This window comes from Callithrix jacchus, chromosome 3 (genome assembly GCF_049354715.1).
Source record: "Callithrix jacchus isolate 240 chromosome 3, calJac240_pri, whole genome shotgun sequence".
Classification (NCBI taxonomy): Eukaryota; Metazoa; Chordata; class Mammalia; order Primates; family Cebidae; genus Callithrix; species Callithrix jacchus.
Window position 1 is genome coordinate 3,833,956 of NC_133504.1, and position 72,089 is coordinate 3,906,044.

The 72,089-nt window shown below is 41.0% G+C and overlaps 2 long non-coding RNA genes and 2 pseudogenes across 2 annotated transcripts; 2 read left to right on the forward strand and 2 right to left on the reverse strand.

Moving 5' to 3' along the window:
• The first annotated feature begins 15,408 nt into the window (after positions 1-15,408).
• On the forward strand, positions 15,409-16,663 carry LOC100390751 (dnaJ homolog subfamily A member 1 pseudogene; annotated as a pseudogene).
• Positions 16,664-24,427: 7,764 nt separating this feature from the next.
• LOC128931469 (uncharacterized) lies at positions 24,428-28,487 on the reverse strand. Its single transcript, XR_008479874.2, has 3 exons — positions 28,139-28,487; positions 26,794-26,843; positions 24,428-26,645 (listed from the first exon to the last, which is right to left on the reverse strand). It is a non-coding gene; the product is annotated as an uncharacterized LOC128931469 (long non-coding RNA).
• Positions 28,488-30,424: 1,937 nt separating this feature from the next.
• Positions 30,425-41,419, forward strand: LOC144581899 (uncharacterized). The gene is made up of 3 exons (XR_013533310.1): positions 30,425-30,733; positions 32,742-32,959; positions 40,653-41,419. It is a non-coding gene; the product is annotated as an uncharacterized LOC144581899 (long non-coding RNA).
• On the reverse strand, positions 36,384-37,890 carry LOC100406674 (molybdenum cofactor biosynthesis protein 1 pseudogene; annotated as a pseudogene).
• Positions 41,420-72,089: the final 30,670 nt, after the last annotated feature.

Sequence of the window (72,089 nt, forward strand, 5' to 3'; positions counted from 1 at the left end):
AATTGAGCCAAAATACAAGTTTTAATTCCATCATGAAGACTTGAATTTTGTGTTGTTCCAATTTGCATTCTGGCTCAAAGTTTCCAAGGAGGGCAAGTGTAAGATTGATTGCCGAGGCAAAATAAGGAAACTGAGGCAGGTATTAAAAAAAGTGAGAAGCCAATTTATTCAGCTCCCGGGCAACCTCAGTGGTCCAAGAGGGGCCAGAGAAGTCGCACCTGGCCGTTCAGGGCGTGGGGTTTTATGGGGTGTGCAGGCAATCGATTGGTTACTGGGAAACAAAGAGAAGGCATTTCTATTGGCTGTTGAGGAGCAGGAAGTACATGGAGTTAAAGTAGAAAGTAGCTGCCATTGGTAGGTGGGCGGGGCCTTGGGTACACGGGCCTGCCGGGGATTATGGGGCTACGGGGCAGGGAACAGTGCGGCTTCTTTTAAAAAAAATTTCTCTGCAGGGTTTTTTTTTTTTTTTTGAGACGGAGTTTCGCTCTTGTTACCCAGGCTGGAGTGCAATGGCGCGATCTCGGCTCACCGCAGGCTCCACCTCCTGGGTTCAGGCAATTCTCCTGCCTCAGCCTCCTGAGTAGCTGGGATTACAGGCACACACCACCATGCCCAGCTAATTTTTTGTATTTTTAGTAGAGACGGAGTTTCACCATGTTGACCAGGATGGTCTCGATCTCCTGACCTCGTGATCCACCCGCCTCGCCTCCCAGCGCTGCAGGGGTTTTTAACAGCGGATGGAGGTTGGATGGATGATTTAGTGCTGAGCGTGGGCCTGGGCATGGTGTGCAGAGGCGGGTGCGGGGAAGCCACCTAATGAGCCGGGGTGAAGACGCGGTTACCAGGCACGGAGAGTGATGAATGTGTCCGTTTGACTCCAGGTAAGGCAACCGGCCTTACAGCAAGAAAAGTGTCATATGGAAAAGACGGTTATTGCAAAGCAGGACTAACAATGCTTCTAGACTTTTAAGTTAAGCTGATTTCTTACTCAATTGTAGAAATCATTTGTGTGAAATATTTCTGTGTCCTAACAGTCAAGGGAAGGAGGAGGAAGAGAAGGAAAACCATGAAAAAAATAACTGAGAACATTTGGTAGGAGGGAGGCTGGCTCCTCTGAGAAGAGTGTGTGTCCAGTGCAGGACAGCGCAGGAAGGAGAAGTCAGAGCTGTCCGGGGAAGACTGGAAACTTGGAGGCTGAGGGGTCGTTGGCAGCAAATCGGTCCGGGTCTGCCGCAGCCTGAGTTCCTGCCGCCTCGGGAGAAAGAATACCACTGAGGGGCGTAAGGCAGACAGAGAAACTGAGGCAACTTTTAGAGCAGGACTGAAGGTTTATTAAAAAGCTTCAGAGCAGGAACGAAAGGAAGTAAAGCTCACTTGGAAGAGGCCAGGTGGGTGACTTGAGGGCTGAAGGGCACGTTGGACACTGGCATCCTTCTGGGGTCCTCTGGCTCTTCTTCTCTGACCCTTCCCTTGGTGTGGCCCGCCAGCACTTGGAGGGGCCACATGTGCAGTGTGTTTACTGGAGTTGTACATGTGCTCATTCGGGGCGCTCCTCCCTTACCAGTCAAATGGCCCTGAAAGGTCATTACCGGTTAAACTCTGTCATTTTGCCTCTTAAAGCGCATGCGCGAGCCCAGTTACCCAACTCCTGAGACCTTACTGGGAAGCTGATCACCGGTTTCAGGTGTGTCTGTCTACTGGGAGACTGCCTTTCCATGACATTACCTGTAACCAATTACTTTTTTTTAGAGCATCATCTGATGGTAACCTGACATTTCTGTTGGGACAGAGGGAATCTCTTGCCCTGCTCATGTATGCCTGACTACCTACTGGAACAAAGTTAATTTAAAAGCTATTTTGAGGAATGCATAAAGAAAAAAACAAGAAGTACTTTCTATAAAGCAAGTTTCCTGTTTGTTTGGCCGATGGTGGAGGAGGACAGGCGCTATGCGGCAGACATTGGAGGCATCCCGGCCCAAGGGCTATGACACTGCCATCACCTCTCAAAACTCCCTCTATTACCAGGCAGTTCCTCCCTGCCTCCCGAGTCATCACCATGGTAATTGTTGAATTTCTCATTACAGAAAGCCAGGCTTGCATAAATATTATATGTGGCTATTATTGGCAGACACACTGTCAGTTTTGTAAGAAATATGGAGATTCTGTAATTTGGGGTGATTCATTATTTATCTTTTTTCTAATTTTAATGAATATAAGTATCTCTTATTCATTAAAAATAAAACAACAAAAATATCCATTTGGCATTGATCTGTCCCATTAGGCTGACGATCCAAGCAGGACACCTGAGAGCACCTTAATTCTTCTTCAGAGAACATCTTCACAAAAATTATTTGCTTCTGGAAATCATTAATTTCATTTTATGAATATGAGGATTTTTTTCTAGACTGAAGTAGATTAACTTCCTTTTCATTCATCTCATTCAAGGAATTCTTAAGAATAAAGCAGAACTAAAGGGCACATACTAAACATCAATGATCGAGTCTCAGAAGGAGATCGTTGCAAAGCAAGTTTGCAGAGTAAGCTGAGAGCGGCTCTTTGATCTCATTGTAGGAGAGACAGTTGGGTGTTTTATTTGCCAGTAACTGTGTAGCTATATATTCCGTGCGGATACTCATGACTCAGATGACCTCATGACATAGATGATGGAAACTCTGGGGACTGACACCTGTGCCAGGTCTCACCGTTTAGGGAGCGACCTGGTGCTCTGTGATGCCATGGAAACTCTGGGGACTGACACCCGTGCCAGGTCTCACTGTTTTGGGAGCCACCTGGTGCTCTGTGATGCCACTACTCGGTGGACTTTACAGCAACCAACCGCTCCCACCTAAATCCATATTTCCTGTACTGATATTGTGATGATTAAGGAAGGAAAATTCTAAAGACGGCTTGGTGATGGGAAAACATTTCAGGTGGTTGAAGTAAAGCACACAATTTTTAAATAAGTGGTCTTCAGTTCTTACTTCTTCAACTGTTCTTACTTGGCATATGGACCATATATAAGGCAATCATTTTTTTTCCTCAAAATTTTCCTTCATGAAAGAGGGCTATCCTTGTCCTTAAGAGGCCTCTTGGGTAATACATCAGATAAAATGACCATTTCTACACAGATGCTTTGGTTCCTGAGAACTTAGAAGAACAAAGTGTTAAGCCCCAACATCCAAGTAGAATCTTCTTCAAAGAGAATAGTGCCTGGATTTCTTGATTTGTGCCTCCTACTCTCAAACTTATTTTACACAGGGATTAACCTGGCCTCATAAGTATCAGGGCACACTTTTCTTATTCTATATTCCTTTTCACATGATATTTTTCTAAATCTTTTTTTTTTTTTTTTTTTTTTTTTTTTTTTTTTTTTTGTATTTTCAGTCAACGTAGAAGTAAAAATTCTGGCTGTGGAAAAGATTAAAGAACATATCTAACATTATCATGATGATGATGAAAATAGTGCTTCCAATGAGGCAGACTTTGGGTGAGAGTAGAAAACAGCAGCATTTCCAAAAGAATCTTTAATTTTCTATCCTTTTTTTTTGAGACGGAGTTTCGCTTTCGTTACCCAGGCTGGAGTGCAATGGCGCGATCTCGGCTCACCGCAACCTCCGCCTCCTGGTTTCAGGAAATTCTCCTGCCTCAGCCTCCCGAGTAGCTGGGATTACAGGCATGCACCACCATGCCCAGCTAATTTTTTTGTATTTTAGTAGAGATGGGGTTTTCACCATGTTGACCAGGATGATCTTGATCTCTTGACCTCGTGATCCACCTGCCTCGGCCTCCCAAAGTGCTGGGATTACAGGCGTGAGCCACCGCGCCCGGCCAGAATCTTTAATTTTCTAAGAGCTGTGTTACTTGGTTCAGTAGCCACTGACCACACCAACCAATTTAAACTTAAATTAGTTCAGATGAAATTAATGTACAAATTCAGTTCCTTGTTGCAGTGGCCATGTGTGACCAGTGGCTCCCGTATTAGAGTAGATGTAAACATTTCCATCCCTGCAGAAAGTGCTACCGAACAACGCTGTATCACAATATGTAGTTTTAAATGTCTGGGTAACTGAAATAATTAACATTAAGCTGACATTTGACACTTTCATGTAAAGGCTTCTATTTCAACTTGATCAGCAACATTTTGTGATAAAATGGGGAATTACCTTATGTTTGAAGATCATTTTATATTTGGGTATAGGTGGTAACATATTTAAAATATTTTGACTGTATTTATTTTATTAAAAGTCAATGCCTAAAATGCTCAGTGCAGTTTGTTAGTGTGGAAACATGGCTAATATTGGCAATAAATTTTGAAAATAAAGCATGAGAGCCACTGATTCTAAGGTAGCAAACATAAGATTTTATATTTAATGAAGCTTCACAACTTTCATAATCTCAGATTTCATTCATCACGATATTTACTAGCGTGGGCTTCTATTTTACAAAGATTCCAGGGGCACCAAATGACATGTTATATGACAAGGTAATATAGAATAGTAAAATTTCTATTTAAGAAAAAGCAAGAACTGTGTTCCCTTTAAAATATTTTCCCCCCCAACCTGATAAGCAATCTTTGTAGGATTAGAGGCTTACCAGATGATACAGAGCACAGCTCTTAATGAAATATAAAGAAAAAAATCTGTGACTTGTTTCTAAACTTACAGACCTGCCTAGTGTTCTACTTAGAAGCCCAGGAGGTTTTTTTTGCAAGTAAATATCTTCGGTTATATGGATTTTTTTTAAAGGAATGCTGTCAACAGCCTTTCACTGCCATTACATTTTGATTTACTGTTTGTGTGAAAAGTCCCATGGTTAATTTGTTACGGTTCTCACTGTCTCCCTCTGCATCTGAACCATGTAGCTGCTTTTCTCTCTCACACTTTTTAAATTTAGAAAGGACAAAATCTGCCCAGTGAAATCTTCAGAGAACACTTCGCTGCGGAAGTCATGAGGACCTCCTCCTCAGGGTACTGCTCAGAAGTGTGGGAGATAAGGCTGAGGAAGAAGTAACATTTCACGTTCTCAGGCAGGCATAACGAGGGCCCACTAAAGATGCATATTCATTGATCTGATATTAACTGAGCCCCAACCATCAAACCATGCACTGTGCAGGCTCACCCTGGAATAGTCAACCAGCAGAAAGTTCCATGAGCCCTTGGAATTACTGTCAAGTGAAGGCGGGAGACAATGGAATTGTCCCATGAATGCAATTCAACAAATTTCATTAAATGACTTCTTTTTTAAAAAAATATTAAAAAACATTTTAAGGGACATGCAATTTTTGCCTTCTTAAATAGAAATTTTACTATTGTATGCCCAATTCTTCTAGATTCTGAGATACGGCAATAAACAGGACAGAAAGGATTCTGCCCTCACTAAGCATTATGTTCCAGCAATGCTGGAAAAGCAAGCATATGCAACCATCAAACAAACAGATCAACCACAGGGCAAGTTTGGAGAAGTGCTATGAAAGGAATGATCTCTAGGCCGTTGCAAGGATGTTGCAGAGGCATTTGACTCAATTGGAGGGTTTACGGAAGTCTTTTGTAAGGAAGTAATCCTGGAGCTGCACTTTTTTTTTGAGCGAAGTCTCACTCTTGTCACCCAGGCTAGAGTGCAATGGCATAATCTTGGCGTATTGCAACCTCTACCTCCTGGGTTCAAGCAATTTTCCTGCATCAGCCTCTTGAGTAGCTGAGATTACAGGCATCTACCACCATGCCCAGCTTTTTTTTTTTTTTTTTTTTGTAGAGATGTGGTTTTGCCATGTTGGCCAGGCTGGTCTTGAACTCCTGACCTCAGGTGATCCACCAACCTGAGCCTCCCAAAATGCTGGGATTACAGACCTGAGCCACCATGCCTGGCCACTGAGCTGCACTTTGAATGCCACCGACGGTCAGGTAGGCTGAGGCAGTAGGAAGGTTGAGAGAAAACACATCCTGGTGGAGTTTACATTGTATGAATTATTCTAAAAAGGGCAAAAGGTACATTGGCAGGAGACAATAGAAACTGTGGTAAGAGAAGATGAAGACACAGGAACAGTGACAGAAGGGACACTGGAGAGGTAAGCAGACGACATATATGTGAAATGAGGAAGGTGAAAGGAGGGCGTTGGGATTTGGAGCATTTCATGCACAGGCGGTCTCCGGCAGTGCAGTGTGTCGGAGCGGGTGTGGACTGGTGCAGCTGTGTGATGCAGGCAGGTGAGTCAGGAAGCTGTGGGACACCAGAGGAGAAATGGCGGCAGCTTGAATTAGGGTGGGATTTTAAAGTTACTTTCAAGTTTGAGTAGTTTGCTGACTTTTACCTCTAGACTGGGAAGTGTTAAGCCTCAGAGAAAGCCCGCTTATTTTGGAGTAGGACTTGAGCACTGGCGCGTGGGAGGACGGTCACCTTTAGGAGAGTGCAAAGAAGATGACCAAAAGCAGCCAATAATTAAAACATCAAGTAAGATGGCGCTGGTTTTGAAGCCCAGGGCCTGTGGGTATTAACAATAAAAGCCAACAATAGCCATTTTCCTTAGAATCCGGAGTCGCACTAAGCACCTTTCCCACATTATCTTATCTAACCCTCACTGCTACTTTTCGAGGAAGGTATTATTCATCTTCACGTGAGGAACCTACCAAGGCACAGGGGAGTTACTTATGAAGTTAACGTCACATCACCTGGGAGGAAGTTCTATAAAACAAAGAGAAAACACTGAATTTAAGAACGGTTCTTTGGAAACTTGGATGGGGGTGCACAGTTTCAAAGCTAAGGAGGTTTTTAGAGGAGGCAGGTGATTGCATGAGCGAAGTCAGAAGATCCAGGAGAAGATCTCAGCTTGTGGAACTCAGATATCTTGTCATGAGGAATAGCTGCCGATAGCAAATAGAGTTTGTTTGTTTTGTGCACACGACGGAAGCTGAGTGTTTCTGACACACCCGGAAGGAACTCAGAGAGGGATAAAATCTTGGAGGCTGGAGAGAAGGTAAAGATGCACGTAAGAAGAAAAAGGCATATCAGAATTGAGAGGGAAGGAGAATGGATGGCAACAGACCAAGGCCTGGCTCCTGACCGGCAGGACCTTTCCAGGGAAGATGCAAGCTGGCAGCCCCCAGGCCCGAGGAGGAATCCACTGATGGAGACACAGGTGTCCTTCAGGGAGTCGCTTCTTTCCGGGATTCACACAGGCCAGCACTCCACACAGAATCTAGCCTGACAAAAGGCAGGATCGCTGCACCATGTCATTGGAATTGAAGAAGAAAATGGAGCGTGTCTGTGCATGCGGCTTAGTGTGGCGTCCTGTGAAATGCGATGTTGATGAAAGCCCCGTGGATTTTTAGGCCTGTACCTGAACCACAGAGCGACACACTTGATTCAAATACATTATTTTTTCTACCCTAATCTGCACAAGTTACTTGAAAAGTGCTTAAAACCGCCAGAGGTCATGGCGCTTGCGAAGGCGAGGTCATGAGTTCAAGGCTAACCTGAGCAACCTTATAAGCTCAAACTAATTGGCAAAAAAAAAAAAGTGCTTAAAAAATAATAAATCACTAAATGACCACGACGTTATTCTTGTCGACTGGAAACATGGTAATGGATAGTTTCTTAGTTAAATGTGATAAACAGATTATTTCATATTTTCAAAGACTTTTCAGTGAGTTTAACCCAGACTTTCAACCAAACAAAAGGAGCGCTAGATCCATGACAAAGTATGTTTTTTTAATTCTTTGATAATGTGGGTAAGTGGAATTTGGTGGACGTTTAAGGCTGAACATATAAAAATATAAAGAAAACTAGCAAAGGTGATAACTAAATTCAAAATAATGCAAAGTCTCATGTCTCTGCCAAATTAGTTTCAAGCATGCTTTCTTCTGGCAAATTATTTCCTGCTTTCCCTCATCTTTTCTTTTCCTTCCTTCTTTCCTTTCTTCCTTCTTTTCTCTCTCTTTTTAATTATTTCTCTCTTTTTCTTATTCTTAAGATTTAGGCTACCAGTTTCTAATAAATGTCACACATATAAGAAGCAGTGTTACCTAGTACATGGTAATTACATAACTAAGTTTATGGGAAATTAGAAGTTGAGATGGATCTCCTTAAAGCAAAAACAACACATGATATCACATAATAAAATACTTAATATTTTTATCTGTTTATCTTCACAGCGTTTCCACTAAAAGGTAAGCAGAATAGAAAAATCATCTCAACACTTCTGCTAAAATGAAGGGCATGCATTACAAGAATATATTCACAAAGTTTTAGAAATTTTAAATCAATGATAATTTTAATTTTTTCTGATATTAATCTTTTCAGGGCTTCTGTGTTGATGACTATGCTATCTTTAGGTAATCTAAGGAGAAGAGACAAGAAGAAATCTGAACATAATGAAGGTGTGACCATCCCATAGACAACTGCTTTGTCACTTTGATGGGCCAGGGTATCCCACTTCCCAGGCCATCAGATCTGGGTGGCCCAGGGGTACTTAACCCTCAGAGACTATCTGTTCTGAATCCCTTTGGTGACTGCAACTTAGAGGTAGTCAGATTTACTTGGAACCTAAGTAAAGACTGTAAATCTTACTTGACTGGAATGAGATTCTCAGTTCTTGCCAGAGCAAACTCGTTGCTCAAGTCATCTTAAAACCAGCTCAAATATAGCAGAGTCCTGAAAACGAAGGCTAACCTGTCCCCACTATTTGTACATAGGCCCTCAAGGTGTACTACAGATGCCATACAGGCCTGAAAGGGAAGCTCCATTAGCCTTTAGAGGCCTCATAGAGAATCTGAAGTAAAGCAGAGAGAGATTTTCCTTGTCTTCTCCCTGTATCTTTATTTATACAAGTTTACTGTAGACAGTGAAATATCATAGATGTCTCACAAAGCTGCATGAGACCTGAAGATTACTAACAGACAGCATGTTGAGAATTATGTTGAGTGTTTTGCAAGCATTATCTAATTTAATCCCACCACATTACACAAAGAGATACCATCATCATCCATCGTCATCCATACTTAAGGAGGAAATTGAGGCTTGGGTTAAATAACTTGCTGATGAGGTTATATGATCAAACACCCTTTACGTATAGACGGAGATTCTGATATATAGAGATGAGAGTTAACCTACTTGTGGTAGACTGTATTATTGTTAATTCTATGCTCCTTCCCTCTGCCATGTGACTTTGTAGAACCATAGAGTGGGTGAGATACATTTATCCTTTACATTAATATTGTCTTCAGTCCTATAACTTGATTCAGCCAATAGAAATTTAGCAAAGGTATATGAGAAGGGCACGCCTCAGTAGCTACCTCCATTGAGCCTTGGCCCCCAAATGAGACGAATGGGGCACACCTACAGCCTAGACCCCAGAGTCACGCCCTGGCAACCTGCACCCTCAGTCAGAGTCTCCCTAGTTTGTCTGCAGAACTTGGAGCCCCAACATCAAAACTTAATGTTCTTCATTGTAGACCACTGAGAGCAGAGTGATTTGATCAGCAGCATCATTGCAGCAATAACTGAATAATGCATTGTCCTCGGTAACATAGCACATTTGAGATAAACGAATCCTGGAGAAAATCTAAATACAAGTTGGAAAACCTGAGAGTTATCAAGTGAAAAAGCAAAGGGGAAAGAAAACCAGTGACCCCAGGTCCATTCACCTGGAATCAGGAGCATTTTTATTAAAAAAAAAAAAAAGTTCAAAAACCACATATAATCTATAACAAACTTTGAATAATTGCAAAGATGCTCAGCTATAATCAATCTTTCAAAATACTACTATTTTTGTGCATTTTATATATCATATTTCAAATGAACAAACCAATTTTATCTAGTAGCAATGACCTTGTATATATAATTTAATATCTATTTATAACTTTAAGCTAGTTCTACAATCTTAAAATCATAATTTGAATGGATGCTATGTTAAGTGAATTAATCATAATTTGTCATGTATTTACTGAGATTATGTTGTAGCTTGTTCTGCACTACAGTTACTGATTTAAAGAATATAAACACTTTTACCTCATGTTGCCAGATTGCTCTCTAAAATGGTTATAAAAATTCAGGCTGCCACTAACACCATGTAAAAGCAATGCTACTTTACTGCTGTTTTACCATCAGAAATTTTCATATTCATTGAGTTTATACACTGTACCATATTTTAAACTTTTTTTATTTTTAATTTTTATTGTTACATAGCAAGTGTATATATTGATGGGTTACATGAGCTATTTTGATACAACCGTGCAATCCATAATAATCATGGTGTATCTGTCACCTCAGGCATTTACCCTCTGTGTTACCAACAATCCAGTTATACTCCGATATATATTATGTAATATATAAAAATATGTAAAGCATATTTTATATAGCATGTATAATATGCCTTTTAATAGCATAATTGCGTGATACCTTGTTTAGAATATGCTAAATTGTCATGTAGGGAATTCTCTTTTCTTAGGTTATCTCTTCTCTTCCAGTGCTTACGGAACTATTCTTTAGTAAGCTTTTTGAGAACCAAAAACATACCTACCACTTCCTTTTATTTTCCAGTGTTCTGGCCAGGAAGCAGTCAGTAAATGTTTATTGTTGTTAACACTGAAATAAAACATGGAGAAGATAAAAATATCTTCCATTCCATTTGGTAATTTGTGTCTGCTGCCCTTGATTATGTGAGGAATAACACAGCGTATTTTCCCCCATTAAGCAGCAAAACGCTGATTATGTGATAATCTCTGAATTATAAGTGAGTCTTACAAGTGTGTGCAATTGCTGTTCAACATTCAGATTGATTTTAGGGTTTCCCAGTGTAATGGCTGGGAAAGAATGTGGTTAGAGGATTTGGAAAAGACTCAGAGGAAGAGCCTCTGGGATAAAAAATAATTAAAGTTTAAAAAGTACTGATGCAGAGAAGGAAAATACAAGACTCGAGGCAATGAAGGTAGCTAAGAACCACGCATGGCGTTTTCCTTATATTGCAAAGATGAACATGAATAGTAAGGTAAGAACATTTAAGAGTTTAATTCTTAAAACTTTCTTATTGTTTCTATTTTTAAAACTCTTTTCCTTTTTGTGAAGTATTTAGTAGTAAAAACTCTTTAAACTCAAAATAAAGTCTAACTCTTAGGGACAAGAGGGTGAAAGAGAAACCAACTAAAATCTACTAAGATGAGAATATGAGTGGAGGGATGGCTGCTGATCCCAAAGAGTGGGCCAGACAGGCCCATTACCGCAGCCCCGAGGCACAGCAGCAAGAGGAGGCTTTGGACCACTTCCAGAGTGGGAGTGATGCTGAGCCCTGTGAGCGAGCATGAGGATGAGGTGCCTGTTTGAGATCCAGTTGCTACTTCTCTTCCATGATGAAGGGCTCACCTTCTGTGTCCGCCTCTTCCTCCCCACAGCCCCACCCAGCAACCACTTTAGCATTTGCAGCGAGGTGGATTTGTTAGCTTCTTGGAAAGCAGTTTGGAGATTTCTCAAAGATTTTAAAACAGACCTACCATCTGACCCAGCAACCCCATTACTGGGTATACATCCAAAAGAAAAATGGTTCTACCAAAAAGACACATGCATTTGCATGTTACTCACAGCACTACTCACAATAGCAAAGACATGAAATCAACTTACGTTCCCATTAGTGATGGACTAGATAAAGAAAATGCAGTATGCATATACCATGGCATACTATGCAGACATAGAAAAGAACACAATCGCGCCCTTTGCAGCAACATGGATGCAGCTGGAGGCCATTATTCTAAGTGAATTCATGCAGAAACAGGAAAGCAAATACCACAGGCTCTTGCTTGGAAGTGGGAGCTAAACTTTGGGTACTGAGGGATACAGAGAGGGCAACAATAGACACTGGGAACTATCTGACAGGAGAGGGAGGAAGGGGGACCAAGGCTGAAAAAGTATCTATTGGGTACTACGCTCAGTACCTGGGTGATGGGGTCAGTTGTTCACCAAACCTGCAACTCATGCAACACCTGCACATACTCCTGCCGTAAAGCTGCACATGCCCTCCCTGAATCCAAAATAAAAGTTGAAATAAAAAATAAAAATCTTGTGGAGTGATACTAACTCTACACAAACAATCTGCAAATGTACAGCTGAGTTCTACACAGTCAATGAACTTCATAGACTTACATATAATCCCACAACAACCTAATGTTGGTTCAAATGTACAAGTCAAGAGTGGAGAATTGTTCTATTTTCTTTTTCTTTAAGATCAAAAAGTTTCATCATGTCAAATTATAGAGGAATAGCTGGCATGAGCTGGCATGAGAAGGGTTTAAAATTTCTTCTTGAGCTGGGCACGATGGCTCACACTTGTAATCCCAGCACTTTGGGAAGTCAAGGAGGGCAGATCACGTGAGGTCAGGAGTTCAAAACTAGCCTGATCAACATGGTGAAAAGTCCCTACTAAAAATGCAAAAATTAGCTGTGTGTGGTGCTGTGCACCTGTAATCCCAGCTACTTGGGAGGCTGAGGCAGGATAATCACTTGAACCCAGGAGGTGGAGGTTGCAGTGAGCCCAGATCATGCCACTGCACTCCAGCCTGGGCAACAGAGCAAGACTCCATCTCAAAAACAAAAATGTGTCTTCTTGGAGGTATACATAAAATGTTATTCCAGATTTTAAAACAGAAAATAAGAAAAAAAATGGAATGCATATTGTGTCCCATTTGCTGTAATTGTTGAATATTTAAAATTTCTTTTAGTTTTAGAATAACAATGTCATTTGAATCACTTTTGTGTAAGAATCGGCCAAGGTGGGTGGATCACAAGGACAAGAGATGGAGATCATCCTGGCTAACATGGTGAAACTCCGTCTCTACTAAAAATACAAAAATTAATTGGGCATGGTGGCGTGCACTTGTAGTCCCAGCTACTTGGGAGGCTGAGGCAGGAGAGTCGCTTGAACCTGGGAGGCGGAGGTTGCAGTGAATCAAGATCATACCACTGCACTCCAGCCTGGCGACAGAGTGAAACTCTGTCTCAAAATAAATAAAAAAGAATTTTGTTTTAGCTCTTCAAATAGTTGAGAAGAAACTAATTCTAGTTAATATATTTGTATAATTTATCCCAAGATATATCAGATCATTTCCGTCATAATTTTACACACCAGTTATTTAGAAATATCAATATGGCGATAGTTTAAAATGCGTAAACAGTAAGATCATATAACTCATGTTACACAGAACAGAGTTAATGAGCCATAAACCTATCTTACATGAAAGTGTTAGCTTTGGATGGGTCTTATACATAATTTGTAACTTCAGTGATATGATCTTTCTTTTGCCTTTTACCGTATGATAGAGTTGTATGAAATATAAATTATTGTTTTCATTTACTGTGCATGTTGAAGAATTACATTTTATAAAATCCCTTGGGATCTTACTATTTTGCCAGACAGTATAGCAGGTTATAAAAGATCATTCTAAGAACAGCTCAAACTTCTTAGGCATCAACACTAATGCCCTGACAGCAAATTAGAAAGAAGCTGGCAAACTGGCATGTTACCCACCAAGCTTGGGTATTTTCACGAGGCATACAACACACAATGCAATTAAAGAATGTTATTTTCTTTCCCAGGATACTCTTCCTTGTTTTAGAAACATAAAGAACATAGTTTCTAGGATTTTTGTCAGGCTAAAACAAAAACAAACAATGGTAAGTCTGATTTCTTGGATATTTTAATTAAAGTAGAAGTTAGGTTCTTGAAAAAAATACTTTAACTTCAAACTTGGAAAAATAGACTCTAAACCCATATATATGTTACCTTGTTATTCTTTATTTTGGTGTACTTTTCATGTTTCTACATTTTTGCGTTAATAAAGTTTGTCTTCATAAGTACTTTTCAGAATTGAAGTTTTTTCTGCGTTAAACTAGAATCATTAATATAACAATTTCTGGTGACTACATAATACAGGATATAAACTGTATTTGTTTTAGTAATTTGTTCTTCCATCTGACTTAAAGAATTTGCATGAAAATATTTATCACCACAAAATATGAAATAAAAATCATGCTCTTTATACTGAGTTAAGCTACAAGAATAAACAAAGTTTGGTCCTACAGGAAAATGTATACTTTTTCTTTACAGAAGGTAGATTTGTCTCCAATAAACCTGATCTCAATACATAGATATACATGAAGTGACTAACTTATATTTTCTTTTCCTGGTATTAAAAAAAAAAAAAAGCAGCACATTTATCTCATTGTTTTTGTTTTCTCTTACTCCTTCCTTTTTTTTTCAATTAAGGTATTACTGACACCTAAGAAACTGCAGGTATTAAAAGCATAAAATTTGGTTAAGTTTTGCCACGTGATTAAACCCGTACCCATTACTACAATCAAGAAAGCGAGCAGACTCAGCTCATGCTTTTACAATAAAATAAGATTTTATAACATTTTTTTATGGTGCATTAGCTCTCACATCTATAGTACATTGTAAACATGCAGGGAGTGTGGAGTCAAACATCATTATACATTTCATCCCAGGTGTCCTGCCTGCCACCTTCTCACCCATAAACTCAAGACTGCATTTATCTCTATTTTAAATCTTGGAGGAACCAACCATCTGCTCATTTTCTGAAGATCCAGGCAGGTCCTCTACTTAATGCCGTCCTTACATAATGTACTTCTTGGGTAACACTAATCAGCAGAAAAAAAGTGAAGTTGGTTAGAGAAAATAAACATCTCATTGACTGGAAATCCAATAATGTATGTCATCTTTTTTTGTCACATTGTTTTCCTTATGTAGAAACACTGACAATAGAAGGAACAAACTATGTGTTGCAGTTTCTTATCTTTAAAAATTTCTCCTGAATTTCATGGGAAAAGAATAAGGCTAACAGAGGCAGGCCAACTGTCTGTATGGAAAATTTTACTTACCAAGGAATTATTTTATCATAACATTAATACTAGTGAACATCAAACACATTACTTTATATTATTTTTTTATTTTTTATTTTTTTTTTATTTTTTGAGACAGAGTTTCGCTCTTGCTACCCAGGCTGGAGTGCAATGGCGCGATCTCGGCTCACCGCAACCTCCGCCTCCTGGGTTCAGGCAATTCTCCTGCCTCAGCCTCCTGAGTAGCTGGGATTACAGGCACGCGCCACCATGCCCAGCTAATTTTTTGTATTTTTAGTAGAGATGGGGTTTCACCATGTTGACCAGGATGGTCTCGAGCTCTTGACCTTGTGATCCACCTGCCTCGGCCTCCCAAAGTGCTGGGATTACAGGCTTGAGCCACCGCACCCAGCCTACTTTATATTATTAAAAAAAAAAAAAAAAAAAAAAAAAAAAAGGAAGTTTCCAGAACGCTCGGTGAGAGGCGGAGGAGCGGGAGCTGCCTGAACTGCGCGCAGCTCCGCGCTCCTTCCCGCCCCTCACACCCCGACCTCAGCCGGCTCACCGAAGATGGTGAAAGAAACCACTTACTGCGATGTTTTGGGAGTCAAACCCAATGCTACTCAGGAAGAACTGAAAAAGGCTTATGGGAAACTGGCCTTGAAGTACCATCCTGATAAGAATCCGAATGAAGGAGAGAAGTTTAAACAGATTTCTCAAGCTTGCGAAGTTCTCTCTGACGCAAAGAAAAGGGAATTATATGACAAAGGAGGAGAGCAGGCAAAGAGGGCGGAGCAGGTGGCGGTTTTGGCTCCCCCATGGACATCTTTGGTGTGTTTTCTGGAGGAGCAGGAAGGATGCAGAGAGATAGGAGAGGTAAGAATGTTGTACAGCCGCTCTCGGTAACCCTAGAAGCCTTATATGATGGTGCCACAAGAAAACGGGCTCTGCAAAAGGATGTGATTTGTGACAAATGCGAAGGTAGAGAAGGTAAGAAAGGAGCAGTACAGCGCTGTCCCAATTGCCGAGGTGCTGAAGGCAAATAAGAATTCATCAGATAGGACCTGGAATGGTTCAGCAAAGTCAGTCTGTGTGCATGGAGTGCCAGGGCCATGCGGAGCGGATCAGTCCTAAAGATAGATGTAAAAGCTGCAATGGGAGGAAGACAGGTCCAGAGAAGAAGATTCTAGAAGTTCATATTGACAAAGGCATGAAAGATGGCCAGAAGGTAACATTCCATGGTGAAGGAGACCAAGAACCAGGACTGGAGCCAGGAGATATAATCATTGTGTTAGATCAGAAGGACCAGGCTGTTTTTACTCGACGAGGAGAAGACCTTTTCAAGTGTATGGACATACAGCTGGTTGAAGCACCGTGTGGCTTCTAAAAGCCAATATCCAATCTTGACAACTGAACCATAGTCATCACCTCTCATCCAGGTCTGATTGTCAAGCATGGAGATATCAAGTGCGTACTAAATGAAGGCATGCCAGTTTATCGTACACCATATGAAAAGGGTCTCCTAATCATCGAAATTAAGGTCAACTTTCCTGAGAATGGCTTTCTCTCTCCTGATAAACTGTCTTTGCTAGAAAAACTCCTACCGGAGAGGAAGGAAGTGGAAGAGACTGATGAGATGGATCAAGTAGAACTGGTGGACTTTGATCCAAATCAGGAAAGACAGCGCCATTGCAATGGAGAAGCATATGAGGATGATCACCCCAGAGGTGGCGTTCAGTGTCAGACCTCTTAATGGGCCAGTGAATAACTCACTGCTGGCATTTTATGTGCAGTAGTGAATGAGTAAGGACTGTAATCATAATGTGCTCACTACTTGCTCTGTTTTAATAAACGAGAGTAGTGTTTTTAAAAGTTAAATGATATTAAAGTAATCCTGTAACATACCTAAAGAACACCCTCCTGTATGACACATGCAAATCACTTCTCCATGTAAAGGTCTTTTCACCTTAATTTCTGCGTTGCCCAGCTCTGAAGTCACTACTTGGGCTTATCATGGTCCACAGACAAGGAGGGGGCAAATATAAACTTTACTCAATGAGGAGAAGGAAATAATATAAACTTTTTTGTTTTAATAAACGAGAGTAGTGTTTTTAAAAGTTAAATGAAGAATAAAGGCAAATATAAAAGCTCTGACTTTGCCCTGTATGTATGATGACTTCAGCATGCAAAATGAAGTTTAATACCTGTAGAAACTAGTTTACACAGAAGTTCCCCTAGCACTTCTAGTTCAAACCTTGTAATTGACTTCAGCTATGTACGTGGACAAGCTTAGACTGAAATGCTAGGTATATGTATTGGCTTCAGTGTACGAACCTTCATTGTTAAGCTGTGAAAGTAAAACTCACTGGCAATAAGAAAAAAAAGTTGTAGAGAAGTGTTGGTCTGTATAGTTCTTGTATTAAGTGGGATTCATTGTAATGCCTCTGAATTTATTCTATTGCCTCAACTGTTACTTGAAGATGGCATAATATATAATTTATCCTGTGGTATCAGTGATAAAAATGATACCTTTCTGTAGGAGGGGTTTATCATCATATGCTGCTGCTTGAAGGCTTGCACTTCCAAAATTGTTTCTTTCTGCCTTGCCGCCCATATATATATATATCCATATATATCTTGACCAGTCCTGGTTATTTGCCCCCTCCTTGTCTGTGGACCATGATAAGCCCAAGTAGTGACTTCACAGCTGGGCAATGCAGAAATTAAGGTGAAAAGACCTTTACATGGAGAAGTGATTTGCATGTGTCATACAGGAGGGTGTTCTTTAGGTATGTTACAGGATTACTTTAAACCATTTGACTTACGCTCCAAGGTAACCGATGTTGGTAGTATAGCAAATTATGATGAATAGCTTAATTGTATGTTTAAAAGTCTCATATGCTCACATGCTTAAATCTGGGTATCAGAATTTAAGCAAGTCTTGAAATGTGTTGTCTCCTTAATATACTAATTACAAAGCATCTCAAAAAAAAAACACATTATTTTATATTATGCATAGCAGGTGATGTAATGAGACTTCTACTGAATCTGGAAGCAAAAGACCTGTGACTCAGTCTAATTTTTACTGTCTATGTAACCGTGGGCAAGTTCTTTATTTCTCAGGGGTTCAACTTCTTCATTTGTAAAATGAGGTGGACGAACTACAGAAGCGATTAACGGGTCTTTTTGTGAAGGGCTACATAGATGATATTTTTACTTCCTAGACCATGTGGTCTCATTTGCAACTGCTCTGCCTTGCCATTGTAGGGCGAAAGCAGCCATAGACAACATTTAAACAAATGCGTGAATACACATGAGAATGGCTGTGTTACAATAAGAGTTTATTTACAAAAACAGGCAATGGGAGGCAGTTTGCTGACTAGATTCCTAAAATTCCTTTCAGCTATAAATTCTGGTTATTTCATAAAGAATATGGCTTATTTTTCTAGTATTGAAAGTTGGCATAAAATTATATCACTAACAAAGGCCCCAAGAGGTGACTTAGTTTCTCTATCTACTTCAGGCAGAATTACACTTAAATTACCAATCATCTGCTACTAGTAAAAGGATGAATGTTGCTTTACTGTTTTCAATGAAGTCACTATATACCAGGTAACATATCTGAAGCTGGTGCAAGGCTATGGGAATACCTTTAATGGCTTTAGATTGAACATCTTGCCATATTAAAAACCGACTTTACACATGACAGAAGATAGAAGAATGATACATCGTTTTTTCATTATTCTTAAAGCTTCAAATCCTAGGAAATCATTCTTCCCCCAATAGATCTAAATATTATAAAATTTTTCTTCCATACAAAGAAGTTGTCATAATTTTTTTCAGATATGAAATAGAGATGAATAGATCAAGAAACACAGCTCTGTCAGCCCTTCAATCTCTTCAATATTTATCTTTCTATAGAGGTTATTTTATGAGCTTTATAAACAAAACATAAAAAGTGCTTTAGATGATGTAGTAGAGATTTCACAGCAAAAACTACTGGAATAATCTAATTTTTCAAAAAATAACATTTATGATCATCGTTGCTTCAGGGTTTCAAAATCATTGATATAACTGTTTTAATTCAAATTAGCTTACAATTGCATTATATGACATAGTAGAGCAACTAAAGTTAGCATGAAAATTTACTTCTCTATTTTCTGCCTCTAAATACAAATAATGATTTTTTAGCTACCTTCTGGAAATGGTTTAATTTTTTAAAATTGTCTCTAGTACTTATTATATATTATCATTCTTATATCAATTGGATAAATACATGCATAAAGACACATTAAAACTCGAGAAAGACAAATGTTTCTTAAGATTAGCACTTACATTGACTTTAGGCCCCCAAATATTTGTATAGGCCATAATAAGACTGAGAAAAAATAGCTGCTGGAAACCGTTCCCATTTTCTTCTTCAAAATCTTTCTTTAAATGTCCATTCTGTGATGAGAACACATGGAAACATGGAGCGTGGGGGAACAACGCACACTGGGGCCCACTGGGAGTGTGAGGGAAAGTATCACGAAGACTAGCTAACGAATGCCGGGCTTCATACTGAGGTGATGGGACGGGCTGTATGGCAAACCACATGGCACACACTTACCTATGTGACAAACCTGCACATCCTACACGTGCGCCCTGAGCTTCATACTGAGGTGATGGGCTGTGTGGGAAACCACATGGCACACATTTACCTATGTGACAAACCTGCACATCCTACACGTGCGCCCTGAGCTTCATACTGAGGTGATGGGCTGTGTGGGAAACCACATGGCACACACTTACCTATGTGACAAACCTGCACATCCTACACGTGCGCCCTGAGCTTCATACTGAGGTGATGGGCTGTGTGGGAAACCACATGGCACACACTTACCTATGTGACAAACCTGCACATCCTACACATGCGCCCTGAGCTTCATACCGAGGTGATGGGACGGGCTGTGTGGCAAACCACATGGCACACACTTACCTATGTGACAAACCTGCACATCCTACACGTGCGCCCTGAGCTTCATACCGAGGTGATGGGACGGGCTGTGTGGCAAACCACATGGCACACACTTACCTATGTGACAAACCTGCACATCCTACACATGAGCCCCTGAGCTTAAGATAACTGAAGAAAAAAAAGTGATCATTCTCCTAATGTGACACTCAAAAATCACCAGCTTGTTTTAACTAATTTATGAAGCTTTGCTTAAGTTAGCAGTAAGTCCTCCTAGGGCTGGAAAAATACCTATTTTCTAGACCCCCACATTGTTAGCACCTGTAAAATATGTAGCCCATCTAGGTGCTGTATAAAGCCGACTGGCTTAGCTGAAACATGACATGGTCTTTTTCACCACCACCAACCAACTTGTATCCTGCTTACTATGTGCCATACAGTGTGCCAGACAGATGATTTACAATCAGACATCAAAACTACAGATGGGCTTTTTCTTTTTCTTCCAACTTTTAATTTTGTTTAGGTTGTTCCAATGTACAGAAAAGTTGTCGGAATATTACAATGAACACCTCTGCATCTTGCATCTAGACTCACTCATTTTTAGCGTGTTTCCGTTGTATACCTCTTTCTATGTTAACTATGCATCTTGCATATGAGCTACTTTCACTCAGGCTTTGAGCATTAACTGTGACCATCGCTGTGCTTTATGCCTGGTAATTCAGTATGTATTTATCAAGGACTATTGTTCTCACATGTTTAATACAACATCAGATTTAGAAAATTGAACATGGACACAAACATTACCTAACAAGAGTCCACAATCAAATATCTAATTGTCTTAATGACGTCCTTGGGAATATTTTGTCTTCCTAATCCAGGATTCAATCCACAATCATACATTGTTATCATGATCCTATAGTCTTATTTTCATTTTTGCTTTTTTTGAGATGGAGTCTCGATCTGTTGCCAGGCTGGAGTGCAGTGGCATGATCTCGGCTCACTGCAACCCCAGCCTCCTGGGTTTAAGTGATTCTCTTGCCTCAGCCTCCCAAGTAGCTGGGACTACAGGCATATGCCATCGTGCCCAGCTAGTTATTGTATTTTTAGTAGAGACAGGCTTTCACCATGTTGGCCAGGATGGTCTCAATCTCTTGACCTTGTGATCCGCCTGCCTTGACCTCCTCAAGTGCTGAGATTACAGGTGTGAGCCACTGCACCTGCCCAGATCCTACAGTATTTTTTTTTTTTTTTTTGAGACAGTCACCAGGCGCCAGGCTGGAGTGCAGTGGTGCAATCTTGGCTCACTGCAACCTCCACCTCCCTGGTTCAAGCAATTCTCCTGCCTCAGCCTCCGAAGTAGCTGGGACTACAGGCGTGTACCACCACACCCAGCTAATTTTTGTATTTTTAGTACAGATGGAGTTTCACCATGTTGGCCAGGATGGTCTCCATCTCTTGACCTCGTGGTCCACCCACCTTGGCCTCCTAAAGTACTAGGATTAGAGGCGTGAGCCCTGCGCCCGGCCCCTATAGTATTCTTTAACCTGGAATAGCTCCTCAGTCACTCTCTTTTATGACATTGATATTTCAAAGAGTATTAAAAGCAGTTTTACAGAATGTGACTTTCTCTCCGTTTAAGTGTGTTTCCTCTTAATAACTAATAATAATTAGATTCGGATATTCCTTTCTTCCCTCTCTCCCTCCTTCCATCATTTCTTTATTGCCCCCAGTTTTTTGGCAGAAATGCAAAAAAAAAGGCTATGTCTTCCTCATTGCATGAACAGGAGGCACATGATATCAGTTTGATCTACTAAGAGTTTTCTTTTGATTAAAACAGTGTCTATCAGTTTTCTTCAGTGTAAAAGGTAATTTTTCCATTTGCAGCTAATGAGAAATCTCTGGCAAAATGCCTTATTCTCTAACAAATGTTCCTTCAGTGGTTTTAGTATACTTTGATGGTTCTTGCCTAAATCAGGCATTAGTATGATGACAAAAAGGCAACTTGCTAAATCTATCAATTTTTCACATTTATTTATTGGCATTTTGTTCTAAAGAACTATTCTTCATTCATTTATGTGTTTATTATATCAATATGGACTCAGGAATTCTCTTTTACAATTCTATATGTTATAATACAGTGCTGTCATCATTAATTTTGATGTTCAAATTGTTCCAACCTTGTTCTTTAGAAATCCTTTCAAATTGACATCTATGTTCTTTTGATGTCTTCATCAGTTTTTTAAAAGCCATTTGTTGTAGCAGGGGCTACATACAGAGAAATGTAAAAATCCTAAATACACACATCAAAATATTACACAAAGTAAATGTACTCCTGATGTCTTGAGATCTTTTGGGTGTTGCTTCACCAACCAGAAACCTCTGTGGCTGGTGACACCCTCTGCCTGAGTATTTCTCAGGCCCTCTGGGTTTATTCTGCCCACTCAGCCAAGCAGGCTGCCCTTGGCTCATGCTACTGGCCCAGATCACACACTTGCCAAGGGTGAGCCAGGTGCAGAGCAGCGAGGGGTATGTGAGTGAGCGAACGTGGGGTCCGGCTGGCACAGGTGCTGGCTCCATGTGAATCTGCAGCTGGACTAGTCATACCCCATGTGATTTCTGCTGTGGACACCGACATCTGGATGAGAGGAACATGGTAGAACCTGGAAGCTTGGAGATGCCAGGAACTGCAGAGCCCCAAAGAGAGCGTCACAGTCTGGCTTGGGAAACCCCTAGTCTGGGCTCCCCGAAGGGCTGCAGCTCTTCTCTCCTTTTCATTGCTGCAACAAGGCAAGTGGGAAGTGGGGGGGAGCATGTTTCAGCCCTGTTTGTATTACAGTTCTTTCAGTCTTGCCATAGTGGTCCTGAGTTGTCGTCCCATGTCCAGGAAGAATGAGGTACACAGACAACTGGAGGGTGAGAAAACAGAGAAGAGCTCCGTTGAGCTCTCAGTAGACTTGAAGTGGGTAGCTCCTTTCCACAGCAGGTCATCTGACAAGTGTCCAGCTCTCACTGGAGAGGAGGTTTACAGTGGGTAGTTCTTTTCAACAGCCAGTAGCCCCAATGTCTGTTTGAATCTGGCTGAGTCCAGGGACTTTATGTGCTCAAAAGGGAGGAAATGTGTGCTGATTGGTCCATGAATGGCCACAGGTGGCCCAGAAAAAACACCATATGTTCTTACTCCTGTCCACAGACTCCACCTGGAAGTGGCAGCTTGGTCCCCAGGCTTCAGTCCATCCCTTGTTTGAAGATTGGGTTTCACTGGGGAGCCACCCCTTTCTGCCCAGGAGCCCATCTGCCTCCTGCCACCGTCAACATGCCATCCACAAAGCTCAGGCTGTTCCTGCTAAGGGGTGCCTGCGGGCCCACACTGAGCCACCCTCAGCATGCCCTCAGCCTCCCTCCCATGCTTGTTGACACCCAAAGTCTGGAGGGGGCTGAGGTGGCAAGAGGCTAGTGTGTCAGTGCTGCCCTGAGTGTACACATACCTGGCCAGGTTGCCAAAGCACCTTGGCTCTACCACAACTTTGCTCCAAAATCAGAGTGGTACTGGGAGCAGGGAGAGTCCAGGGAGCAGGAGCAGGGAGAGTCCAGGGAGCACGAGCAGGCACTTCTGAGTCTGTGGGGGCAGGAGGGCTTCCTGAGCCACTGAGAGGGTCCAGAGCCATGGCTGGGTGGCTGCAGCTTCTTCCAGATCACTGGGCTCCCAATCTACAAACGTGGTAGGGGGCGGGCTTCCACCTGTCACCAACCTGGCTGACCCCATGTATTGCACAGTCCTGGCCATGCTTCCCCAGCTGCAGCTGGTGTCCCACAGAGGCTGCTCCAGAACGGCTGCCACTGCCGTGACTAGCACACAGATAACACCAGCATATCAGAACCATCCTGTGTCTCTATAATTTTTTTTTTTTCTGAGACAGATTTTCACTCTTGTCATGCAAGCTGGAGTGCAATGGTGCGATCTAGGCTCACTGCAACCTCCGCCTTCTGGGTTCAAGCAATTCTCCTGCCTCAGCCCCCCAAGTATCTGGGATTATAGCCATGTGCCACCAGTCCTGGTTAATTTTTTTGTGTTTTTAGTAGAGACAGGTTTCATCGTGTAGGCCAGGATGGTCTCCAACTCCTGACCTCAAGTGATCCACATTGGCCTCCCAAAATGCTGGGATTACAGGTGTGAGCCACCACACCCCACCCATCCTGCATCTCTTTGAATCACTTTTTCCCAGGGGGGGTACCGCTGATTTTGTTTTGGTTGCTTTTGAAATATATACAAATGGAATAATACAAAATGTATTATTTAGATCTGACTTATTTTGCTTACTATGTTTTGAGACTCATCAGCACTGCTTTATATAGATATAGCTTGTTAATTCTCATTGCTGTATTGGATTTCATTGTGTGACTACAGCACAATGTATTTACTGTTGGCCCTCATTCAGTTTTATATAAAAACTGAATGAGGGTTAACAATTTTATATATATTTATATAAATATATATATATATTATATATATATAAAATTGTTGACCCTCATTATATATATATATATAATCTGTCAAATATGTATGTTTGTGGATATGTATGTGAATATATATATATATATATATATCCACAAACATACATACATATTTGACAGACATACATATAACATAAATTTCTGTTGCACATATTTTAGATGTGAAATTGCTAGGAAATAGGACATACATATGGTCATTTCTAGTAGATATGGCCAAATGCTTTTCCTACATTTTGCCGGAGAATTCTAGTTGTACATTCTTACCAACATCTGGTATTACTTGTGTTTTTCATTTTAGACATTTGGCAAATATGTAATAAAATCTTACTATGATTTTAATTTGAATTTCTCTGATGGATAATAAAGTTTTGATATATTTATTGGTCATTTGGATATTCTCTTGTTAAGGGCTGGTTAAATCTTGTGCCCCTTCTTGTCAATTCTAAGCTGACCTATAGTTCCACACAGTCTCAACCCTATGTCATAGCAGGGTGTACATGCATGTGTGTTTATATAAAGTAACAAGCTCACTTTTTAATTCCTATGAAACTGCAAATGGCCAGCCGAGAAAAAGAATTTCGCTGGAAGATTCACATTTTTACATATAAATGGCAATTGTAAAGATAAAGTCATTACATCTCAATTAGGTATGCCAATGACTAAAACCAATGGGAAAGAGTAGAGAATCTAGGTTTATGACAAAAATGGCAGTGGGAGAAAGGATGGTCCTTCAATACATGGTTGTGGGTCAGTTAGAAATCAATACAGAAAATGCATTTTGCTTCTACCTCACAGTACACACAAAAAACAATTCCAGATCTAAAAATGAAAGATTAAAGTGATGTTTTTTTATGAGAAAAAAATAAGAGAACATCCTTCTGACCTTGAAGCAGCCAAATATTTTTAAAGAAGTAGAATAAGTAGAATTTGCTGTTGTCAAGAGGTAAGGTTGAGAGGAAAACGTCTGCAGGACAACTCCAAAGCTTCAGGACTGCGTACTAAGAGGCAAGAGATGTCATCTATTCCGATGAGGAAGAGCGCAGCACGAGCCAAGGTTGAGTGTACAGGTCAGAAGTGTAGTATTGGAAAACTTAAATTTGAGATGCTTATATATTATACTATTATAACAATATACTATTTCTGAAGAGAAGTCAAGTGGACAGTTGAACATGAGTCAAATTTCATGGGAGAGGTCCAGGCTGGAGTGAGAACTTTAGGAACTGTCTGAGTAGAGATTTATTGTACAACCGAGAGTTCAGAGAAGAGGGTCAAGAGCTGAAAATCAGAGTTTTACTGAAAAATGATGGGCAGAAGACCCAAGTGGAAATTCTGAGAAGACTGGGCACAAAGAAGTACACTTTTGAATATGATGTATGGCACGGACATTGTTAATTGGCACATTACAGCCAGACCTCATCTGTGTCAGGGATAGCATTTACCCCATTTTAAGGATGTGCAGACGGAAGTTCAGATGTGTTTAAAATTCACACTGAGACGGCTCTGACCCTGTGTTCTTCATCTTTTTCTTTATAGACACCATGCTCTCTGCCTCACGAAAGAACTACATCCTCATTTCCAAAATCTTTTCAACAAGAAATAGTCAAATGAGACTGACAAACTCTGATAACTTTTTATGCCCCGCTTAATATTAAATAAAATTTGAGATTGTCTTTACTTTTTCATTACGAAAAGATGTTTACTGAGAAAATGTAAAGTGTTCTTTAAGCAGAAGGTGGCTCATAAAGAACTTCATTGTGGTGGAATTCCACGGTGACTTTACACCCACACGTTCTTGTTAGTCAAGTGGCACAAGTTGTATAGTTTGTAGTTGAAGACATATGCCTGTTAGTTCTCTGAACAGTAGAAATACAACTGGGAGTGAAACCCCGACTCTGCTAAAATATAAAAAATTAGCCAGTCGTGCTGGCGTGCACCTGTAATTCCAGCCACATGGGAGGCTGAGACAGGGGAATCGTTTGAAGCCGGAGGCGGAGGTTGCAGTGAGCCAAGATCGCACCACTGCACTCCAGCTTTGTGACAGAGCAAGACTCTGTCTCAAAAAAAAAAAATACAACTGGGAATACATATCTATGTAGAAAGTGTGGTAGGCGGCAAGGCCTATGAAATAAAGAGGGTTGGAGGTAGAAAGAGAAAGAATTTTTTTATTGATCACTATTTGATGTACTAAGAGTGGAAGCTAGGTACAGTGGGATTTTAAGTTAAACGACCAACTTAGAGATACGTTCTGATGGCGCTAATTGAAATATCTCTGAGTTTATGGTGTGATGCCCTTTGTATGTTGAACATGTTAAAGACTGCTTTACTACATCAGGTGGTGCTCCTACAAGAAATGATATTAAATAATAAATAAATAAATGATAAAAAAATAAGATAATAACAATAATAAAAATAAACACATGATAAGTAGTGTAAACACACACATTCAGGCACTGGGCTGCCTAGGTTCAAATCCCAACTCTGACACTTACTAGAACCATGCTCTTTGACAAGATACTTTCTCTCTGTGCTTTCTCTTCATCTGTGGAAATAGGAATCATAATGGTATGTTATTATTATCACCATCATCATTATTATTAGGGTGGATCTCAAAACTAAACAAATTTGCATGTATGTAGCATGTAAATAGGTGTGGCACATAATAAGCTATGTGCTTGTATTTAAGCAAATAGTGTGCGGTAATATTTGTATAATAAGCCAATAAATGTCTATTAAATGCCTGAATGTGAGCCTATGCTGAAAAGAAAATATGTCTCCTTATAAAGTAAAAGGATGCTAGGTGCGAGGCTGCTTGCCAGTGTGTGCATTCAACTTACAGACTTTAACAGATGTGTGCAGTCTCGTACCTAGCATATGCACATCTGTCAAAGTCTATAAGATGAAATTAATAGCAATAAGAAATATTCTTGTGTTGTAAGTCCCTTCTGCGGCTGGAGCATGTGTTGGTTTTGTTTAGAGCTATTTGAGAAAAACTGCCAAAGAAGAAAAATCCATATTTGTACTGCTTGTCTCATCATCAATCAAAGAATATTCATTAATTGTCTCTCCACTGTGCTCGATCTCATCAAGATAAAGTCAGACAACAGCATTTATGATCCATTCCCTGCGTGCAGGTGTAGAAGGAAGTATTTATTAAATGTTTACTTTCACATTGTGTCAGATTCTTTTCAAAGTGAGTAAAAAAGCAGAGACACTATTCTGAAATATAATCATGATTTACAGTTGTGTAGGGATGAAGGTATTGTGGCTCTGAAGGGCACTCTGCACAGCATGAATTCCAACTCATAACTGATGGTGGACATATTCTTTCTATTACTTAGCACGTACAATGCTACTTCCCTGGACAAGTTAGTGGCATTACACTGTCTGGGGTAATGAACTTGAGACTATAATGTTGATAAGCTCAGTTAGTCTTCCACGATGTACACTAAGTCATATCAGAATTACAGGAGTTTCCCATAATTTTGGAACATAAACCAATAACATATTTATACAAATACAGCCCAAGAAAACCAAAACACCAAGCATTCATATTTGACAATGCTTCCTGTCAAATATGTTATACCCAATAAGCCAAATTATGTCAGTTTTAACTTTAGGAAACTAATATCTCACAGGATTGAGTTAGAAAAAGACAAAATTACCTATAAAATTGATCTTGATTATAAAACTTCCATAATCCTTTTATAACCTTTATTAAGGAGTTGGTTAATGTTCCAAGAAAACCTTGTTAATCTGACACAGGAGACCATATACTGGTTTTGCATCAGTGTGCCTTTCACATCAATAATTAACTTATAGAGAAACTGAACTTACTTTATCTTTCTTCTTTTTTTGAGATGGAATTTCGCTCTTGTTACCCAGGCTGGAGTGCAATGGCGCCATCTCGGCTCACCGCAACCTCCGCCTCCTGGGTTCAGGCAATTCTCCTGCCTCAGCCTCCTGAGTAGCTGGGATTACAGGCACGCGCCACCACGCCCAGCTAATTTTTTGTATTTTTAGTAGAGACGGGGTTTCACGATGTTGACCAGGATGGTCTCGATCTCTTGACCTCGTGATCCACCCGCCTCGGCCTCCCAAAGTGCTGGGATTACAGGCGTGAGCCACCGCGCCCGGCCTGGTTTTTTTTTTTTGACGTGACACCGGTGCCACTGGCAACAAAGGCACAGATAAACGGGCGGAACTACGTCAAACCAGAAACGTTCCACACAACGACGGAAGCCACAAGGGAAAAGGCAACCAGCGGAGTGAGAGAATTTTCAACCCCGTTATCTAATATGGAGTTAATATCCTAAATAGTTAAGAAATTCATACAACTCAATAGCAAAAACCAAATTACCCAACATAAAACATTGGCAAGGAATCTCGGGAACATTTTTCCAAAGGAAATATACTAATAGCAGCAGAGATATGAAAACGTTATCAGTATCACTAATCATCAGAGAAACACAAATCAAAACTACAGTGTGACACCACCTCACAGCTAATGAGAGATGGGAAGTACCGGTGAGGGTGTGGAGGTTTCTCAGTTGCTTGGGCCACGAAGACCTTGCACTGTCCCTTCCTACCAGCGCAGACTCGAACCCAAGGCGGAGGGTCTGAGCTGTCTCCAAGCAGGAATCAATGCGTGGGAACTGGTCCAGGTGGCCGGGGTTGCGGCCCCAGCCTTCCGAGCATCCTGCACCGTGGAGACCTCCAGGGTGCCCTCTGGTGGCCAGCGGACGCTAGGCGCCGGCGCTCTGACCTGCACAGGGTTTTTAGCTTTGCTGGGTCATTTTAACGCCGTAATCTCCAGAAAAGCCCTTCCTGAAGTTTTTGACCATACAGTCTAGGACCGTGGGTTTACACGGACTTTTCCCCGTGATGTGTGTCCCCTTTTGAACGGCGACGCAAGACAAAGGAGGGGTGTCCTGTGAAGGACCACGGCGCCTCTTAGCAGTCAGCGGGTCGGTATAATGAGAGCTCAGCTGGCGCTCAGCTCCATACGGCCATGAACCCTAGGAGGTTCACCACGGAAACGCAGGCTCGGGCCCTGTCGAGCTCCGTAGTTTGCACCGAGGAGCTGCAGATTGGAGGTTCAAAGAGGCTCCTGAGCTCCCCACGCACTCACACACTCACTCAGAGGTCATCACATTCCCACCCTAACCCGACAAATCCACCTGCTGTCTCCACGTGGAGACCCCGGGAGGTGACCAGGCTCCCCTTCCGTTGGCAGATGGGCCTGACTAAATCCACCTGCTGTCTCCACGTGGAGACCCCGGGAGGTGACCATTCTCCCCTTCGGTCCGCAGAGCGGCCTGACTAAATCCACCTGCTGTCTCCACGTGGAGACCCCGGGAGGTGACCAGGCTCCCCTTCCGTCCGCAGACGGGCCTGACTAAATCCACCTGCTGTGTCCACGTGGAGACCCCGGAAGGTGACCAGGCTCCCCTTCCGTCCGCAGACGGGCCTGACTAAATCCACCTGCTGTGTCCACGTGGAGACCCTGTGAGGTGACCAGGCTCCCCTTCCGTCCGCAGACGGGCCTGACTAAATCCACCTGCTGTGTCCACGTGGAGACCCTGTGAGGTGACCAGGCTCCCCTTCCGTCCGCAGACGGGCCTCACTAAATCCACCTGCTGTGTCCACGTGGAGACCCTGTGAGGTGACCAGGATCCCCTTGCGTTCGAAGACGGGCCTCACTAAATCCACCTGCTGTCTCCACGTGGAGACCCCGGGAGGTGACCAGGCTCCCCTTCCGTCCGCAGATGGGCCTGACTAAATCCACCTGCTGTCTCCACGTGGAGACCCCGGAGGTGACCAGGCTCCCCTTCCGTCCGCAGACGGGCCTCACTAAATCCACCTGCTGTCTCCACGTGGAGACCCCGGGAGGTGACCAGCCTCCCTTCCGTCCGCAGAGCGGCCTGGTCAGAGTCGGTCCCGGGGCCTTACGTCATCGGGGTTCCCCTCAGTTCAGTCCGTCCCCCCCCCTTCTCCGCGAGCAGCAGTGGTTCCCCCTGCAGGGAAGGAGGCCCCGGAGCAGCTCACGGGAGGGCCCGGCCTCGCTCCGGCGGGGAACACGCAGCCGTCCGTCCCTTCCGACCCCAAACCCGGCGCTCAAGCGTTTCCGGGTCCGGGAAGCAGAAGTTGCGGACAATGTGAGCTGACAGGAAGCCAGCGGCTCTCGGGGAACGGGGACACGCTCTACTCCGCCGGGCCCGAGGGGTGCACGCCCGGACGCCTGGACCCCGCTGAGAAAAGTGCGGTGTCCACAGGTGAAGGGCGGGGAGGGAACCCGGCTTCAGACAACCGCGGGTTTAGACGGCGGCTGTTTCCCGAAGGGTTTAGCTGCTGAGGAACGAGCGGAGGCGCAGGCGCAGAGAGACGCCGTAATTAGCCGAGAAACGGGGCGGCTTAAACAGAGGGAAGCAGGTAGGCGCCGAGGACATCCTGGGCCAGACCTCCGCCCGGGTCCCCGCCCCGGCACTCGCGCGGACCGACAGCGGGCCTGCTGGGGGGAGGGCTGACACGTGGCGGAAAGCAATGTTTTTTATTTGCCACAGTACTTTTTTTTTTTTTTGAGACGGAGTTTCGCTCTTGTTACCCAGGCTGGAGTGCAATGGCGCGATCTCGGCTCACCGCAACCTCCGCCTCCCGGGTTAAGGCGATTCTCCTGCCTCAGCCTCCTGAGTAGCTGGGATTACAGGCACGCGCCACCATGCCCAGCTGATTTTTGTATTTTTAGTGGAGACGGGGTTTCACCATGTTGACCGGGATGGTCTCCATCTCTTGACCTTGTGATCCACCCGCCTCGGCCTCCCAAAGTGCTGGGATTACAGGCGTGAGCCACCGTGCCCGGCCGAGTACTTTTTTTTTTTTTTAATTGCATTTCACGTTTTGGGGTACATGTGCAGAACACACAAGATGGTTGCACAGGTACACACGTGGCAGTGTGATGTGCTGCCTTCCTCCCCTTCACCCACATTTGGCTTTTTTTCTATTATACGTGTGTCGTTATGTTTACAATCTCATCACAAAACGTAACCATTGCTGTTCCACCAGGTGTCCCTTACTGAGTTTCTCAGAATTCTCACCTGGTTTTGAGAAATGAACGTCCTTAGCATAACCCCAACACAAGTCAACCGTTCATGACCCTGACGACTCTTTTCTCCATTATTTTCACTAATATCTGCGAATAGATTGGGAAATACGTGCCAGTGCATATGGAAGTTATGTTTACACTATACCGTAATCTATTCAGTATGCAAAGCATTATGTCTGAAAAATAATATACATGCGTTAATGAAAAATATTTATGTTTAAACTATGCTGACGCAGGGAGCAGGGACACAAAGTAAACACATAACGTGTGAAAAATGGCACCAATGAACTCGCTCAATGCAAGGTTGCCACAAATGTTCACTTTGTAAAATATGGAGCATTTCTGAAATGCAATAAAATGAAGAGCAATAAAACAAGGCTGTGCTTTTAATTATGAGTGTAGTTATGTTTAATTACATTTCTTACTATTTTTCTGTTAGCAACATTTGGTGACTTTAGTTGTTTTTCTTGTCTGTCCTTTCTTTGAATTTGTCAAGTATTTGTCAGTTTTATGTTCTATTTCAACAATTGGATTTTAGCTTTGTCTTTATATTTTTAGTGATTATCCCAAGAATTACACTATATACTTTTAACTTTTTACTTTAAAAATATTATTTTACTTTATTTATATTTTAAGAAGCACACAACCCTATACTTTCTTTTCCCTCTCCCATTCTTCAATAACTAAATTTTTACTTCCATGTATATTCTTGTACTGTTGTGATAGTTAATTCTGTGTATTAACTTGACTAGACCATGGAATGTTCACCTATTTGGTCAAACATTATTCTAGGTTTTTCCGTGAAGATGTTTCTAGATGATCAGTAGAGTGAGTAATGCAGACTGTCTTCCCTAATGTGGGTGGGCCTCATTCAGTCTGTTGAAGGTGTAAAGAGAACTAAACACTCACTCTCTTTTAAGTAGGAAAGAATTATCTGCAACTGCCTTGAACTGAAATACCAGCTCTTCCTGGTTCTTGAGCCCCCTTTGAACTGGGAATTGACTTTGGGAGCTCCAGGTTATAGACTCACCCCTGGGAAAACAAAAGAATAAGCCCCCAGCTCAAGGGTTCAGTAGCTGACCTGAAAGCTTCAATGTGCACCCACCCTCTGGGAGGCACTATCTCCTCTAGCCACAGGCTGAGATTGCTGAAAATCAGACCTCAATCTTGTCTTGTCACCAGCTAAGTTACAAGGGAAGGTAAAATGCCAGACTTGCAGAGTGCCTACTGTTAAAGTGAGGAAACAGGATTCTGAAAACTGAAATGGGGACATGTGGGAGACACTGATGAAACTGGAGCTACTGAGCCCCTAAACTCTGACGGCTCTTTTTTTGCCAGAGGAAGCGGCCTAGCTCCAGAGCAAGCTGTGTCCCCCATCCCAGGAAAAGTGGACTTTCACCTCTGCCTCAGGAGATGAACCCTGCAGTGCTCCAGGAAACTGTGATGGCCTCCCCCAGGCAGTCACCTTGCAACACAATGCCGTTCTTACAGTTCTTATCAGGCCCAGCCCTGTCGCTCCTCTGCTTCTTAACGCCAGTCCCAGCAGGCCCCTCAAGGTGAGGTTTAAAGTGGGACTCATCAGACAGTTTACTGCACTTCAAAAGCCCACTTGAGTCTTTTTAACTTGTACAGAAAGAAATCTGGGGAACATGTGGGAAAATGGATTTTAAGGGTGTGGAATAACAGTGGAAGGAAGATAAAATTGGATCAGGTCAAATTTATTGACATTGGTTGACTAAGCAGAGATTCTGCAGTTAACGTTATGGCTCTGGGCGTTAAAAAATGCTCCACCAGTTGGTTTGGTTTGTCAACTTAAATATGGACCAAAAGGTGGCCCACAATGAGTGAGTTAGAAGTTCTGGACCTGTCTTGGTTGTATGTAGGGGAAGAGACTCTAAGGCAAGATTGAAATGTTAGGGAGATTGGAAGGTTAGAGAGCGTTTATCGGTTAAAACCTATTCACCTATCCTGAGATAGACAGACCTTTCACTAATACTCTGAGAAATAAACTTGTGAGGACAGTCCCAGCATCCTTGAAGAGCCTGTGATAACTTTTCTCTGTGGGCCAGACCTTATGGTGGGAACTGCAGGCACTGACCTGGATAACAGAACGCAGTGGGAGGATTTGGATCCCAGGGTGGCAGGGCCAAGTGGCAGCACTAACCTGCCCAAAGCCAGCTGGGAGTGGTTATCCTAACAAATGTCAGGCCTCCATGTGCAGGCCCGGACCCAGAAAGTCTGAAGTCCTGCCTGCCTTGCCCGATCACACCACTAGCCTTTATCCCTGATAGCCCAGTGGCACTTCCCCGGGTTAAGATGGCTCACCGCACCCTACCATCTTAACTGTTCTTACCCACCCACCATTGTAACTGAACTTATGGTAATGTATACTCCTACCCCTACCACTGTAACTGATCTTATTCTGTAACTTTCACTGCCCACCCCAAACCTATAAACCCAACTCCTATCCCACCGTCCTTCACTAATGCCCTTTTTGGCCTTAGCCTACCTGCACCCAGATGAATAAATAGCCATGTTGCTCACACAAAACCTGTCTGGGGCGTCTCTTCATTCAAAGTGCCTGTTTCAACAATAAACAGCAGAGGCACAGCTGCAATCAGAACAGTCTGGCACACACACCTGTGGCATTGGCTACTTGATGATAATGTTCCCAGAGTGAAATAAATAGGAAGCCCTACTAAGTTCATACTTGATCTACGTAAGCAGAGACCTTCTAGGCCAAGTGAATTGAAGTCTAACTTGAATCGTAAAAACAGAGTCGCAGCCCCTCAATCAGTTCTCAGATTTGAGCTAGCTTACAGACCCAGAATCCCCTGAATAAAGGGGATGCAGGGTCCCTTAAGGAAGATCCCTGGTACACTGCCAAAATTTATACTGTTAATTTGTATAAATCTGTTTCCTAACCTTCCCCAAAAGGACCTGTAGCTGTTACCAGGGTAGCTGCACACTAAGAAAAACAGAAATAATCAAATCTTTGGGGACTACTGGACAATGGCTCTGAAGTGACGCTAATTTCAGGAAACGCCACCAATCAGAGTCAGGGTTTGCAGAGCTCAGGTGGTCAATGGTGTTTTAGTTCAGGTCTTTTTTACAGTTGGCCCACTGGGTTCCTGAACCTGGATTATTTCCCCAGTTCTAGAATGTGAAATTAGAATAAACATACTTAGCATCTAGCAGAATCCCCATGTTGGTTTCCTGACCTGTGAAGTAAAGGATGTTATCGTGAGAAGGGCCAAGTGAAAGTGTAGCAGGAGCGGCTGCGGGAAACGGATCTCTCGGACACCAAATACAGGAGGAAGGAGTTTATTCGGCCGGGAGCAGGGTGGCATAGTTGCCTAAATGGATCTCTCGGACACCGAATACAGGAGGAAGGAGTTTATTCGGCCGGGAGCAGGGTGGCATAGTTGCCTAAATGGATCTCTCGGACACCGAATACAGGAGGAAGGAGTTTATTCAGCCGGGAGCAGGGTGGCATAGTTGCCTAACAGCCAAGCTCACCTAACAAAGGAAGTTTCCTTCTTTATATAGGCTTATACTTTAGAGGTTACACATAGAAGAATCTTAGGTTTATAGCTTAATATATGAAAAGGGTCTCAGTTTACGGTCTCAGTTTACAGTCTCAGGAATTACATATGAAAAGGGCTTCGGTTTACAGTCTTAGGAATGAAAAGGGGAAGTTTACAGTCTTAGGAAAAAAGGGGAAGTTGATCTGAGATGCCTGGGTCTCCCTCTTCAAAAGGTGCTCAAATTGCCTCTACCTACGAAGCCAAAAGCCATACCACATTCCCAGAGGGACTGCGGTGAATTCGTGGCACTATCAAGGACTTGAAAGATGCGGAGGTGGCGATTCTTATCACATCCCCATTCAATGAGTTTATTCGGCCTGTGCAGAGCACAGATGGATCTTGGAGAATTCAAGTGGATTATCCCGTGTTTATCCAGATGATGAATCCAGCTGCAGCTTCTGTACCAGTTGTGGTTTCTTGCTTGAGAAAGTTATATTTCTCCTAGTACATAGGATGCAGATATTGTCCCCGTACCTGTTAATAAGGAGTCACAACCAGAGCTAAGGGGACTGCTGAAGGCAAAGTATAAGAACTTAGTTACAAATACCAGCTGTGACCATGCCCCTCATTACAGAAATGAGGGCTGTAATTATTAGGAGTATTTCCCCTTTATTTATTTATTTATTTATTTTTTGCATCATATCTTTATTTGTGCACTGTGCGGGTGAAGGCAGTCTCTCACCATCTTCTTTCCCTGATATGCTCCAGAATCAAGAGGTGAAACAGCCATGAGCAGGGCCAGGTGTGGGCTGCGTGGTCCGTCAGGAGTCCTTAGGGCTGTGACCCACGTGTGCATATCCTGTTTCAGAGGAGGGGTCCTGAGGAAAGGGGGCCAGCAAGACTGGGCAGCGGTTAGGCTGAAAGCCTGCAAGTTTAGAGGGACACAGACTTGGGCAGAAGGAGAGATGAAGTCAGGGCAGGACAGGGCTGCAGCTTTGCGGGCTGAGGGAGGCGGAGCTGCTGGGGAGAAGCTGGGGTGCATGACTCAGCAAAGTTCCTCTGCTTAATAAGCCCTAAATCTCTCCCCACCAGGGCAGAAGAGAAAACCCAAAATGAGAAGGAAGAGTTCTGGCCTGGACTGTCTGAAACCAGTGGTCTGAAATAGTCCACAAAGAACCTGATTTCTCAGTTACGTAACATTCCTGGCTGCAGTCCCGCTCCCATGACCCTAGTGTCTGTCGTGGAAGGCTTGAGGGCCTGCTGGTATCTTCCCTACAGAAAGGAAGCTCATTGATCATTAGAGATCATCTAGCAGCAGGCCTAGTAGGGGAGCAGGCTCTCTTCGGGTTTACTGCTCAAGGTCAACAGTGGCTGTGATTAAAGGGACCTGACATCTCTCCCTCAGCCCATCTCCAGGCCTGGCTGGGCCATGGGTGAGAACGGCAGGAAGGAGCTAAGCTTGACGGAAGTCCCCGCGCTGGCCAGCAGTCTTGCTAATGAGCTTGATCTCCTCCAACACAATGTCCCTGCTGACAGCTTTGCACATGTCGTACAGGGTGAGGGCGGCCACTGCAGCAGAGGTCAGGGCCTCCATCTCCACCCCGGTGGGGCCTCGAGCCTGGCAAGATGCCCAGGTCTCCACAGCATGGCGTGTGCTGTCCAGCGCCAGCTGCACCTGGACGTGGCTCAGGGCCACGTGGTGGCACAGAGGGATCAGCCTGGACTCCAGCCAGCTGGGCCACCACCAGGGCATCTCCTTTCTTGAGCTGGTTCTGCTGGACAAGCTTGAAGGCTACAGGCCCCAGGAGGACCACGGCTGAGGCCACGGCCACCCGTTCCATGTCTGGCTTCCTGCCCACATCTACCATCGCTGCCGGTCCTTCCGAGTCCACATGAGTTAGTTGTTCTGAGGTTAGCTGGGGTCCTGAGGGGTCAGCAGAAGCACTGGAACCTGGGCTAAGGCGCTTTGAGTTGGCATCTGAGTCTGCATCGAAAGTGTAGTGTCTCTGAAAGGAGCCAGACCCCAGCTGCTGCTGGGCTAGAGGAGGGATCTGGGGACCCTGCATCCTTTCCATAAAGTGGCCATCTGGCTGGGGAAACTCATTCTGGATCTTAGACCCTCAACATGGAGGGCATCCCAGGAGGAAATGCTTGGATTGGCTGTTGGGGAATCATGGGACATCAAAAATAACTTGATGGGTCACCCATCGATGAGGCAGGCTCATGGGCCGGTTCTTCATCTGGGAAATACTGAACATGCCTGCATGCTGCCGCTTCTTCCTGCCCACAGCAGATGATTCTCAGCAGCTCCTGCTCAGAGGCCCCAGCTCGCAGGTGGTCCCGCAGAGATACCTCAGAGTTTCCAAAGAGGCAGACCTTGAGGTTCCCATCAGCTGTGATTCGCAGGTGGTTGCAGGTCCCACAGAGATGCTCAGACACAGACGTGGTAAAGCTGATCTGGCCTTGGAGGCCGGGATTTTAAAGGCCTTGGCTGTGCTGGACTCCTCCTCTGGCAGCTTCTCCAGCTCTGGTCACGGCTGCCGGACAGTGTCCAGCATCTCCTTGTAGCTGACCATCTTCTTGAAGTTCCACTTGTTGCCATCAAAGGGCATGTACTCTATGAAGTGCATATCCGGGGGAGGCCCTCGGTCAAGGCCGCAAAGTCCAGGAGTTCGTCCTCATTAAGGCCTCGCATCCCCTTTATTTTTAATGAATATGTTTGTTTAAGTGCATGTATCTTACTTTTCCTGTAATATTTCCTTATTATGTAATAGAAGATACGTTGGCTCTATATCATAGTAGTTATTAAGTATTGTTAACTTTACATTATAGTAGTTAAGTTATGTGACTTCAAAAAGAAAAGTAAATGTCACACAAGGACTTTATCTCCTTTTCTGGGGAAGGAGGTAGCACGTTTTTGGCTTTACGCAGGGTAGTTCTATCAGACTAGGTGAAATCATGGCCTCGTTACTGTCCTTACTTGGAGTTTAAGTATGATTTAAGGAGATGCTACAGATGCCAGGTTGACAAGGGGTAGACTTGTGATGTCTAGTTTTATGTATTGACTTGACTAGGGCAGGTGGTGCCCAGATGTTTTGATACACACTCTTTTGAGTGTATCTGCAAGAGTGTTTCTGGATGAGATTAACATTTACGTTGGTAGACTAGGTAAAGCACACTGCTCTTCCCAATATTGGGTGAGCCTCAGCCAGTCAGTTGAAGGTGTGACTAGAACTAAAGGCTGACCCTCCCCCAGATGAGAGAAAAAGTTCTTCTGCCTGACGACCTTTGCACAGGGACGCTGCGCTTCCTGGTTATGAAGACCTCTAGCAATTGCACAAGCCACTTTCTTACAGTCAATCTTTCTTTCTCTCTTTCTCTCTTTCTATTTTTCTTTGTCTGTTGGTCTGTTTCTCTGGAGAATGCTAATGCAACCAGTTAATTAGTATTCTTGCTTCAAACAACCATTTATCTTGTAACAAAATTAATAGAGACATGCACTTTGTATTTACCTACATATTCTCTATCTCTGAGATCCTTCATTTTAGAGATACATGTTTCATCTGCTATGATTTCCCCTTCCCTCTGAAGAATTTTCCTTAACGTTTCTCATAGTGCATATTTGCTGACAATAAATTCTCTCTGCTCTTGTTTGTCTGGAAAATATTTTGTTTGAATTCATAAATAATTTCTAGTTATATAATTCTACCTTTATAGTGTTTTTTTCTTTCTGTCGAGACTTAAGATAGATATCTTTCCATTGCCTTTTTTCTCACATCGTTTTTGACCACAAGTCAGAGACAACTGCTATTCTTGTTCCCTGAAATACATAGGTACCTATTGTTCTCTGAATGTTTATGAAGATCCAGAGAATACAAATGTTTACCGATGATTTACATTACGATATGGCTTGCTGTGGTTTTTATTTTGTTAAAGCAAAGTAAAACTCACCAGCAGGTTGTTAAATTTCTTGAAATAGTGGGTTTATAATTTTCACCAAATTTAAACATTTTAAGCCATTATTTGAAGCTGTCTCTTTTCGAGTGTTCTAGTTTTAGATCTTTAATCCAGTAGCTGTTGTACTCATTGTCCAAGGCTCTGTTATTGATGGATTGATTACAATCTTTTCTTCCCCTGTGCTTTAGCTCAGGTAATTTACTCTGCTATACTTTCAAGTTTACCTATCTTTACCTTTTTATTTCTTTTTGATATGGGGTCTCACTCTGTCACCCAGGCTGGAGTACAGTGGCACAATCTTGGCTCATTGCAGCCTTGACCTCCTGGGCTCTAGTGATCCTCCCACATCAGCCTCCTGAGCAGCCAGGACTACAGGCACACACTACCATATCTGGCTAGTTATTTGTGTTTTTGAAAGAGATAGGGTTTCACCATGGTGCCCAGGCTGGTCTCAAACTCCTGACCTCAAGCAATCCACCTGCCTAGGCCTCTCAAAGTTCTGGAGTTGTAGGCATGAGCCATTGAGCCCAGCCATTTTTACTTTCGAAGTGCATGGCATCTATTTGTATGCTTGGGAGAGAGGAATTTGGTACCCTGAGTGCTGGAGATAAAATAGTGAATAATAAAGGTTTCTTACCTCACAGACTTCTAGTCTTAGAGATGACTGAAGAAGTAACTGGTAATTATCTTAAAATATGCTGACTTTTTATGACTTCCCATAAAAATAAGAATATAAGAATAAGGGCCGAGCGTGGTGGCTCACGCCTGTAATCCCTGCACTTTGGGAGGCCGAGGTGGGTGGATCACGAGGTCAAGAGATCGAGACCATCCTGGTCAACAAGGTGAAACCCCATCTCTACTAAAAATACAAAAGTTAGCTGGGCATGGTGGTGCGCGCCTGTAATCCCAGCTACTCGGGAGGCTGAGGCAGGAGAATTGCTTGAACCCAGAAGGCGGAGGTTGCGGTGAGCCAAGGTAGTGCCATTGCACTCCAGTCTGGGTAACAACAGCGAAACTCTGTTTCAAAAAAAATAAAAAAAGAATATAAGAATAGGGATCACAGTCAAGCAATTAGCATCATCTTGGGGGTTGTGGACGACTTTCTAAATGAAGTAATGTTGATGCCGGGACCTGAATGATAAATAATATGAAACAGGGAAGAAGGAGATATTCAGGGAAAGTATTTATTTGAAAAACTCAAGGAAACAAGAAAGATATTTGATGAATTCAAAGAAATTAATTAGTGGATAAAGGTATGCTGCCAAGAGCTGTGGTGGTAGGGGTGGTGATGGTGACAGGGTTTGCTCTGAGGCTGAGATTCCAGAAAGATGCAATGGTGAGTCCATGAAGGGCAGTCTAAGCCATGTTAAGGAACTTATATTTTGTCCAAAGGAAAATTGGGAGCTAATACATAATTTTGAGCAAGAGAATCATACAATCAGATTTGTTTTGTAGAAACATTGCTCTAAGGGCAGTGTGGAGAATGAATTGGAAAAGTATCAAGGGCAGTGGGGTGAGCCAGGAGACTTAGAGCATTAGATAGAAAGCTGTAACGGCAGTAGGAGCAAAGAGAAGTAGAATAATTAGAAAGCCAGTCAGAAGAAAGAAGGAGGTAATCGTATGACGGAATGTGTGGGAAGTGGTAATGAAGGAGAAGGACAAGTCAAAGAGGCTCTCTGGGTTTGTTTTTGCCTGAACTCGTGAGCTTAAGGTAGGTTTTTCCTAATCACAAAAGACCTAGCTCCATGCCTCTTCTGTTCCTCAGATCCCTGCAGCCACTTCAAGCCAGTGACGTCTTTCCATTCTCTGCAGTTCTGTTGAACCGATTTGGTGCCTCTGCCCTTATAAGACAAGATACAACAAGAGAGGCAGCAGCATACAGGAAATAAAAGCATGGCCATGGGGGGTGCATGGGCTGTTAATGATCCAGATCTACAATTGCTTTGCTCTTTGTCCTCAACTTGTCTGTAAAATGTGAATAATCCGAGTGATTACAACCATCCTGTACGGCCACCGTAAGTATTAAATGAGTTAATGTACAAAAAGTGCTTAAGCAGAAGCCTGACACATAGTCATCATCATATAACGCATTTATGTTATATTTACATATGATATTATATGAAAGCTGTTTTGTTGTTATTGTCACATAATTTCTTACCTTAACTACATGATCAGCTTCCAGGAACCTGCACCCAGGTTTCGTGTGTCTTTTCTCTACTGTTTCTAACCCTTGGTGGATCCGTGAAAAACATTTTGGCTTTGTGATATCTTCATTAGAGTGGCTTCAGCGAAAAACAACTTGTTCCTAGAATATATTTAGTGGGCATATACTTTTTGCCTTGAAGCAAAAAAAGATTTCTAAATTTTGTTTCTAACCAAAAAATAAAAAAAAAAAGGACATGCATCAAATGGGAAAATAATTACTTTTTCAAATATGTTTTATAATTAAATGGGAGATGAGTTAAAGCTGGAAATTTTCTGCTGCTTCTGTAGCAATGCAGTTTTGGAATCTGGAGACTTAGCAGATATATAACTTATTGTAGCAAATTAAAATAATTTCAATTACTGCTCTGCCTTTTTCCTTCTAATTCTAAATGGGGCCAGTTATTTTTTATAAAATAAAAGGATATCCAGCAGGGCCAGGGTTTGAAAAGAGCATTATTTAAGCTTACATTTAGCATATTAAGAATCTGTGAAAAATTATTTTTGCTAGTAATTATGAACTCACAAAGTAAATTTTAAGAAAAAGTTCTTGCAGTCTGTGTCTGCCAATGTGTAAACGCAGATTGGGAAATAACAAGTGGTTGTGTTCTCTGCAATTTTTATGACTATCTTAGTATTTATTTCCCCATGTGGCTTTCAGAAAAGCCAATTGTAGTTCAATCAGTAGTATTTTAGACAGCTTTCTCAGTAGTTAGAAATACATTACACACTCAAAAAGGAAGAAAATGGGGAAAATAGAAGATTATGGAAAATGTACAGCAGTAAATAAATGGTCTCTTTTAGCACAGGATTTTGAAAATTGACTCTTAAAGCAGAAACTCTCCACCCATTGATGTAGATAGAGGTTTCAAGTTCGTTTTTGGAAATTGAGAGATTTATGGCTACATTTAGAATATTACACTTGTCTTTCAGTTTTCCAGTCTTATTGAGATATAATTGACATGTAAAAATTGTATATATTAAATAATTACAGTATGGGTATTTTGATATAAATGTACTTTCTATAACAATTTCCACAATTAAGCAAATGAATATATTAATCACCTGACATACTCTTTTTTTCTGACGTATGAGAACATAACTTCTATTCCCATAGCAAATTCCAAGTATGCAATACATTATTATAAACTATATTACCTATGCTATATATTATAACTCTAGAAATAATTCATCTTATAACTAAAAGTTTATACCCTTTAACCAGCACTCAACTTTTTCCCCACCCCCAATCACTGGCAAGTACCATTCTAACTTTCTGTTTCCCTCAGTTCAACTTTAGATTCCACATATAAGTGATACGAAATATTTGTCTTTCTGTGTCTGCCTTATTTCACTTAGCGTAATGCCCTCCAGGTTCATCCACATTGCTGCCAATGCAGAATTTCCTTCTTTTTTCAGGCTAAATAATATTCCATTTTATATAGTCATGTGGTACATAATGACATTTTGGTCAATGAGGGACCACATATTTGATGGTGGCCCCATAAGATTATAACAGAGCTAAAACATTTCTATTGCCTTGTGATGTTGTAGACACCATAATATTATAGTGGAATGCACTGCTCACATGTTTGTGATGATACTGGTGCATCTACTGTATTTCCAGTCATATAAAAGTATAGCGCATGCAATTATGTAAGTACATAATACTTGATGATAATAAATGACTTTGTCACTGGTTTATGTATTTGCCATACTTTTTAAATTTCATTTTTTAAATTGACAAGTCATAACTATACATACTCATGGGGTATACATGGCGATATATCAATACATATAGTGTATAGTTGTCAGATCAGGAGAATTAGCATATTCATCACCATTTCTTTGTGTTGGGAATGTTTAATAACCTCCTTTTAACATTTGAAATGACATACTATTGTTAATTACAGTCATCTTACAGTGGAATAGAGCAGTGGAACTTATTCCTTCTATCTTCAAGCTTCCTATATATTTTTTAAAGGTATTATTTCATTAAATATGGTTTTTATTCATTTTTCCTTCTCTTCTCTCTTGGGCACACCCCTCATGTAAATATTTGTTTACTTAATTGTGCCCCATAAATCCTGTAGACTTTCTTGTTTCTTTTCTTTCCATCTTTTGTTTGCCTGTGTTATTCCAATAGACTCGTTTCAGGTTCAGAAATTCTTCTGCTTTCAGTCTGTTGTGGAAGCCTTTGATTGTATTTTTTACTTCATTCCTTGAATTCTTCAGCTTCAGCATTTATGTTTGGTTCTTTTTTATATATCTATCTCCTTACTAAAATTTCTTATTCAAGTCATGATTTTTTGTGATTTTGTTGTCTATCAGTATTCTGTATTTCACTGAATTTCCTTAAGATTATTATTTTAAATCCTTTTTCTGATATTCTATACATTTCCTTATGTTGGGGTCTGTTACTGGAGAATTATTGTTTTTCTTTGGAGATGACACATTTCCTTGCTTTTTTCATGGTCAATGTGTGCCTACACTGATTCCTGTGCATATAGTAGAAAAATCACCTCTTCCAATTTTATAGAGTAGGTTTCATAGGTTTCCATACTAGTCACATTTCTGTTTCTTAGTGCCTTTGGCTGACAGAATTTATGGCAATGGTGGTTTGGCTTTGGAAGGGGTGGGCTCACTGGGCTGTTTCTCAGGTTGGGGCCCATGTGTGCACATGATGGGTCAGCCAACTGGGATCTGGCTGACTGGGGTGGAGGCCACAGGGCTGTTAATCTGTCCAGAAGCTTAAGCACACAGTTGCTTGAACAGTCTGGGGCATTCCTGCCAGGAATGGCTTGTGGGGCAGTTTCTGCTGGGGGTGACCCATGAGGCTGTCTCAGGCCTGGGAGACAGGTACTGTTCAGTTGGCATGTTTTTCAGGGCTGCCCACAGGCGTATTTCTCAGGCCTGCAGTGTGGTCACATGGCTTCTTGGCCGGCCTGGGTATGTGCCTGGGGGAGGCTGCTTCTTAGGATGTAGATGTGGCCTGGCCTAGGGGTGTGTCTGCCGTGGAGGATACAGGGCCTTTTCTCAGGCTTGGCTTACAGAGGGTGATTGGAGGGGAGGAGTGCACACCTTGTTTTCCTAGTCCAAAACAACGTGGCTGTGTGAATTCCTAGCAGCTCAGGGCTTGCAAGGATTATGAGATTCTACCGTAATAAGGATTGTAGGTGTTTGTGGTGGCAATGGGGCTGCTGGGATCTTCTGCTTACCTTTTCCCTATAGTGGGAAGTCTCCCTGACTCTGGGCCAATCCCATCTGGCAAGGGAGATGGGGCTGCAGAGGCCAGGTGCTTCCTTGTTGCCTTCCTGGACTTCCAGTCACGACATATGCATCTACATTTCCCAGCTGCATTCTAGCGCGCTCCCTTTCACCCTGTGTAGGCCTAGGCTAATATGTGTGTTTGCATCTTAGTTTCTAAAAAAAGCTTTGAAAAGTCTTTTTTATAGCTGTGCAATGTTTGTTTTAAGCTAAGTGTTATTACAAAAGAGAAAGTTAAAAAAAAATTACACGTTTATAAAGTAAAAATGTTACAGTAAGCTAAAGTTAATTTATTAGGGAATAAGAAACATTTTTAAATAAATTCAGTGTAGCCTAACTGTACAGTATTTATAAAGTCTGCAGCAGTGCACAGTAATGTCCCAGACCTTCAGATTCACTCACCACCCACTCACTGACTCAGCCAGGGCAATTCCAGTCCTGTAAGCTCCACTCACAGTAAGTGCCCTATACAGGTGTGTCATTTTTTAATCTTTTATACTATACTTTTTTATATAAAGATATGCTTAGATATGTAAATACTTAACTATAAAGAATACAGTTTTACAGTTGCCCACAGCACAGTAACATGCTGTACAGGTTTGTAGTATAGGAGTAACAGGTTACAGTATATAGAGCCTAGGTGTATAGTAGACTTCATTGTCAAAGTTTTTGTAAGTACACTCTACGATGTTTGCACAATGACAAAATCACCTAATGAAACATTTGTCAGAATATATCTCCATTGTTAAGAGTTGCGTGAGTATAAAATTTCTTTATTGATCCATCTATCAATGAATGTCTAGGTAGTTTCCACATCTTGGCTACCGTGAATAAACATTGGAGTGCAGATATTTCCCTGACACACTGAATTCATTTCCTTTACATCCAGAAGTGAAATTGATGGATCACATGGTTGCTCTTTTTTTTTGAAAAACCTTTATACTGTTTTCCATAATGGCTCTGTCAACTCATATTCCTACTATCAGTGTGTGAAAGTCTCCTTTTCTCCACATCCTCATCGGTACTTCATATCTCTTATTATTTTGGCAACAGCCAACCTAACAGGTGTGAGGTGGTGTCATACTGTAGTTTTGATTTGTATTTCTCTGATGATTAGTGATACCGATAATATTTTCATATCTCTGTTGGCTACTGGTTTTTTTTATTTTTGGAAAAATGTTTCTGAAATTCTTTGCCTATTTTTTATGGTGGGTAATTTGGTTTTTGCTATTGAGTTGTATGAATTTCTTAACTATTTAGGATATTAACTCCATATTAGATAATGGGGTCAAAAATACTTTCTCTCACTCTGCTGGGTGCCTTTTCCTCTTGTGGCTTCCGTCGTTGTGTGGAACTTTTTTGGTTTGATGTAGTTCCGCCCATTTATCTGTGCCTTTGTTGCCAGTGGTACTGGTGTCATGTCAAAAATAAATAAATAAATAAATAAAAACACATCACCGCCAAGACCAGTGCCAAAAAGTATATTCCCTATATATTCTTTTAGGAGTTTACATTTGGAGGTATTAGATTTGTCTTTACTCCATTTTGAGTTGATTTTTGTATACTGTATAAATTAAGGACCCAACTGTATTTTTTTGAATATAAATATCCAGTATTCCCAAAACCATTTGTTGAAAAGACTGTCTTTTCCCGTTAGTATTCTTCAGCTGAGTTTCCTTTGCGGACCTCTGTTCTGTACCATTGGGCTGTGAGTCTATTTTTATGGTAGTACCGTATCATTTTGACTACAGCCTTGTAATATAGTTTGAAATTAGGAAGTGTGATGCCTCCTGTTTTGTTCTTTTTTTCTCAAGGTTGTATTGGATATTCAAGGTTTTTTGATTGCATACAAATTTTTGGAGAGTTTTTTTCCCCCATTTCTGTGAAAGACAGTAGAATTTTGATATGGATTGCATTTTATCTGTAGTTCAATTTTGGTAGTATGGACATTATAACAGTATTAATTCTTTCAATTAATAAATGTAAGATATCTTGCTATTTACTTGTGTCTACAATATGTTTCATCAGAGTTTTATAGTTTTCAGTGTACAGATCTTTTACATCTTTGGGTAAATTTATTTCTAAGTATTTTTTAAAAACTATTTTGAATTCAATCATTTACTGATTTCTTTTTAGGATAGTTTGTTGTTAGTATGTAAAATTTACTTACTGGTTCAAATGGGTTTTGTGGAGTCTTTAAGGTTTTCTATATATAATATTATTGGCAAACAAAGACAATTTTAGTTTTTTCCAGTTTGAATGCTTTTTATTATTCTTACTTATGTGATGTACCTAGAACTTTCTGTGCTACATTGAATAGCAGTGACAAGCTTGTGTATTCTTGACCTGTTCTTGATCTTAGGGAGAAATCCTTCAGGTTTTCACCACTGAGTATGATGTTGGCTATTGGCTTGTCATATAAAGGCTTTATTATGTCGAGATACATTCCATCTATATTTAATTTGTTAAGAGTTTTTATTATAAAAGGATGTTGAATTTTGTCGAATGCCTTGTCTGCATCCATTGAGATAATCATATGATTTTTGTCCTTATCCTGTTTATATGTTGTGTCTACCCTTTTGATTTGCATATTTTGAATCATACTTGCATCCCTGGGAAAAATTCCACTTGATTATGGTGTATAAACCTTTTAACACACTATTAAATTTGTTTTGCTAGAATTTTTTTAAGGATTTTTGTACTCACATTTATGGAGATATTGACTTGTAATTTTTTTTTTCCTTGTAGTGTTCCCTTCTGGCTTTGGTGTCAGATCAGTGCTGATTGTAACATGAGTTTGAAATTATTTTTTACTCTTCAATTTTTTTAAAGGAATTTGAGAAGAATTGTTACTAATTTTACTTAAGTGTTTGACAGAGTTGCCAGCAAAGCCATTGGATCCTGAGATCTTGTGTTATTTTGGGGAGCTTTTCACTTTCTGATTCAGTCTCCTGACTTGTTATTGGACTGTTTAGGTTTTCTATTTCTATGTATTTGTCCTTTTCTTTACAGATATCAGTATTTTGGTGTATAAATGCCCACAGAGGCCAATTATGATTCTTTGTAGTTCCGTGGAATCAATTGTAAAGTCTCTTTCATTTTGAATTAAAATTCACAAACATGTAAAATTAAACAATAAACTTTTGAACAACCACTAGGTCAAAGAAGAAGTAAAACAAAATTAGAAAATATAGCAAGACAGGCTGGGCGTGGTGGCTCATGCCTGTAATCCCAGCACTTTGGGAGGCCAAGGCGGGTGAATCATGAGGTCGAGAGATCAAGACCATCCTGGTCAACATGGTGAAACCCTGTCTCTACTAAAAATACAAAAATTAGCTGGGCATGGTGGTGCGTGCCTGTAATCCCAGCTACTCGGGAGGCTGAGGCAGGAGAATTGCCTGAACCCAGGAGGCAGAGGAGCTGCCACAGGAAAAGAGAACTATAGGCCAATATCTTTGATGAACTTAGGTGCCAAATCCTCAATAAAAGACTAGCAATTTGAATTCATCAGTATATCCAGTGTATGGAAAGGATCATACACTCTGACAAAGTGTGAATTTGCCCTGAAATTCAAGGATGGGTCAACATATGCAAATCAATCAACATTTATACCACATTAACATAATAAAGGGTAAGATTCACATGATCATCTTCAAAAATACGGAAAATGGCATCTGACAAAATTCAAGAATATTTCATGATAAAAAAAAACCTCACCATAATAAAAGTCATGTATTATACGCTCACAGTTAACATTCTCAACAGTAGCAAATTAAAGCTTTTTTATTTTTTCTAAGATCAGGAACAAGGCAATGAGGTCCATGGTCATCACTGCTATTCAACCTAGCACTGGAAGTCCAAGCAGGGCAATGAGATGAAAAGAAACGATGGCCATTCACGTTGGAAAGCAAGAAGTCAAATTAACGGGTTTTCTTCAGAGGACGTAACTATATCGTCTACAGATACATGTGAAAAATCCTAACAGTGCCACCAAAGTCTCAGAACTAAGAAGTAAATTTCTCACTGACTGAAGAGGACTGAGCACAACTTCTGCCCAAGCATAAGTTATACAAAAGCAACTCTGAATATATATGAGATGCAAATTTTATCAAATAACCGAATGGAAATTTCTGAAGTGAAAAGTATAATTATCAAAATGAAACATTTCACAGAGAGGATAATAAAAAGATTTGAACTGGCAGAGGAAAGAATAAACCAATTTAAGACATATTATTAAGAAAGAAAGATACCATCTGAAGAAGGGAAAGAAAAAAAAAGAAAAATTAAAGATGCCTCTGGGAACTATGTGACCCACTTGGAACCAGTGGTTTAAAAATCATTCCTTCCTTTTAAAGCAATTGACAACAGAGAGCTCTGAATGTTACTCCTACTTAGTCTCATTTATCTTCTCCAGGATTCCTGTGTTAGGGATGTTAGAACTGTCCGTGCACTTCATCTCTACGTTCCATGCTTGGCCTCTGTGTGCTTCAGTGTGGGAATCTTTCCCTTGACCTGTCTTCCAGTTACGCAATGCTGTAATCCGAGCGCCCAATCTACTGTCCAATGTATTTGCTGAGTTCTTAAATTATATTTAGTTCTGAAATATCCATTTGAAAATTTCCAGCTTATGGAGGATATTCTACATTGTTTGACGTATTGTGTGCATTTTTCCTCCTAATTTAAGGTGTGGTCATTAATTATAGTCATTTTAAAAATGTACTCCCCTGTATATGTGCTCACCCGTCTGGACCATCTTGATACTACTTACAGTGTCTCTCTCTGCTTCTTTCTTCTTCTTTTTTCTTTTCTTTTTTTTTTTTTTAAGATGGAGTTTCGCTCTTGTTACCCAGGCTGGAGTGCAATGGCGCGATCTCGGCTCACCGCAACCTCCGCCTCCTGGGTTCAGGCAATTCTCCTGCCTCAGCCTCCTGAGTAGCTGGGATTACAGGCACGCGCCACCACGCCCAGCTAATTTTTTGTATTTTTAGTAGAGATGGGGTTTCACCATGTTGACTGGAATGGTCTCGATCTCTTGACCTCGTTATCCACCCACCTTGTCCGCCCAAAGGGCTGGGATTACAGGCTTGAGCCACCGCGCCCAGCCTCTTCTTCCTTTTTTATTCTCTGATAATAGGTCATGTTTGTTTTATTCATACCATGCATATAAATGAGTTACTTCATCAAGTAACTGATTATAAAGCAATTGCATATGCTCCGGGTGCCACCACTGGAGATGTTTCCCTCTTGCTCTGTGAGACTGACTGAGGAGCAGATTAGTTATCTGAGTCAATCATCAATTGAGCCAGGTATGAAGTGAGTAAGTTTTCAATGGATCTTGGACTATTTCTCCTCCTTCATATTGCTGAGGTCTGGGCCTGCCAGATTTCACTTGGGAGTCGGTATGGCTCTATTTCCTCAGCTCTGAAACATTATAAGGATTTATCTCTATTATGCCAAGGTTCACAGCCCAGCTCTCCAGCCTCTTGCTACATGCAAGCCCCAAATTAGGTTGTCTTAACAGGGAGACAATCCCCGTTTAACTCTGCTTCGTGTCCAAAATAAAACATGAGTTTAGGAAACTGTGTGCTTTGATAACTCTGAGGCCAGCTCATCCACATCCCACAAAGCCTTAACATTTTTCATATGTGACCCGGGCAGAAATGATTCGGAATTGGAGCTCCAGAACATCTAATTTGTGGATCTAGTCTGTGCAGCAATGAAGAGGGCTGGCCTCAGCATAGGTTCTCTAACTAGGTCAAATGGAATCCTCGATTCCCATCCGCACCTGTAAGTGCTCCAGAAAAAGGGATGACTGCAGTATTCAGCTCACCTCAGAACTGTTTCCATGCCTAAAGTTTTAGTTCATTAAACACTCTTTGCTTGCATGAATTCTGATGCTCTTAAAGTATGGTTTTTGAAGTTTAACTGGGATTTCTGGTGTTTTCTCAAAGAAAACATGGCTTTCTAAGACTTACTATGTTTTACATAGAACTGGATTTTCTTTATCCTATTTTATTACCAAAATTATAGATGAGTTGAGTGGTAAGTGCTATTCTCTTTCAGATTTTGAAAATAGCGTATCTAAGTTTCAATCATTTCCCCAAGATGGGAAAGGGCAATGGGTAGAAAATTCCAAAGCTTCTGATGTCTGACTCCTTCCTGTGTTTTCCACCCTAGCAAGGTAAGGACTGTGTCATTTAGACTTCAGTCACCAAAGGAGAAACCACAACCTGGGCCACCCATGAGTCACTAACAGGAAGATGTAGCGATCACTACTAGGACTAGAGATCAAAGGGAAGGGAAGGGAGTTATTGGAACCCAGAGGCTTGGAGTAGATTTCCTGGTTCCAGGACTTCAACCTCTGAGAAGAGGGTTGAGTCAACCTACTGCTGAAACCTCTGGAATTGGAAAAGGACTCAGACTCTGTGAGGGGACTCAGACCTCTGAAGCTGGGATCCATGATTGATCACGGGGCTGTTATCTCTGGGGCTGACAACGCTATTGGTTCTGGGCATTATGGAATGTATGTAGGAAAAACGTGCAGGCACAAAGCTACTGCTGCTGCCAAGGCAGAAATTGTGTGTTACTCAGTAACACTGCCGTAAACAGGTATCACACGGCTCTCTCAGACTTCTGGTCTCTCTAGTTCCCTCAATGGCAGATACTAACACAGAGGACTGGCAAAGAAGAAATGCAGTGTGTAGGTTTCTATTCTCCCTGTGACAAAGCAGAAGGAGAAAAAGTGAAAAGGGGAAGGAAGCTTGGAATTGAAAGACAGAATTAAAACATGTAAAACCCATTTGTGAGCTGTCTTTGCTCAAGAAACTCAAGTCTAACTTTAACAAATAAAACACTAAAATATGAAAAAGCAGGAATATACTGGCATTGCCTTTATTTAATAGCCAACATTTATGATTCTAAATTCTAGGAGACCTCAGGGATTTCTGTCCATGGTCTCAGGCACATGCAATAAAATTTCTCTTGACAGCACACCAAAAATTCATACATGAGAAATTGCATGAATCATTAAGCTTCTTTTCTGGTTTTAATTTGTTTTCAAGTTTTTCGTAGGTGAAGTTTGAACATTTTGCTTTTCTTTCTCAGCTGACATTTGAAAGTTTGCTCTACTTTTTCAGGTGAAGTTTCAGCATTTGGCTCATCTTTGTTTTTCTGTGCATGATCAATAAAAATGTAAACAGAAAGCAAAGCAAAAGCAAAAAGGGAATCCATAAATATAGTGTTACATCCCTTGTCCTGTGCACCTCATTGTCTATCTTTTTCCTGGGGGGTAGCGGGCCGCTGTCAACACAGCCTCCATTGCCCTCAGGTGGCTTCCACTCTCAGTCGCAAAGGCAGTGATGTTTATTGTTGCAGACTCTTCTCGTGTTGCAGGTCACAGGCTAACAAGCACTGTTCAAAAATGACATAGGGACACATTTCCTGTGCATGTAGATACGTTTCGAACCACACTCTGGACCATCGTTCACATCACCAATGTCAGGAGTGCTTATCCCCATGTCATAGTCAGTACCTCAGCATGTGACACCATTGAAGTGAGTCCAGGGCACAGCAGAATGATCTCTCAAAAGGGGGATTTCTTGCATGTTCTCATACTGAACTCTCCCACACAAGACATCCGAGACCTCACATCTTACATATTTGGTGCCATTGAAACCCCAGTGACCCAAACAAGTGACCATCACCCTGGATGTTCATATTATGGCAGCAGCTCTGATTTGCACTCTTGGGTACCTGGCCAAACATTTGTCTACACTGTTCGTCATGGCGATTACATCTCTTTTGTGGGCTCTGCCCTTGCGGGAGATCCTGTCCTGCAAAGACGCATCTTCCGCACACACACGTGAAGTCCTGCTGGACCACTCTGGAAATCACTTTCGCGGGACTCTTCTCTACACACTTCGCCTGATGGCCTGATCTGGCAGTTTTTGCAGCAAAGCCCAAAGGTACAAACAAGTAGCCCAGGTTGAAAGTGCAGTTTGCAAAACAACATGGATCTGCTTCACAGAACCCTAAGTTCCTCAGTCACATTCTTCTTTTTCAACCACGCCATTCCCATAGCACCTCTGCGTCTTGATTCTACCTCGATGTGGTGAAGCACGCGTGCAGGTCGTTGTTACAGCAGCCTGAAGATACCTACATAACTGCAGTTACTGAATCCTTTTGTGGAAGTTGCCATTGGAAACGTTATACACCTTTTTTGTCACATGAACATTTTTTATGTCATGAGTCATAGGCAAATTATGACCAAGCTGAAGTGCTGCTACAAGCGCAGAAGACCCCACTGTTATGTCTGAAAGAATCACACAATTGCCTTTTCCATAACGTACTGTTCCAATATTGGCTAAGCCAAGAGTGATACCATAGGAGCGTTTTACGATAAGATACGCAACATCACGAGGAATGCCAGCATTAAAACTAGTTTGTTTCTGTCTGCGAAGTTCTTTCAGGCCAATTCTGGCAGTTTCCACTGTAATGAAGTTTTCTTGAGTCCAGATCTCAGGTCCCACTACAGTGATAACAGCACCCAGTGGAATATGAAATGCATCAGCTTTCTGAGACAGCACGAGTACTTCCTCCTGCACATTTGAGGTATTACTTTCCAGATAAAGGAATCGTTCGTGATCTGCCATTACTGCCAGTTCAACAAACAGCGTGTGGGTCCAGTGGCCCTCAAAGCCTCTTGGCATCAGAGTGGAAGGATCTTGAAGCTTCAATTGTCTCACTATTTCTTCTTCTATTAACCCACATCTCATGGGTGGGAATTGTGTCTCCTCATTGTCCATCTTATGTATCAGATGTTCAAATGTGGCCAAAAGGCTTTTGGGCTTGATTTTGTAAGTAGTGCCCTTTATCTGTAGTATTCCTTGGAAGCCCCCCAGATAGCTGCTGAGAGCACCCAGGAGTTCTGGGTCCCCTTCCACGTAACCGTGAGAGTAGCACTCATCCTGGACAAAAAGTTGGTCCTCAAAAATAGCACCCTGTTCTAAGGAGGTGAACACAGAGAAGGATTTGAATATCAAATACTTATTGACCTTCATGTAGACAATGTGCCTTTGGCATCCCGGGTGTTCATGCCTCTGTTGGCTCCAGTTATCCTCAGGGGTATCACCACTTCTGGGAGGCTGTGGTGTTGAGAAAGCCCAGTCTGGGGCTACCCAGATAGAAACAGAGCAGTTGGCGGGTGAACCTCACATGGACCAGAGCCTCATCCACTGCCATCATGGGACCACTGTGATGGAGCTAGGGAGAGAGCAAAGGAGGGGAGGCAGGAGGCACAGCTGGCCTGGCACCTTTGAGTTGATGGTATTAGGTGTTGACCTTAATGGCCTTTCTTCTGGCAGAGTCCATCTATCAGAGCAGCAGAGCTAAAAGAGAAGATGAAAAGAATGGCAGAGATGGGGTGGTATGAGCAAAACAGGACGGAGAAGACAGAGCTGGGTATGAGTAAAATGGAGTAATATTTGCCTCAGGACATAACTCATTGTCCTGCATTGGGTTTGCTTCTGCATGTCGGCAAGGCAGAGTGAGACTGTGGGTGTACAAAAGAATGGCAGTTGGCTGCAGGTTTATAATTACTGAACTTAGATGAAGGACACATGGGTTTATCACACTGTTGTCAAATACATGTATGTGCATAAACATTTCTGCAGTAAATATTTTAAACAAAAAGATCTTAATGGAAAGGGATGTATATATATATCTCATTTTGAGAAGAAAACCTTGATTGAAATGTATAGACTTGGAATAAGTATAGGTAGTTCTTTTCAATTTCAAATGATAAATTATTCAGTCACCTACTCAGAAGAGAGACATGAAAATATTCACATATCTTACTCTGTTTGTCATGGTCCTCAATATACATTTCTTTGAAAAATATCATTACTTGTCCCATCTTCATCTAACGCTGTCAAGCTGCATAGTGTCAAAATATTAATTATCCTTCAAAAATGTTAGCATCTATTTTAGTGGATCCCACATTCAATATAATAATAATCCATTGCAGAATTAAAAGAGGAAATACCTTGCGTTGACAGATGTTCCTCAAAGGTGATAACATTTACTTATACTCTTATGAAAGGTAATATCTGTCAAAGTCTCTAACAAAATAAAATGGAAAGGAAATCAAGCTAGCTGGAAAAGCAAGAGCTGGAAGTGAGAAGACATTGAAGGGAAGGCAAAGTACCTTCAGAAATAAATGGAAAATCAGTGAAGGAAAGCTTGGGGGGCAGGTAATATTTTTGTCCTTGAGTAAATGTCTCAAGATCCACGGCATTTTTAGGGTTATAAGGTGACCACTCCTGAGATCCACCCTTGAATGTATTTATAGGATAAATAAAAGTACCTATCTCACCTAAAAATTAAAACACATAAAAAGGTCTCAATAATACAAACGTATTATCAAATATTTGTGAAAATGAGAAATCTGGTACTAGCATGGTGCCTGGTGGCCAATACTGATTTATTGCTCTGTTCTTGAATAAAACATTAATAAAACCACCTCATATACAGACACATTCTGCAAACTCTGGACTATAAATGAATAATACTGTCCTAAATAACTTAGTAGTCTGGAGCAAAAATTTAAGGAGAATATTTGAGACAAAAAACACACTTCAGGAATCTGCATAATGAAGTTAAATATTTTTCATGGAAAATGCCTAATATTGTTTTGCTAGTGAGAGTAACCACAGTCTTTATCAGACCAGTTAAATAATGAGATTAAGTATTATTAGTTAAGTTGAAAAAAAAGAAAGACCTGAGGAAAGTAACCCAAAACACAGTGGTCAAATTCCACTTTTCATAGTAGGTAATATAAAAATGAAAGATGCCAGACTAAGCACCTATCATCTTTTGGACCTGGACCCGTTTTTCCTTAATTTTTCTTTTATCTTGATTCTAAGTTGCTTGATCTCTTGTCTCTGCAATCATTTTCTTGTCACTCACGGAATCTTCCTTTCATGAAAAGCAACAAGAATCTTTTTTCCATTCACAAGGTTTTATGGTGAGCTTCTTATTCATACTTGATTTTACAGAAATGCATAGCTCAACAATGTGAATCCCAGCAGAAAGGAGGCTTTATTGTACGCCCTGCAGAACAGATGTAGAAATGTGGTTTTGCCATGTTGGTCAGGATGGTTTCAAACTCCTGAGCTGAAGTGATCTGCCCACCCCAGCCTCCCAAAGTACTGGGATGACAGGCATGAGCCACTATGCCTGGCTCAATAATAGTTTCAATTAAAAACAGTGCATTAATGTTTAAGCTATAGTTATCTAGGAAGTATTAAACATTATATTGCTTATTAGTAGTAAGTTTCGGCCGGGTGCAGTGGCTCAAGCCTGTAATCCCAGCACTTTGGGAGGCCGAGGCGGGTGAATCATGAGGTCAACAGATCGAGACCATCCCGGTCAACATAGTAAAACCCTGTCTCTACTAAAAATACAAAAAATTAGCTGGGCGTGGTGGCGTGTGCCTGTAATCCCAGCTACTCGGGAGGCTGAGGCAGGAGAATTGCCTCCCAGGAGGCGGAGGTTGCAGTGAGCCGAGATTGTGTCATTGCACTCCAGCCTGGGTAACAAGAGTGAAACTCCGTCTCTCAAAAAAAAAAAAAAGTAGTAAGTTTCCCATTAATTCTTTTGCTTCTTACTTTACCATTCAGGAACCAAGGCTACTAATACTATGAGGAACTTGTTGGGAATTGGAGAAAGGTGATTCTTCTTATGCTTTAGCAAAGAGATTGGCAGTATTTTGCCTCTGTCCTAGAGATCTGTGGAACACTGAACTTGAGAGAAATGATATAGAGTATCAGGTGGAAGAAATTTCTAAGCAGCAAAGCATTCAAGAGGTGATTTGGGTGCTGTTAAAACATTCAATTTTATGTATTCACAAAGATATGGTTTGGAATTGGAACACATGTTTAAAAGGGAAGCAGAACATAAAAGTTTAAACATTTTCAGTCTGACAATGTGATAGAAAAGAGAAACCCATTTTCTGAGGAGAAATTCAAGCTGGCTATAGAAATTTACATAAGTAATGAAGAGCCAAGTGTAATCACCAAGACAATGTGGAAAATGTCTCCAGGGCATGTCAGAGGTTTTCATGGCAGCCCCTCTCATCACAGGCCTAGAGGCCTTGGAGGAAAAAATGGTTTCCTGGGCCAAGCCCAGGGCCTTGCTGCTTTGTGCAGTCTTGGGACTTGGTGCCCTGTATCCTAGCCATGGCTAAAAGGGCCTTATGTACAGTTCAGGCCATTGCTTCAGAGGGTTCAAGCCCCAAGCCTTGGCAGGTTATATGTAGGGTTGGGCATGCAGGTACACAGAAATCATGAAGTAAGGTTTGGGAACCTTTGCCTAGATTTCAGAGAATGCATGGGAATGCCTAGATGTCCAGACAGAGGTGTGCTTCAGGGGAGAAACCCTCATGGAGCACCTCTGTTAGGGAAGTGCTGAAGGAAAATGTGGGGTCAGAGCCCCCACACAGAGTCCCCACTGGGGCACTGCCTAGTGAAACTATGAAAAGAGGGCCACCATCCTCTAGACCACAGAATGGCAGATCCACTGAAAGCTTGGACTGTGTGCCTGGAAAAACCACAGACACTCAATTTTGCCAGCCCATGAAAACAGCCAGGGGTGGGGGGAGGACTGTACCTTGCAAGCCACGGGGGTGGAGCTGCCCAAGACCATGGGAACTCACCTCTAGCATCAGCCTGACCTGAATGTGAGACATGAAGTAAAAGGAGATCATTTTGGAGCTTTACTATTTGACTGTCCTACCAGATTTTGGACTTGCATAGGGCCTCTAGCCCCTTCATTTTGGCCAATTTCTCTCATTTGGAATGAATGTATTTACCCAATGCCTATACCCTCGTTGTATCTTACCAGACATAAAATTAACTAAGAGAGTTTTAGTTTCATTTTGGTTTTTTTCTTTAGCAAAGTGTAGGTTCAAGGCCCCTCAAATCATTATCAAGCAGAAGAATTTTTCAACACAACTCTTTTCATAATTAGGTACAATTCACATTGATTCCTTCAGAGATATAATACAAAGGTTCTCTTTCTTGAAATGTTTATATATTAAAGTAGAACTGGAGACTCCCTGTCTCTGGATGGGTAAACAAAAAGAAGATGACCATGGGCAAGTTTACTGAGCACAATCTGTTCAGGTTACTTACTGTTGTATAACAAATTAATCTAGTGGTTTACAATTTATTTTATTATTTCTCACAAATATGTAGGGCAGGGATTCAGACAGGGTTTGGCTGGACAATTTTTGCTCCATGTGATGTCAACCAGTGTTCATTTCAGCTGGTGGTTTGGCTGGTTTTGAGGGTCTGAGGTACATTTACTCATTGTCCGTTCCTCAACAGACAAGGCCAGGAGGCTGAGCTTGGTAGAGTCTATTCCTTTGGAGAGCCTGCATAATACCTCTGCTGCATGGATTTCTTCTTAAACTGCAGTGCTCCAAGAACAATCATTCCAGGAGGTCCAGGCAGGAACTAAGAAGGCTTCTTAAGATTTAGCTTTAGAAGTGCCAGTCCATAACTTTTTCCGCGTTGCATTAGTGAAGCCAAAAGTAAGACTATGTCAGATTCAAGTGAAGTTGAAAAGTTTTAAAAGAAGGCAGAGATTCTGTTTCACCTTGGAAAATGATATGTCATTGTGGTTTGGATTTGCATATTTCTGACAATTAGTAATGTTTAGCATTTTTTCATATGTTTGTTGGCTTACTGTATATCTTTAGAAGTGTCTGCTTATGTCCTTTGCCCACTTTTTAATGGGATTGTTTTTTCCTTGTTGATTTAAGTTTCTTATAGATTCTGGATAATAGACCTTTTTTGGATAAGTAGTTTGTGAATATTTTCTCCCATTTTGTAGAGTGTCCACTTACTCTGATAATTTATTTTGCTGTGCAGAAACTCTTTAGTTTAATTAGGTCCCACTTGTCAATTTCTGTTTTTATTGTGATTGCTTTTATTGTGATTGCTCCATAATAATTTATGAAGTCTTAGCCATAAATTATTTGCCAAGGCTGGTGTCTAGTGTGGTATCTCCCAGGTTTTCTTCTAGGATTATTATAGTTTTTGGTTTTACATTTAAATCTTTAATCCATCTTGGATGGATGATAAAATGTAGTGATCCAGTTTTAATATTCTGGATATGGCTATTCACCCATCTCAGTATTATTTATTGAACAGGGAGTCCTTTCCCTTTTGCTTATTTTTGTTGTTCAGATGGCTGTAGGTGTGCAGCTTTATTTCTAGGTTCTTGATGCTGGTCCATTGGTGTATGTATCTATTTATGTACCAGTACCATACTGTTTTGGTTACTATGGCCTTATAGTACAGTTTGAAGTCAGATAATGTGATGCTTCTGGCTTTGTTCTTTTTGCTTAGGATTGCAGTGTCTATTCAGGCCGTTCTTTTTTTTTTAATTATACATGAATTTTAGAATAGTGTTTTCTAGTTCTGTGAAAAAATGGCATTGGTAATTTTATAGGAATAGTATTGAATCAGTAGATTGCTTTGGGCAGTATGGCCATTTTAATAATATTGATTCTGCCTATGTATGAGCATGGAAATTTTTTATTTGTTTATGTCATCTATGATTTTTTAAAACAATGTTTTGTAGGTCTCCTTGTATAGATTTTTAACCTCCTTGGTTTGATGTGTTCTTAGGTATTTTATTTTTGTGTGGTTATTGTTAAGTGGGATTGTATTCTTGCATTGTAAATGGGAGTGTTATTGGTATATAGAAATGCTACTGATTTTTGTACATTAATTTGGTATCCTAAAACTTTACTGAAGTGATTTATTAGTTCCAGGAGCCTTTTGGCAGAGTCTTTAGGATTTTCTAGATATAGAATTATATAATCAGCAAAAAGGGATCATTTAACTTTTTTTTCTATTTGGATTCCTTTTATTTATTTCTCTTTCCTAATTGCTCTGACTAGCACTTCCAATACTATGTTGAAGAGGAGTGGTTAGCATTAGCATCCTTGTCTTGTTCCAGCTCTCAAAGAGGTTAGTTCCAGTTTTGACAATTCAGTATACTGTTGGCTGTGGTTTTTTCATTGATGGCTTTTATTTTGAGGTATGTTTCTTCACTGCCTAGTATCTTGAGCAGTTTTTTTTCCATAAAGAGATGTTGGATTTTATTGAAATATTTTTCTGCATCTATTTTAATATCATACAGTTTTTGTTTTTAATTCTGCTTGTGTGATGAATCACATTTATTGATTTATATGTTGAACCAACCTTGCATTCCAGGAATAAAACCACCTGTGTTGTGGTGAATTAACTTTTTGATGTGCCGTTGGATTTAGTTTGCTAGTATTTTGTTGAGGATTTTTGCATCTATGTTCATCAGGAATATTGGCCCATAGTTTTCTTTTTTCATTGTATCTTTGCCAGGAATTGGTATCAGGGTGATGCTGGCTTTGTAGAATAAATCGGGGAGGAGTCTCTTCTCCTCAATTTATTTGAATAGTCTCAGAAAATTTGTACCAGCTTATATATATATATGTGTGTGTGTGTGTGTGTGTGTATATATATATATACATATATATATAGTAGGCTTTATACATGAATTCTTCTAGTCCATGGATTTTTTTTTGGGTGGTAGGTTTTTTATTATTGATTCAATATTATAACTCAATATTGGTCTGTTCAGTGTTCAGTGTCTTCCTGATTCAATCTTTTTAATCTAAGAAAATTGAGTATTTCCAGGAATTTAACAATTTCATTTAGATTGTCTAGTTTGTGTGCATAGAGCTGTTCACAATAGTGCTTGAGTATCTTTTGTATTTCTGTGGGATCAGTTGCAAAGTCACCTTCGTTGTTTCTACTTCTGCTTATTTGAATCTCCTTCCTTCTTTTTTTCCTTCCTTCCTTCCTTCCTTCCTTCCTTCCTTCCTTCCTTCCTTCCTTCCTTCCTTCCTTCCTTTTCTTTTTTGTTCATTTGGCTAGTAGTCTATTGATCTTGCTTATCCTTTCAAATAACAAACTTTTGGTTTTGTTGGTACTTTGTATGGGTTTTTTGCACCTTCATTTTGTTCAGTTATATCCTGATTTATTTCTTTTCTTTTGCTAGCTTTGAGGTTAGTTTGTTTTTGTTTTTCTAGTTCCTCTAGGTGTCATGTTTGATCATTAATTTTAGATCTTTCTGACTTGTTGAGGTGGGAGTTTAGTGCTATAAATTTTCCTCCTAACACTGCTTTTGCTGCATCCCATTTTGTCATAATACGTCTCTGTTTTAATTTATTTCAAATAACTTTATTTTTTTTTTTTTTTGAGACGTACTTTCACTCTTGTTACTTAGGCTGGAGTGCAATGGTGGGATCTCGGCTCACCGCAACCTCCATCTCCTGGGTTCAGGCAATTCTCCTGCCTCAGCCTCCTGAGTAGCTGGGATTACAGGCACATACCACCATGCCCAGCTAATTTTTGGTATTTTTAGTAGAGACAGGGTTTCACCATGTTGACCAGGATGGTCTCGGTCTCTTGACCTCGTGATCCACCTGCCTCGGCATCCCGAAGTGCTGGGATTACAGGCGTGAGCCACCGCACCCAGCCTCAAATAACTTTTAAAATTTCTGTCTCAGTTTTATTGTTTCCCTGAAGTCATTCAGAAGAAAGTGATTTATTTTTCATGTAATTGTGTGGTTTTGAGAGATGTTGCTTGTACCAATTACTTTTTTAAATTCCACTGTGGTCTGTGAGTACAGCTGGTATAATTTTAATATTCTTGAATCTATTGAGACTTGCTTTAGGGCTGAGCATGTGCTCAATCCTGGAGTATGTTACAAGTGCAAGTGAGAAGAATGTATCACATATTCTGTGGTTGGTGAGTAGAATATTCTGTAGATGTTTATTGTCCAATTGATCAGGTGTCTAGTTTAAGTAGAGAATTTGTTAGTTTTCTGCCTTGATGATATGTCTAATGCTGACGTGGGGTGTTGAGGTCTCCTACTACAATTGTGTGGTTTTCTAAGTCCTTTTATGTGTCTGAAAGTACTTGTTTCATAATTCTGGGTGCTTCAATATTGGGGCAGGATTGTTAAACTCCTCTTGTTGAACTGAATCCTTTATCAAGATGTAATGCTCTTTTTTGCCCTTTTTTACTGTTGTTGGTTTAAAGTCTGTTTTATCTGATATAAGAATAGCACTCCCTGCTCTTTTTTGTTTTCCATTTGCTTATTTGGTCTTTCTCCAACCTTTTATGAAACTAGGGGTGTCATTACATGTGATGTGGTTCTCTTGAAGACAGAAGACTGATGGGTATTATTTTAAATCAAACTTGCTACTCCGTGCTTTCATAGGGAATTTAGGCCATCCATATTCAAGGTATGTGAAGTTTTGATTCTATTGTGAAGTTGTTAATTGGTTGTTTTGTATTCTATTGTGTGGTTGACTTATAGGGTCTGTCAGCTATGTGCTTAAGTATGTTATTTTGTTCCTCTATTTAGAACTCCCTTTAGAATCTCTTGTAAGGCTAGTCTAGTGGTAACAAATTCTCTTAGTGCTTGCTTATCTGGAAAATATTTCATTTTTTCTTTGCTTCTAAGGTTTAGTTTGTCAGCATATGAAATTCTTGGTTGGAATTTATTTTCTTCAAGGATGCTGAAAATAGGCCTGTAGTCTCTCCTGACTTGTAAGGTTTCTGCTAAGAAGTCCCCTCTTAGCCTGAAGACATTCTCTTTGCATGTGATTTGATTTTTTTTCTCTAGCCGTCTTTAAGATTTTTTCTTTTGCATTGACTGTAGATAGTATGGTGAGTATATGCCTTGGTGATGTTTGTTTTGTATAGTATCCTGCAGGTGTTCTTTGGATTTCTTATATCAGGATGTCTACTTCTCTAGCAAGATTAGCAATATTTTCCTGGATAATTCCCTCAAATATGTTTTACAGGTTATTTACTTTTTCTCCTTCCCTCACAGAAATGCCAATAATTCATAGGTTTTGTCAGATGACATAATCCCGTATACTCAAGGACTTTGTTAAACATTTTTTTTTTTTTTGTTTGTTTGACTTGGTTAGTTAGAAAGACTGGCCTTTAAGCTCTGAATTTTTTTCTGCTGCTTGGTCCAACTTATTGATAAAGCTTTCAATTATATTTTGAAATTTAAGTGAGTTTTATACCCAGTAATAGGATTGCTGGGTCTAATGGGATTTCTATTTCTAAATCCTTGAGGAATCGCCACACTGTCTTGTACAATGGTTGAACTAATTTACACTCTCACCAACAGTGTAAAAGTGTTCCTATTTTTCCACATCCTCTCCAGCATCTGTTGTCTCCTGATTTTTTAATGCTTGCTATTCTAACTGGTGTTAGATGGTATCTCAGTGTGGTTTTGATTTGCATTTCTCTAATGACCAGTGATGATGAGCTTTTTTTCATATGTTTGTTGGCTGCATAAATGTCTTCTTTTGAAAAATGTCTGTTCATATCCTTTGCCCACCTTTTAATGGGGTTGTTTGTTTTTTTCTTGTAAATTTGTTTAAGTTCTTTGTAGATTCTGGATATTAGCCCTTTGTCAGATGGGTAGATTGCAAAAATTTTTCCCATTCTATTGGTTGCCAGTTCACTCTAATGATTGTTTATTTTGCTGTGCAGACACTCTTAAGTTTAATTAAATCCCATTTGTCTATTTTGGCTTTTATTGACATTGTTTTTGGTGTTTTAGTCACGAAGTCCTTGCCTATGCCTATGTTCTGAATGGTATTGCCTAGTTTTTCTTCTTGGGTTTTTATGGTGTTAGGTCTTATGTTTAAATCTTTAATTCATATGGAGTTAATTTTTGCATAAGGTGTAAGGAAGGGACCCAGTTTCAGCTTTCTGGTATGACTAGCCAGTTTTCCTAACACCATTTATTAAATAGGGAATTCTTTCCTCATTGCTTGTTTTTATCAGGTTTGTCAAAGGCCAGATGGTTGTAGATGTGACTTCTGAGGCCTCTGTTGTGTTTCGTTGGCCTATATCTCTGTTTTGGTACCAGTACCATGCTGTTTTGATTACTGTAGCCTTGTAGTAGAGTTTGAAGTCAGGTAGCATAATGCCTCCAGCTTTGTTTTATTTTTTGCTTAGAATTGTCTTGGCTCTGCAGGCTCTTTTTTGGTTCTATATGAAGTTTAAGGTGTTTTTTCCTATTCTGTGAAGAAAGTCAATGGTAGTTGATAGGGACAGCATTGAATCTATAAATTACTTTTGGCAGTATGACCATTTTCATGATATTGATTCTTCCTAACCATGAGCATGGAATGTTTTTCCATCTGTTTGTGTCCTCTCTTATTTCGTTGAGCAGTGGTTTGTAGTTCTCCTTAAAGAGGTCCTTGGCAGCCCTTGTTAGTTGCATTCCTAGGAATTGTATCATTTCTGTAGCAATTGTGAATGGAGTTCACTCACGATTTGGCTCTCTGGCTGTTATTGGAGTATAGGAACACTTGTGATTTTTGCACATTGATTTTGTATCCTGAGACTCTGATGAAGTTGCTTATCTGTGTAAGGAGATTTTGGGTGAGACAATGGGGTCTTCTAAATATGCAATCATGTCATCTGCAAATAGAGATAATTTGACTTCCTCTTTTCCTAATTGAATACCGTTATTTCTTTTTCTTGCCTGATTGCCCTGACCAGAACTTCCAATACTATGTTGAATAGGAGTGGTGAGAGAGGGCATCCTTGTCTTTTGCCAGTGTCCAAAGGAAATGCTTCCAGTTTTTGCCCATTCAGCATGATATTGGCTGTGGGTTTGTCATAATGAGGGAAGATGTTCTCTTTCCAGGTCCACAAGGGGGTGTAGTTTCAAGGGCAAAAACTTCAAAGTGCCATGTCTCCCTCCCATCTCTCTCCATCTGGGAGATTTAATGGTTTCTGTTTTAATTTTTGTGGGCACGGGAAGAATCAAAAGTGAATCACTCCAGTGGAAGTTCTAAGGAACTCCTTTCATTGGCCAGAGGTCTTGGAGAAGGTGGAGGTTCCTCCCAGGTTAAATATCCCCTTCTTCCACACGTCTTCAGACTCCATGTTTGGATCCCCTTCCACACATACTCTGTAGCTCTCTTGTGTGGAAGTTCTCCCTCTTCTCCTTTTTTTTTTTCTCTTTCTCTATCTAAATAAATTCATTTTACGCAAAAACACTGTTTGGGGTCCGGTATTTACTTTGCAAGTGTACCTGGTCCCCTCTCTCATTCTTGAGAGAGCAGGAAGAGACCAAGAACCTTGGAGAAAAGTCCTCTCAAGGGAGCTGAGGGCACCCCTGAATCCTGAACCCCAACAATGAATGGCTTACTATTTTGAGATATGTTCCATCGATGCCTAGTTTATTGAGAGTTTTTAGTATAAAGCACTGTTGAATTTTGTTGAAAGCCTTCTCTGCATGTATTGAGATAATCATGTGGTTTTGTCTTTGGTTTTGTTTATGTGGTGGATTATGTTTATAGATTTGCAGATGTTGAACCAGCCTTGCATCTCAGGGATAAAGCTGACTTTATCATGATGGATAAGCTTTTTGACCTGCTGTTGGATTTGGTTTGCCAGTATTTTATTAAGGATTTTTGCACCAATGTTCATCATGGATATTGGCCTGAAATTTTATTTTTTAGTTGTGTCTCTGCCATGTTTTGGTATCAGGATGATGTTGGTCTCAAAATAAGTTAGGGAGGATTTCCTCTTTTTGTATTGTTTGGAATAGTTTCAGAAGAAACGGTGCCAGCTCCTCTTTGTACCTCTGGTAGAATTCGGCTGTGAACCTATCTGGTCCTGGCCTTTTTTTGGTTGGTAGGCTCTTAACTGCTGCCTGAATTTCATACCTTGTTATTGGTCAACTCAGGGTTTCAACTTTTTCCTGGTTTAGTCTTGCAAGTGTCTAAGTGTCCAGGAATTTATCTATTTCTTCTAAATTTACTGTTCTATGTGCATAGAGGTGTTTGTAGCAATCTCTGATGGTGGTTTGTATTTCTGTGGGATTGGTGGTGATATCCCCTTTGTCATTTTTTATTGCATCTATTCTATTCTTCTCTCTTTTTTATTAGTCTGGCTAGCAGTCTGTTTATTTTGTTCATACTTTCAAAAAACCAGATCTTGGATTTATTGATTTTTTGAAGGGTTTTTTTGTGTCTTTATCTCCTTCATTTCTTCTCAGATCTTAGTTATTTCTTGTCTTCTGCTAGATTTTGAATTTCTTTGATCTTGCTCCTCTAGTTCTTTTAATTATGGTGTCAGGGTGTTGATTTTAGAGCTCTTCTCACTTTTTATGTGGATACTTGGTGCTATAAATTTCCCTCTACTCACTGCTTTAAATGTGTCCTGAAGATTCTGGTACATTGTGTCTTCTTTCTCACTGGTTTTAAAGATCATCTTTATTTCTGCCTTCATGTCATTATTTATCCAGTAGTCATTCAGGAGCAGGTTGTTCAGTTTCCATGTGGTTGTGCAGTTTTGAGTGAGTTTCTTAATCCTAGTTCTAATTTGACTGCACTGTGGTCTGAGAGACTGTTATGATTTCTGTTCTTTTGCATTTGCTGAGGAGTGATTTACTTCCAATTATGTGGTCAGTTTTAGAGTAAGTGCGATGTGATGCTGAGAAGAATGTATATTCTGTGGATTTGGGGTGGAGAGTTCTGTAAATGTCTATCAGGTTTGCTTGGTCCAGGTCTGAGTTCAAGTCCTGGACATCCTTGTTAATTTTCTGTCTGGTTGATCTGTCTAATATTGACAGTGGAGTGTTAAAGTCTCCCACTATTATTGTGTGGGAGTCTAAGTCTTTTTGTAGGTCATTAAGAACCTGCCTTATTTATCTGGGTGCTCTTGTCTTGGGTGCGTATGTATTTAGGACAGTTAGCTCTTCTTGTTACGTTGATCTCTTTACCATTATGTAACACCCTTCTTTGTCTCTTTTGATCTTTGTTGGTTCAAAGTCTGTTTTATGAGAGACTAGGATTGCAACGCCTGCTTTTTTTGCTCTCCATTTGCTTGGTAAATCTTCCTCCATCCCTTTATTTTGAGCCTATGTGTGTCTTTGCATGTGAGATGAGTCTCCTCAGTACAGCACACTGATGGGTCTTGACTCTTTATCCAATTTGCCAGTCTGTGTCTTTTGATTGGGGCATTTAGCCCATTTACCCATTTACATTTAAGGTTAATATTGTTATGTGTGAATTTGATCCTGCCTTTTTGATGCTAGCTGATTGTTTTGCCCATTAGTTGATGTAGTTTCTTCATTGTGTCAATGATCTTTGTAATTTGGTATGCTTTTGGAGTGGCTGGTACTGGTTGTTTTCCATGTTTAGTGCTTCCTTTAGGAGATCTTCTAAGGCAGGCCTTGTGGTGACAAAAACTCTCAGCAATTGCTTGTCTGTAAAGGATTTTATTTCTCCTTCACATATAAAGCTTTGTTTGGCCGCATATGAAATTCTGGGTGGAAAATTCTTTTCTTTAAAGATGTTGGATATTGGCCTCCACTCTCTTCTGACTTACAGGGTTTCTGCCAAGAGATCTGCTGTGAGTCTGATGGGCTTCCCTTTGTGGGTAACTCGACCTTTCTTTCTGGCTGCCCTTAGTATTTTCCCTTCATTTCAAACCTGGCAAATCTGAAGATTATGTGCCTTGGGGTTGCTCTTCTCAGGGAATATCTCATTCATCTTAAAATGGTGTGTCACCACAGCTGCAGAGCTTAATCAATGGTACATATCAAGCTATTCAACTTTTTCTTATAATGTCATGACTTTTCTCTGCTTCGTGGGACCACTTCCAGCATCACAAGTGGCACTTCATATAGGCCACGTGATTTTATTCAAGGTTTATTATATCGCACTGAACATGATGAAAAACATACCAAAACCTTGAGAAATCACTTTTTACTATGCCACAGAATTTACTGGAAAGACAAACCGTTCCTGTGGAGGTGATTAGCGTCATGCCGTGTTGAAGGTGGATGTTTGAGCTCTTGCAATAGCAACAGGAGATGGCAGTGATATTACTGCAGCAGTACAGTATGTATCCAACGTGGTTTGAAGTGGTTCGTCCCTTCCAAATCTCATGTTGAAATGTGACCTCCGATGCTACACATGGGCCTCACAGGAGGTGTTTGGGTAGTGGGAACAGATCCCTCATGCCTGGCTTGGTGCTGTCCTCACAGGAAATCAGGAAGTTCTCGGTCTCTGAGTTCATGTGTGATCTGGTTGTTTTCTCAAAGGAGCCTAGCACCTCCAGTGTTAGGCTGTTCTTGTGTTGCTATAAAGCAGTACCATTTATAAAGAAAAGAGGTTGAATTGGCTCATGGTTCTATAGGATGTACAGGAAGCATGATGCTGGCTTCTGCTTATCTTCTGGTGAGGGTCTCAGGAGGCTTCCAGTTACAGCAGAAGGTGAAGCAGGGGCAGTCATGAGGAATGAAAAGAGAAGGAGTGGGAGAGAGAAGGTGGAGGTCCCAGACTCTTTTAAACAGCCAGATCTCACATGAATGAACTGAGAACTCACTTATCCATGAGGGGCTGGTGCTAAACCATTCATGAGGGATCTTCTCTCATGAACTGGTCACCACCGTCCAGGACTCATCTTCAACACTGAGAATCACATGTCACCATGAGATTTGGAGGGGACAAACATTCAACCCATATCACCTCTCCTCTCTCTCTTGTTCCCTCTTTCTTCATGTGACATGCCTGCTCCTCCTTCACCTTCCACCATAATAGGAAGCTTCCTGCAGCCCTCACCAGAGGTTCTAGCACCATACCAGAATACTGGAGGTGAGAGCTCAGTGGGAGGTGACGGGGATGACCTCTTGTGAACGGCTGGGTACCACCCTCATGTTGATGAATGTGAGCTCTGATTATTTCAAAGGGAGCCTGGCCCCTCCCCACTCTCTCTTGCTCCGTCTCTTGCCATGTGACACGCCTTATCCCCCTGCACCTTCCACCATGATTGGAAGCTTCCTGAGGCTTCATCAGGAGCAGATGCTGGCACCTGTGAGCCAAAACAAACCTCTGTTAGTAAATTACCCAATCTGAGGTCTTTCCTCATAGCTATGAAAACAGACTAATACAGTAATGAATATAGTAAGTTATAATTTAATGCCGCATCCTCCTACCTGTTTACATTTCTCTCAGCTATGAATGGCTTCATGTATAGTCTGTAAGTGCTGGCATAAGTTTTGATAAATTTTAACTTTTTTTATAAACAATAAAGTTTATTTTAAAAATAATGAAGTTAAGACTCATGATGAGAAAACAACTTAAGAAACAACATACATATATATGTATACACACACATACATTCAGTGAAATAACATTAAATGACAGTGGAATAGAAACTTATATGTACAAACTGTGATTACAACTCAAAACAAAGGAAAACAACACAAAAGAGCAATTATCCAATACATGTCAGGAGAGCAACATTTATGCATGCTCTGTCAAATTTTAACTTTTTAATAATGGACACATACATATTTTATCGTGTTAAATGATAAAACAGACCAGTATCAACATATGTTTTAGTTATTTATGACATATTCTTTCTTACATTTTTTGATATTTCTAGGACACATAGCCCATCTTCAAGTATTTTTTTTTCAAATTGTCACAAATATTTAAAATTTTTTCCAATATGTTTATTTTTTAAAATCTGCATATAAGTGAACCCACGCAGTTCAAACCTGTGTTGTTCAAGGGTCAACTGTATGTTGAAAGGCACACCCTCATTTGTGTAGTACTAACAGAGACAATGCTGCTAATTCATTTATACATGCCTTTTAAAAATCACTTCCAGTTTTAAATTTCATGCTCATGAAAAAGCTCCTCTAAACTTATATAAGGATTTTAAAAATCATATGGTATTTTTGTGGAATAAAAACAATGCTTTAGGCCCAAAACACTGGAAACGTATCCCTAAAGTTGCTTCATATTGATTGTGAATTCTGTGAAAACACTGTGACTTGCTGGCCGCATTTTCTGCCAGTTTGCCACCAAAAGGGCACGTTCTTGGGTCTCAGCAATATTCCCTGCCTTCAGTTCCATTTTTTTGGCACATCGTAGGTAGTAGTTTTACTGTATATCAGTAGTCAAATGTGACATATCTTCATTTACTGTAGATATCTTCTATAAGACTCCCTGTTGCGATTTATAAGAAAATATGGAATTATGGTTATTTTTCTAATGGTTAATGTCTTTTTTACTAAAACAAAATGTTATATTTTAATAAGATAAAATTGCTTTGTGCTTTCTGTATTATAGTTTGATGTCCCCATCTTTCTGTAAACACAATTACTTATTTGAAAGACAAATTATACTGCAATCTATCTGAAGACATGTTAAATAACTAAGCTCCACATACGGAGCATAATATGCAACATGCACAACTCACTTGAAATCACGACAAATGAACCCCGTGATCGCACTTGCTCATGTGCTGATGAAGCCAAATGTTTCACAGCTCTCACTTGACAGATGTTGATTTTAAGAGTCATCCTGATTGGCCGGGCGCAGTGGCTCAAGCCTGTAATCCCAGCACTTTGGGAGGCCGAGGTGGGTGGATCACAAGGTCAAGAGATCGAGACCATCCTGGTCAACATGGTGAAACCCTGTCTCTACTAAAAATACAAAAAATTAGCTGGGCACGGTGGCGCGTGCCTGTAATCCCAGCTACTCGGGAGACTGAGGCAGGAGAATTGCCTGAACCCAGGAGGCGGAGGTTGCGGTGAGCCGAGATCGCGCCATTGCACTCCAGCCTGGGTAACAAGAGCGAAACTCCGTCTCAAAAAACAAAACAAAACAAAACAAAAAGAGTCATCCTGATTACAGAGAGGTTCTGCCGGGAAAAATATCTTAAAATATGAAACTTGGGTCTTTTTATAGCTCCAACATCAATAGATTAGATTGAAAATCTGAAGTGCGTCCATCTTGTATATCAACCAGGGTAAAGATGAAGGCAGAAATCTATGAAGTTGGGAGGTTCAGGTTTTCTTGACCTGGCCCTACTTCCCAGAGGAGAGAATGGATGACACAGGGCACAAGAATGCAGACCTCAGAAGGCAAATGAAGAAATGATGCTGAGAAGAAACCCTCTGCCAGCGGCAAAGGAAGCCTGAATTGCAATGGGGGCAAGCCCACAGGGTGCAGAATGTGTGCAGCACCCGGCACTTAGTAGGAGCTCAGCTTAGTAAATGATAGTCACGCTTCATATTTGAGGGTGGTGACAAATAAAGGTAGTTTCAATTAGGAGGCATCACAAGAGTTCCTGGGACGGTGGTGGCTCAGGACCAACCCGTGTTTCCTACCACATTTTCCGAGGCCCAGACTCTGAATTCTGCAGACCTCGCTGCCCTCTCTCCCACCAGTCTTCCCTTCACTCACTCCACTCCAACTCCACTGGCTTCTTTGACTCTTCAGGCGTTCAGAGTTCACTGCTCTTTAGAGAGAGTGCTTGTTCTGTTTCTTCTGCTGGCAACATTTCCCTCAGCCTGCCACATGCCTACGTCTTTCCCAACATCCAGATTGCACCGCACACGCCAGGGGTTGGAGAGCTCTTCCTGACTCTTGTATTGAAAGTATTATCTGGCTGTAACATCAGCCGCTCTGTAATAATGTGCTTTTCTGAGTTTTAGTATTACACCTCACTATCAAGAATGGTGCATAGCAATAGAAATATGGATATACTTGAAACCATATATGTTATTTTAAATATTTACTAGTCACATTTTAAAAAAGAAATAGTAATACTTTACTGTTATTTCACTCTGTACACCTAAACTATTGTCATTTCAACATGTAATCCATGTAAAACCTTTAGTTATTTTATATAAGTCTTCAGCAGTTCGTGAGCAGGTCACACTTAGAGCTAGCTCATTGCGTCCATACAGGCCGTAGTTCATGGAGCAATAGCCAACACTGTGTTGGATGCTGCATTCTAGAATAAATTTATTTTTAAATGTATAGGTCTGCCTATCCATTTAATTATGTGTGTATGTGTTAATAGAATGCCAATCCATAAAGTTTAGGGAACTTAAATTTCAAATTCATCACTGAATTATAACATCAGGAACAGTAACCTAACGTATAGGTGGCCCTGATTAATATTTGCTGACTTAAAAAACAGACATGAAGTTTCAAACCAAAGAGGGGAGTGTAGTGTTAACAGACAGGCTCACAGGGCAAGATAAACTGTGGAGAGAGGAGAAAATGTAGACGCAAAGGTGCTCCAGCCACGGCATTCTGCATGTCATACACTGCTGGGGGACATACAAAACGCTACAGTTACTTTGAAAAACAACTTCGCAGTTTACTGCAGTGTTAAATGCATACTTACCAAAAATCCAGAGCTCCTACTCCTACCCATTGACCAGAGTGAAATAGCCTACACTCCCACAAAAAACTAGCATGCATGTTTGTGATATCTCTATCTGTCATTACCCGAAACTGGAAACCCAAATGCCCTTTGACAGGTGAATGAATAACAAGCTGTGGTGCAGCCCCACAATGGCATGAGTAGGACAAACGGCATGTGCAACAGCAGAAGTGAAGCAGAGGTGCACACAGGGACAGGAGCCAACTCCTGCTGTGCTTATGCGCAGAGAAAGTTACACGCCGGACGGTCCCATTCATGTGAAATTCTAGAAAAGGCAGAGCGATAGGAATGCAGAGCATCAGTTTCAGCAGGAGCTGATATCAGGGAGAGCATGAGGGACAGTATGAGGGTTTCCCTAGCAGCTGTTCTGTAGCTC